Source organism: Acanthochromis polyacanthus, chromosome 21, assembly GCF_021347895.1.
Source record: "Acanthochromis polyacanthus isolate Apoly-LR-REF ecotype Palm Island chromosome 21, KAUST_Apoly_ChrSc, whole genome shotgun sequence".
In the NCBI taxonomy this organism is placed as follows: Eukaryota; Metazoa; Chordata; class Actinopteri; family Pomacentridae; genus Acanthochromis; species Acanthochromis polyacanthus.
This window is the reverse complement of record NC_067133.1, coordinates 31,331,512-31,401,387: the sequence shown is the minus strand read 5'-3', so window position 1 is coordinate 31,401,387 and position 69,876 is coordinate 31,331,512. Positions and strand designations below refer to the sequence as shown.

Sequence of the window (69,876 nt, the reverse complement as noted above, 5' to 3'; positions counted from 1 at the left end):
GGAGGAGACACTGATGCTCATTTTCAGACCAGAGGGAGGACGAGGAAGACTCAGGGGGAAAGTACAAAGATCTGAGGAACAAATGGAGACCTCCACAGGTCGAGCAGTGGTGGTGTGAACTGGACCTAAATGATGGACGTTGGTTTGGTTACAGAAAGAATCATCTAAAACTCAACAAGAACTTAGGAGGCAGCATTGACTCTCAAATTTCATTTTTATTTTATAAATTAGCAGCAATATACACATGTATTTGTTCTTATTGTTGGTTTGTTTTTTAATGGTAGGAGCACTGCTGCTTTTCCTAATAAAGTGAAAGGAACTCATTTAGTCTCATTTTATGGATCCTGTGTTCCTACATTTGTGGGAGAAGATTATTTAAAGATCAGTGAAGTTATTGTAGAAATGATGATGCGAGTTCTGTCTGCGAAACCACAAATGCAGATAAAACTGGCAATACATGTTTTTGATTTTTATTCTTCTTTTATCAATAATATCCATGATGAGTTGTTCTTCAAGATAAATGAGGTTCTATGAACAATCTGCCTTGTACTGAATGAATAATAATAATTGTTGTTGTTATTTATTATTATTATTATTATTAGAAGTGTAACGGTACACAAAAATCACGGTTTGGTTCTCAGTTAAGGGGAAAAATGAAAACAAAACCTGCTGATATCAGAGCTGGTCTGACTTTCTGGCTGAAGTGTGGATGAGAAGAAGCTTCATAACGGGCTCTATCACCTAAAATAGGAAATATATTTTAATGTAATTGCTTTTTTTTAAAAATAATACCATTTAGTTAGGCTCTTGTTTACCAGCATGAATATACTAGTAGGCTAAAAAAAACACAATCTAGTCATTTATCTGTAGCAAAGAGCACAGCAGTAATGTAAAGTTACTGTAAGCTGACCTTCATCAGTTTAAAACCTCAGTTCTGAACAACGGAGTATGGCCGTAGATCTGCTGCTATGAAAACACCATGGACTTGGTTATTGCTTTAGCCCGTTCTGAAATGCTCGGCAGGGTTTGATGAAATGATGCTGGGAGCATCGTTTGTACAGTTCTGTTTTTTCCTAGCAGTAGGGATAGCTATACTTGGATGGAGCTTTTTCTAATGTGTGTCTAAGTTTGAGGTGTTGCTGGATGCAGCTGAGGACCGCTTCACAGTGTCGGCATACGGCTTTCGTCTTGTCCACTCGTTCTACTTTTTCATACTTCACTGGGAAACTGAAGTGATCCCAAACTGGTGATTTTAATGACGCCGGAGCGTCTTCCAGCTCTAGCTTCTTCTAGTTGTTGCTAGCATTAGCCATGAAGCTCCGGCAGGAGGAATAACGATCCGTCACATCCTGTGGTTCCCTGGAAACTCCTGCTTGTTTTTAGCTCCCCAATACTACGCGACTGTAAGCCAGAGAAGGTCCAAGGCAGCTGTGGGCACTACGAAGTTTTAGGTTTCGCAATTAAAACAATTCTGTACATTGGCCATTCTTAATAGTCTTAAAATTTTTGTACGAGGTACACCTCTGTACCAAACCGAATGGGCCTGTACTGAACGTTTCGGTACGAATACGTGTACCGTTGCATCCCTAATTATTATAAGAATTGTTATTATTATTAAACTGAATCTGTGCTGAGAAGTTTTGGTGTAAACTTGGAAGAAATGGAAACTGTTGAATCTGTGGAACCTTTTTCTAATCAATCGATGATCTATTGGCAGGACTACCTTCCCAGCCAGCAGGACATCCTTCTGGCCAGAAAGCCCACTAAAGGCATCCACGAGTACAACTTTGAGATTAAGAATGTGCCCTTCAAAATGGTGGACGTCGGCGGTCAGCGCTCTGAGAGACGACGCTGGTTCGAATGCTTCGACTCCGTCACCTCCATCCTCTTCCTCGTCTCCTCCTCTGAATATGACCAGGTGAGTCTATGACAACTCCGTTTCACTGAAACCTGGAGCAGAAGATCTCGCAGTAGAGTGAGACAAGCTGTAGGTTTCTCCTAAAGATGTGGTCTTCAGCACAGAGGCTTGGAGATCTCCTGGTAATTTAAGTAGAAGATGTTCAGGTGCTTCAACTCATGAAACTTTGTACATCTGCATGAAACCTCTTGACTGCCAAATCATCACATCTTCTCAGGACACTCTACATAGCACGTCCAGAACCTTCCAGTATCATAGAGAAGCTGAACAGCCACTGAAGCAGCACTTTGACAGTAGGGAAGGAGAAACTGTCCTGACCAGTCTGGTGAAGAAGGAACAGAAAACATGCAGCTCCAGAAGTACCAGCTGAAAGGTATCAGGACACAAAGTAGGAGGAAGGAAGACACAAAAGCTCAGGCAGAGAACAGTGGAGATACTGAAAGATTCTTATAGAGCAGATCTTCCACCTGATCAAGGTCTGCTGATGTTCAGGTGGTCTGGACTTCATGAGTTCTCCTGGTGGTCCACTTCTCCACCAAGCTGCATGCAGTAGGGCTGATAGTTTCTGTATATCTTGCTGACATACGTAGAACAGAGCTGACTACATTCTTCAGAGAAGCAGAACCAACAGATCACTTAAGTTTGTGCAGTAGAACAGGGCTGTAGAACCAAAGTCCACTTTGTGCATTTCTGTTTCGAAATCTGGGAAAAGCTTCTTCCTACATTCTGGTTTGGTTTGAGGTATTCCTGCAGTGGACAGCTTTGACCAGGGAACCACTTTGAAATGTTCTCACTGTATTAAAAAGCTAAGAGAACATATTGCCATAGTTAGAAGCCAGTTTTGTCTCAGGTCTTTCTGCAGGTAGAGCTCAACCAGCTTCTTCCTCATTCCAGAACACTCGTCTCTGTTACTTTAACCTCACATATCTGCCTTCTCCAGGTGTCTGATGGAGGACGGCAGACCAACCGGCTCAGTGAGTCCTCAACATCTTCGAGACCAATTGTCAACAACCGGCGTGTTCAGCAACGTCTCCATCATCCTGTTCCTCACAAGACGGACTCCTGGAGAGAAGGTCAAGCAGTATCGATTCAAAGATATTTCCCCTGAGTTCTCGGTGACCCACCAGCCTGTGGAACGTCCAGGGCTTCTGGTCGAATGCTTTCGCAAAAAGCGCCGCGAGCAGCAGCAGAAGCCGCTGTACCACCACTTCACCACGGCCATCAACACCGAGAACATCCGGCTGGTGTTCCGTGACGTCAAAGACACCATTTTGCACGACAACCTCAAGCAGCTGATGCTGCAGTGAGGGAACTGACCGGAGGAGGGCGATGGAAAGTGGTTCCACGGTGCCTTTTCCTAAGCAGAGCGGCGTTCCCCTCCTCATTGACTGTAATCAGCACCACTACTACCCTCCACGCTTGCTCTCTGCCTTACTGTTCACTGTGACTTTAAACAGACTTCTGCTGAGAGCTCCGGTCTTCTGACCTTCAAACCACTGTAAATGACCTCTAACCCCACTCTTCTTCTATGGTGTTTCTCCTATGTGTTGGTCTGGTTGCCTTCTTTCCTCTGCGGCTCGGAGTCTTTCTAGGTTTTAAAGCCGTCAGCAGGTGTTTGCAGATGTTCCTTCTGTCCAGAACCCGCATAGTTTTGTCTTCTGTTCTACAGCTGCTTTCCACTGGCGCTTGGTGATGACATCACTGGTTTGGGTGGGGTTACTTCCTGTGAACAGGTAGACCAGGGCTAACTCAGACACACATAGGAACACTTACTGCAGATTCCTCTTGAGTTTTCTAATGCTGCATTTCTTTTTCTAATCTGCTTCTAGACGACTGTTACTTATTTAAAGAGGTGGTTTGGATGGACCACTAGCGCCATGCTAACAGGCTACTGCAGGGCCACATGTTGTACTCTGCTGTTTCTCAGGGCACGTTATGAACCACTTCTAGATGATTTGAACCCATTGAGTCCAGGAACAGATTTGTGTTTGTTGTTCTGAAAGATGCTTCGAAAGCAGAACTCCATCCATCTTCAGCCTGGAGCATGTCTGACCATCAGGGTCTGGACAGAAAGATCTCCTGATTGCATTTCCATCTGGAATTAATGTGGTTTATATCTGTGCACCTGGTACTAAATACCTGGTCAGACCTCCAGGTTTACATCAGTACAGTGGAGATATGTGGACATTTGACTGTTGCTCAGAGAAAATCAGACATTTGAGGACGTCAGCATGAATTCTGAGGGTTTCATCACAGATGTTTGTTCCCAGTTTTCTTAAGTTTCATCGACCAACAGTTGATGATTTAAGAACATAATTGGCATGTTAATTTCTGGTGAAAATGGTTAATTAGTTATGTCACCATGCAAGTGTATTCAAAGTGCCCTTTACACAACTCTGAACCAAAGACGTCCAGGTCAGAGATCAGCTGTTGAGGCCCATCCACTGGTGGTTGGATGGTTGAAGGTCACCAGAGCTTCCTCAGACCTCATCATTCCTGCTGCCATGTTTCCTGTGTGCAAACCCAGACAGAACACATTTAACATCAGGACATGGCTTACAAACACTAGATATAAATATTCCAGCTGTAGGAGAAGGTCAGTCCATCAGTGCTGAACTCTGTGGATCTCCAGGAGTCTCACTGCTTCCAGATCTTCTGGGGTAAACAGCGAGTCACCGCTGGAAGAATCCTGGAGTTTAAATGTCTAAAAAAAAAAAACTTAGTGAAGCCCTGATGGATGTCCAGGTTGAAGATGGTCGGATCTCTGCTGAAGTCACATGGAATCACGTGGTTTATCTCCACTTCAGCTAAGAAGGTGCAAAAAGCTGTTTTTTTTTTGCAGTTTTTTTCTTCCTCTGAGTAAAATTGCCAACTGAAGTGTTGTATTATTCAGATCATTTTAATTTTTAAAGGTACCTGTCTTTATTTCCACACATCCTTAGTTAAACTAAAGTGAAGCAGCTTGATGTTCTGAAGATCCTCAGTAGGTCTCCTGGCTGCTCTCAGTGTATAAATCTATGTACAGTTCACTTTGTCCTCTAATGTCTAATATATGGTGTATTCCTCTCAGTACTAACAGCTGCTGGAACGCTCCACTCACTTCCTGTATGACTCTTTATTTAAAGCTATTGCTGGTAGCTTCTGGTGTTCTAGGAGAAGTTTCTGCTGCTCAGCTTCCTCCAGATGAACTCCAAAGTCCTCCATGTCTGCAGTGTTTCATGCTAACATTAGCAGCTAAACGACAGAGTTAGCATTCTGCTTCATGCTAACATTATCAGCTAAACAACAGAGTTAGCATGAAGCAGAATGCTAACATTATCAGCTAAACAACAGTTAGCATGAAGCAGAATGCTAACATTATCAGCTAAACAACAGAGTTAGCATGAAGCAGAATGCTAACATTATCAGCTAAGCAACAGAGTTAGCATGAAGCAGAATTCTAACAGTAGCAGCTAACAGCTAAACAACAGTAGCAGAAGCAGAATGCTAACATTATCAGCTAAACAACAGAGTTAGCATGAAGCAGAATGCTAACATTATCAGTTAGCAACAGAGTTAGCATGAAGCAGAATTCTAACAGTAGCAGCTAAACAACAGAGTTAACTTTCTGCTTCATGCTAACAGTAGCAGCTAAACGACAGAGTTAGCATTCTGCTTCATGCTAGCATTAGCAGCTAAACACAGAGTTAGCATTCTGCTTCATGCTAACATTAGCAGCTAAACAACAGAGTTAGCATTCTGCTTCATGCTAACATTAGCAGCTAAACAAAGTTAGCATGAAGCAGAATGCTAACATTAGCAGCTAAAAAAAGAATTAGCATTCTGCTTCATGCTAACATTAGCAGCTAAACAACAGAGATAGCATTCTGCTTCATGCTAACATTAGCAGCTAAACAACAGAGTTAGCATTCTGCTTCATGCTAACATTAGCAGCTAAACAATAGAGTTAGCATTCTGCTACATGCTAACATTAGCAGCTAAACAATAGAGTTAGCATTCTTCTTCATGCTAACCTTAGCAGCTGTTCTTTCCTGACTGCAGCAAATCTCTGATGAAACTGAATATAAAAAAAAATGTTTCAGAGACTTTTCTGCTTTAATCATTTTTCTAAATTAGAACCTACAAAACCTGACAGCAGAATGAGAAACCATCTGAAGACCAAACCTTTATAGTTCTAAAAGTCTCATTATCTCCAGAATGACCCCATTCAGATCTGATCAGGATGTTATAATTGTTATTATCAGAAAAAATTCCTGGTAACTGTTTTGATCGTTTAATTCTGACTTTTTGTTCAGTTCCCTGTTTTGATGGACGCTGTTTCAGGTTTTCAGTGTGTCTTATAGAAAAGATGCAGATTTCTGGTCTCCAGATAGAATAAATGGAGGACAGAGGTTTGGATCTGTAGTTTCTACTGATCACCTTTTCATCAAACTATTCATTCAGCAAACACTCAGAGAAACAGGTCACACGATTAGCTGAGACTATTTTTAGGTGGAGGCTTTGAGTTCTCTGACATCTCGCTGTTTGTTCCTCTTCCAGCCACAGGATGAATCAGTCTGACACTTGTTCAGGTTTAAGTCTTGTAGCTTCAGATTCCGTCCTTTAGACCAACATGGATTCTGCTGTCGTCTGAGCGTGAAGCAGTGAAGTCACATGATGGCTCTGGTGTTTTCCAACGGTTGGAAAGAGGAAGCTGAGTTTGTCAGACTTGGCAGCGTGATTCTGTCGCACTGAAAGCTTCTGTCTGCTGCTGGACTAAAGCTGAAGCTGCAGAGTCTCTTTGTCTGGACTGGACAGTAAATCCACGTCATCCCTTCAGACCAGAGCATGAAGTCAGACTGGCCTTTATGCTGCTGAACAAACTGTTTCAGTTCTACAGCTCAGACTGCATGTTGTCACCGGAGCAGATGTTCTGATGTTCTGAACGCTGCTCAGCTCTCTCTAGTGTTTCACATCATAACTGGACCTGACATAAAGACGGTTCTCAGTAAGGAACTTTTACTAAACCTCCAGCAGCATCAGGAGTCCACAGGAAGTGAAGTCTGAGCAGTACTGAGATCCAGCAGGAAGTTCACGAATTCATGATGACCAGCTGTGGAAAACTAAAAGCTGCTGCTGTAATGTTTAGTCAGAATGATCCGTTCCTCTGAGTGTCGTCCACAAAGATACAGGACTTAGACTTAGCATGGAAATACAGTTTGGCTCATGTTGATGTGTGCAGGTCAGTGGAGTTAGTGGGTTTGGGTTAACTGCCACATTGATCGGAGTAGAACTGTATTGATCATGTGAGACCAACGACTGCTGAAGGCAGCTGAGAAACTTCATAATAAACTAGTAAAGTCTAAAGTAAACGTTCCACAGATCCAGACATTCACATCATGGTAAAGATCAGCTGCTGCTGGTTTCAGTCCGTTAATAATGAAGGGAACAAAACTGTCTTAAAGCACAACAGTTAGTTTTAAAGCTTTTATCAAAGTACAGCAGACCTTATTTCTCAGCACAGAATGGTTCAATCCAAAAGTCTTCATATTTATTTTTTTATTTGACCAACTAGTTTCTTCTGGCTGGAAATGACCGTAAGACTCTGTTAGAGATGTCAGCCATGATTTATACACTTTGTTGTTCTTTTTTTTCTAAATCACCATTTCATGGGTCACTAACTGACTAGTAGGTTAGTAGTCACTAGTCCTGTGGGTTTTTAGTCCTAACTAGTAACTGAGTAGAGAAAAGCTGCATCAGCTGTTCTCAGTTTCTTAGAACCCACCAGGCTGTGGGGTTTGAATAATGAACATATTTATTATCGTTATTAATCTCTAACTGTGTGTCTGATTGTCTGATTTCCAGCCAGCAGACTCTCATTGGTCGAAAATAAACCTCTAAATCTGGTCTGCTGTAAACGACTCGTGTTTCAGGACTAGAGGCCTCACTGAGCTTCATGTTCAGTCTGAAGGTTTTTATGAAGTGAATCTCTGTCAGAGAACAGCGCCCCCTGGTGATCAGCTGTGTACAGCCCTCCTCCACACATCGATCATTGTCTGATAATTAACTGTTACAGTGTTGGATGGGTTTCTGTTGGAGTTGTTCTGAAGCTTCCGTGCATCTCCACCTCCTCTGATGGAAGGTTCTAGATGGAACTTTAGGAGTTCTGCTCCAGAAGTTCCTCTGATGGAAGCTCTGATCCCCAGAAGCTCCTCTTTCTAAACTCTGCCTTGTTACACTTTTGTGTTCCTGTTTTTTTTTTACACTGCGTCTTTGTGTTGTGTGAACCTGACATTAATGTTCTAAATCAAATATTTAACTCTTTATGACAGTAGAGAGAAAAACCTCATTTTAAAGTGTTTGGTCTGAAGACCCTAAAGAGGAAACTGAGTCCAAACTATGCAACAGCAGTGTTCCTCAGCCGTAACGGTGTTTATTAAATGATGATGCTCTTAATGCCGCTGTCTTATAGAACTGTGTCTTAAAACCGCGTCAGGAAAAGAATCTGCCAAATATTCTGATGTTAGTGCCTCCTTCTGCTCTGCTGTCCGATCATCAACTGTTTGATGCACAAAAGGTCTTCAAGTCGTTCACATGAAGCGTTTCTCTTCCTGTACAGTCTAACTTCTACTCAATAAATCAGCTGTTTTCTAACGCTGCTGCTGTCGCTGACGTTTCTCTTCAACCAGAGAATCTCACATCTGGACTGTTCTGTTCTGGTTCTGTTCAGTCTCCATGAGGCAGATAAAGATGTCTTCATGTTCAACTAAATGTTCAGTCTGAGGAGACGCTCAGAAAACATCCCAGTTCCACTAAAATATATCATTTATACAAATATTTTATTGATAATTAATGATAAAATGTTGGAGGATCAGCTTTCTAAAATCCATGAAACATAAAGTGTTCTTAGCTGAACGAATAAACCAACAGCAACAAACAGCAGCTGATTCCATCCCATAAACACTGTATGTTATTATACAATCTGTTTATGAGTAAATATGATTTGAAACCTCACCGAGGACGTTCTAGAAAGATTCCTTTTCATTCTGATTCTTTCAGACTTTTCCTCATGAAGCTTCTGAACCTTCAATCAGATTTAATGAGTTTCTGAGGATCATCAGACTGATCTGGATTCTGTGCTGAGTGTTTCACAGCTTTTCTCTTCCTGATGAATGGATCTAGAACTAATATTCAGAATAAACTACTAATACTCTGTTCTGCTGGGAAGCCTGCTTTAGGTTTAATAGATGTTTCTGACATTTAGATTTAAAATGTAAATAATAATCAGTCAGTCTTTGGAAATCAGAGTCAGTGCTTTGCTTCTGTTAATGAAACAGCACCAGGGGCCTGTTTCAGGAAGCAGGTTTAACAAACGCGGAGTTTATTCCTCAACTCTGAGTTGATCTACTCTGAGATAGAAAACTCTGAGTTTTCGGTTTCACAACGGCTGATATGAGTTGGTTTAATCCATAGACATAATAAAGAGTAGATGCCGCATCGACCGCTACTGCTTATTAGTGTGTGTGTGTTTACAGTGTTTGCAAAATACCTGTCTACAGTCGAGCTTAATATCAGAATATTCTATTACCTATTATTATTATTATGATCTATTATTCCCGCTATGAATATTAAAATACGCCGAACCATTTGTCCTGTATCATAGCTACATGTATGATGTTTGCAGCAAAAAATAAAAATAAAAACGCGTGAAAATCAGTTTAATATTCCAGAGTTAAGACGGATTAAATGCGCTGTCAAACAGCGCTGAGTGGAGCAGCTGACTGGACCAAGAGGGTGGCCGAATTTCTCGCTCCGCAATAGCCCAAGCGGTGTCTACTCTTGTCTATGGTTTAATCAACTCAGAGTAGTTCACTCGGAGTTACGCGCGTGCACCGCAACTCTGAAAAGACAGCATCAATGGAACCCCGTATTCGACGAGTCACCATGGAAACGGGGAAGCGAAAGGCTGCGTTTTTGAACTGGAGTTTTTAACGCGCTCATATGGCGAGTTTGAACACGTTTTTAGAAAGAAGTGCAACACCGCTGCAGCTGTAAAAAGAGAGAGAGACGGCGTGGAGAACAGCCCCGGATCAATGCGTAAGTTTAAATGTAGTCCTTTGTAATCATAGTAATATTACAGGGAATAACTGTCTGAATAGCAGCCTAGTAAGTTATTTTATTTAGTGAAATCTCGCGGGGGAGAAGCTTAAGATGAATATAAAAACATGTTCAAACAGGTCAGACCTCGCATATCTCATGGAGGTACTTCATGTTGATCAGTTTTACATTGAAAGTATCCTAAATATTAAGTGGCTGTTTGACTTTGCAGTTGTTTTATCCACACATAGCCTAAATGTCTGCATCCATATCATGTCCTGTTAAATAATTAAGCCTATTTAAACTAACACAGACTTCTGCTCAGCCAACAGAAAGAAAGCAGATGCCTGTAAAATGGGGGGTATTAAAGGTCATGTACACACGTGGACAAAATTGTTGGTACCCCTCAGTTAAAGAAGGAAAACCCACAATTCTCACTGAAATCACTTGAAACTCACAAAAGTAACATAAATAAAAATTTATTGAAAATTAAATAATCAAAATCAGCCATCACTTTTGAATTTTGATTAACATCATTTATTTTAAAAAACAAACTAATGAAATAGGGCTGGACAAAATGATGGTACCCATAACTTAATATTTTGTTGCACAACCTTTTGAGGCAATCACTGCAATTAAACGATTTCTGTATTTGTCAATGAGCGTTCTGCAGCTGTCAACAGGTATTTTGGCCCACTCCTCATGAGCAAACAGCTCCAGTTGTCTCAGGTTTGATGGGTGTCTTCTCCAAATGGCATGTTTCAGCTCCTTCCACATATGTTCAATGGGATTCAGATCTGGGCTCATAGAAGGCCACTTTAGAATAGTCCAACGCTTTCTCTCAGCCATTCTTGGGTGTTTTTGGCTGTGTGTTTTGGATCGTTGTCCTGTTGGAGACCCATGACCTGCGACTGAGACCAAGCTTTCTGACACTAGGCAGCACATTTCTCTCCAGAATGCCTTGATAGTCTTCAGATTTCATCGTACCTTGCACACTTTCAAGACACCCTGTGCCAGATGCAGCAAAGCAGCCCAAAACATTACTGAGCCTCCTCCATGTTTCACCGTAGGGACAGTGTTCTTTTCTTCGTATGCTTGGTTTTTGAGTCTATGAACATAGAGTTGATGTGCCTTACCAAAAAGCTCCAGTTTGGTCTCATCTGTCCAAAGGACATTCTCCCAGAAGCTTTGTGGCTTGTCAACATGCATTTTGCAAATTCCAGTCTGGCTTTTTTATGAGTTTTTTTTCAGCAGTGGTGTCCTCCTTGGTCGTCTCCCATGAAGTCCACTTTGGCTCAAACAACGACGAATGGTGCGATCTGACACTGATGTACCTTGGCCTTGGAGTTCACCTTTAATTTCTTTGGAGTTGCTCTGGGCTCTTTGGATACAATTCCAACGATCCGTCTCTTCAATTTGTCATCAATTTCCTCTTGCGGCCACGTCCAGGGAGGTTGGCTACTGTCCCGTGGGGTCTTGAACTTCTGAATAATATGAGCCACTGTTGTCACAGGAACTTCAAGCTGTTTAGAGATGGTCTTATAGCCTTTACCTTTAAAGATGTTTGTCTATAATTTTTTTTCGGATGTCCTGGGACAATTCTCTCCTTCGCTTTCTGTTGTCCATGTTCAGTGTGGTACACACCTTTTCACCAAACAGCAGGGTGACTACTTGTCTCCCTTTAAATAGGCAGACTGACTGATTATGAGTTTGGAAACACCTGTGATGTCAATTAAATGACACACCTGAGTTAATCATGTCACTCTGGTCAAATAGTTTTCAATCTTTTATAGAGGTACCATCATTTTTTGTCCAGGCCTGTTTCATTAGTTTGTTTTTTTAAATAATTATGTTAATCAACAATTCAAAAGTAATGGCTGTTTTGATTATTTAATTTTCAATAAATTTTTATTTATTGTTACTTTTGTGAGTTTCAAGTGATTTCAGTGAGAATTGTGGGTTTTTCCTTCTTTAACTGAGGGGTACCAACAATTTTGTCCACGTGTGTATGCATACATCCATCCATCCATTTTCCTCCGCTTAGCCGGGGCCGGGTCGCGGAGGCAGCAGGCGAAGCAGGTCGTTCCAGACGTCCCTCCCCCCAGCAACGCTTTCCAGCTCTTCCTGGGGGATCCCGAGGCGTTCCCAGGCCAGACGAGATATGTAATCCCTTCCAGCGATTTCTGGGTCTGCCCCGGGGTCTCCTCCCAGACGGACGTGCTCGAAAACCTCCAAGAAAGTCTCCCTGGAGGCATCCGAATCAGGTGGCAACCACCTCAACTGGCTCCTTTCGATGCGAAGGAGCAGCGGCTCTACTCCGAGCTCCCCTCCGGATGTCTGAGCTCCTCACCCTATCTCTAAGGCTGAGTCCGCCACCCTACAGAGGAAGCTCATTTCGGCCGCTTGTATCTGCGATCTTGTTCTTCTCGGTCACTACCCAAGCTCATGACCATAGGTGGGGTTGGAACGTAGATGGACTGGTAAATCGAAGCTCGCATTACGGCTCAGCTCCCTCTTCACCACGCGGTTCGGTACAACGCCTGCATTACTGCTGACGCCGCACCATCCGCCTGTCCATCTCCCGCTCCATTTTCCCATCACTCGTGAACAAGATCAGAGATACTTAAACTCCTTCGCTTGGGGAAGCAAACTCCCCCCCCAACCCGGAGGGAACACTCCACCGGTTTCCGGCAGAGAACCATGGCCTCGGACTTGGAGGTGCTGATCCGCATCCCCTCCGCTTCACACTCGGCTGCAAACCGCTCCAGTGCGTGCTGGAGGTCACGGTCTGGAGGATGCCAACAAAACCACATCATCTGCAAAAAGCAGAGAAGCGATCCTGAGGCTCCCAAACCGAAACCCTCCCCACCACGACTGCCGCCTTGAAAATCCTGTCCATGAAAACCACAACAGGATTGGAGACAAGGGGCAGCCCTGGCAGAGTCTAACACCCACCGGAAACGTGTCTGACTTAATGCCGAGTATGCGGACACAGCTGTCACTTTGGTTGTACAGGGACCGAACGGCCTGTAACAACGAGCCTCGGACCCCATATCTCCCGCAGTGCCTCCCACAAAGCCCCTCGGGGACACGGTCATAGGCCTTCTCCAGATCTACAAAACACATGTAGACTGGCAGGTCATACTCCCATGACCCCCTCAGCAGCTCCGCAAGGGTAAAGAGCTGGTCCGCTGTTCCACGACCGGGACGGAATCCGCATTGCTCCTCCTGAATCCGAGGTTCGACTATCGCCGAATCCTCCCTTCCAGCACCCGAGAGTAAACTTTCCCGGGAGGCTGAGAAGTGTGATACCACGGTAGTTGGCACACACTCTCCGATCCCCTTCTTAAAAATAGGGACCACCACCCCGAGTCTGCCACTCCCCAGGTACTGTACCCGATACCCACGCGACATTGTATAGACGTGTCAACCAAGACAGTCCAACAATGTCCAGAGCCTTCAGCTGGACACTGGGAAATCCTAAAAGAAATTAAAATGACTAATCCCAGTCTGAGGCTGCAAGCACGTCATTAACAGAATATGATTTAAAATGAATTTAACAGATCTCTACATCATTCACCTGCAATCCTGTGGAACTTTTCCTTGATCTTCTGACAGGTTTATGTCCACAATGACGAGTAAAAGTCGTTTCAGAGCCAGGAAAACTTTTCTGACTGTCCTCCATACAGTTGTCTACTCTGCATCTCTGACATCATATAAAAACTTTCATTTGCAAAGAACCGCAGCGCAACACACAATATCTGCTGGATGTGAGAGCATGACTGGTTGGTAATGTAAATGTAAGGACGGATTAGGTTGTTTATGTAGATTATGGACTTGAAACGATTACGAAACGTACCGCTTCAAACCGATAACTGTCCGGAAATGCGAGAACATTATGCTTGGTCTGATAACATCTACCGACGATATTAATGATCTGTGCAGTAATGCTGCTCCTTTATCCACTGGATCGTTAATAAAAGCTGTTCTACGCCGAAAACTCGCTCGCTTACTGACTGAATGAATGAGGAAATGAAACAGCGTGTGGCTGAAAGAGGGCGGAGACGGAGAGAAACTGGAGGTTTTCTCAGATAAACCTGCTGGTGACCAGGTTAGAGTCATAGAGTCTGTTACTGCGGTAACTGACCGAGAGTTGAAGTTACCCCTCTTTGTGAAACAGGCTAGAGTTACCCCTCTGTCTCAGGGTTAAGTTACCTCGCTTTGTGAAACGGAAACTCTGAGTTTCCTTCATTTCAGGGTTAAGAACTCAGAGTTTTCAGTGAACCTGCTTCGTGAAACAGACCCCAGGATTGTTGAAACTGGAATTCTTTCTCTCTGTGAAGGCTCCAGCAAAGCAGTGATGTCAGAATAATAAATTAACAAGATGTTGAAATAATTCTGTAGATTTCAGTTAAATACCAGTAAATGCTAAAAGGAACAATGATATTTAGTACATTTAAAAGAGAATTCTGTCGATTCTGTGGAAGCATCAGAGCCAGGAGAATAAATAATTAATGACTGATTATATTATTATTAATAATATTCCTCACTAATGTACTGACAGCACCCTGATGGATCAGGCTGAATCTGGACAGAAACACGATCATTTTGCAGATTTTATTAAAACAATCATGAAAGTGGTTCAGCAGTAAACAGACAGGAACCTGCCTGGACTCAACTTCAAAATGAAAAAAGTTCTAAAAAAAAACAACCAAACATTTTAAATAAAGGAGATCCAGTGATGAAGCAAAGACTTGTGATTAAACTTCAAGTGAAGTGTGGAGGTTGTTCAGATGTTCTCTACGGAACCAGATCAGGTTCTTCATCTCTGTTCAGTCAATGTTTAGTTCATGAACATGAAACAGAAGAACAACGTGAAGCAGGATCAGTGAGCTGCTCAGGGAGCATCTTGTCCGAACATCAGGAGTCTAACATGTTCTTGTTAGAACATCTACCGAGATGTTCTAACAAGAACATGAGAAGGTCCAGCTGCAGCAGCAGTAAACTCCATCATTCATGCTTCGAAGCTTTCAGGTAAACTGTGGACTTTTCAGTGACGTGTTGAAACGTCCAGACGTTTATCTAAGAACTAAACATGTATGAATACACTAACTCTAAACACACTGACCTGAACACGCTAACTCTAAACACGCTGACCATGGAACACGCTAACTGACCCTGAACACGCTAACTCTAAACACGCTGACCATGAACACGCTAACTGACCCTGAACACGCTAACTCTAAACACGCTGACCATGAACACGCTAACTGACCATGAACACGCTAACTCTAAACACGCTGACCATGAACACATGATCCTGAACACGCTAACAGGAAACATTCTAAACAGTTCTATCATCCAGAACTCCCTCTGCTTCCTCTTATTACTTGACACAATGAACTTTAATTTCTGTAAATTTTCTTCCTTTCAGGTCAACAGATTCAGGATGTTTTTTAATGTTTAGTTAAAACGGTTCTGATTAAATCACGTTCTGCCTGGATGCGTTAAACTGTTTAATATCTGGAACTTCTACTCGATGTTTCCTTCACTAACGCCTGGGTTCAGACCTGGAACATGAACATTACAGGGTTCTAGTCTGTTCGTTAATGCTAGTTAAAGACTAGAGGGTTCTAGTCTGTTCTGTTGATGCTAGTAAAGACTAGAGGGTTCTAGTCTGTTCTGTTGATGCTAGTTAAAGACTAGCAGGGTTCTTAGTCTGTTCTGTTGATGCTAGTTAAAGACTAGAGGGTTCTAGTCTGTTCTGTTGATGCTAGTTAAAGACTAGAGGGTCTAGTCTGTTCTGTTGATGCTAGTTAAAGACTAGAGGGTTCTTAGTCTGTTCTGTTAATGCTAGTTAAAGACTAGAGGGTTCTAGTCTGTTCTGTTGATGCTAGTTAAAGACTAGAGGGTTCTAGTCTGTTCTGTTGATGCTAGTTAAAGACTAGAGGGTTCTAGTCTCTGTTCTGTTGATGCTAGTTAAAGACTAGAGGGGTTCTAGTCTGTTCTGTTGATGCTAGTTAAAGACTAGAGGGTTCTAGTCTCTGTTCTGTTGATGCTAGTTAAAGACTAGAGAGTTCTAGTCTGTTCTGTTGATGCTAGTTAAAGACTAGAGGGTTCTAGTCTCTGTTCTGTTGATGCTAGTTAAAGACTAGAGAGTTCTAGTCTCTGTTCTGTTGATGCTAGTTAAAGACTAGAGAGTTCTAGTCTCTGTTCTGTTGATGCTAGTTAAAGACTAGAGGGTTCTAGTCTCTGTTCTGTTGATGCTAGTTAAAGACTAGACACACGGACTGAAGCAGAAACAGTGAAACACTCAGACTGAACCTGAACTCTCGGCTGATTAGCTCAGTTTAATCTGAATATATTAATCATGTTTTATACGATTTATGGATATTTGAGGATGGTTCAGATCAGGAGTCTGGTTCTGGGTTCTACTGCACTCATCTCTGTTTCCATTCAGTCTGGTCTGTGGACGGTTCTACCAGTGAGGCGTTTTATTCTGAAGGAGACAGGAACTAAAGCTGGTGATCAGAGTTTAGACCCTGCTGTCAGGACTTTGGTTCCGTCATGTTAATGAGTTCTACCCTAAACAACGTGACCTCTTTGGTTCCTTCCTAAGCTCGGTAAAGTGAACAGGGACCCCTGAGATCTGGATCCAGCTGGTGTTCTGGACATCTGGACCTCCTGACTGGATGTTCTTGTCCTTTGAGTCCTGCTGGGGTTCACATGATGGAGGTTCTGGTCCTTATCCTGGTCTGTTGGGCCGGACTGCCCTCCAGAACCAGGTCCACCTCCAGAAAGTCTGGCTGGTCGCCGTCCTGAGATCTTCTCTCCTGTTCTTCAGTGCCGTTGCTTCTGCCTGGTCTTTGGCACAGACCGGACTTAGCCGGACCCACCAGAGCCAGGCAGATGGCGCTGAGGCCCATCCCCACAGCACAGGAGTAGAAAGCAGAACCGTAGTTCTGAGTGAGGTCCACCAACACACCTGGATGGACAGAAGAGACACGTTAGGATCTCCACAGGGAAACAGAAGGACAGTGGAAGGAGCAGAGATGTTACCTCCTAGAGGTGGCCCAGCCAGTCCAGCGAAGCTCTGGATGAAGACATAGACTCCCACACAGGAGGACATCTTCTCAATGCCCACCACGTCCTCCTCGGCCAGCAGGGGGATGTGAGTGGAGGCCACGGTGCCCATGAAGAAGCCGTATAGCGCACAGCAGACCACCAGACCCCACAGGTCCCACACGATGGTAAAGGCCACCAGAACCAGGCACAGCAGAACCACGCAGCCCAGCAGCACCAAGGTCTTCCTGCAGCGGACCCGGTTCAGCACCACCCCGATGGACAGGCGGCCGAAGATCTCAGCCACAGCCATGACGGAGAGCATGTAGGAGGCCACGATGGAGTCCACGCCGCTGCTCTTACTCAGCTCGATGATGAAGAGCTGAGGAGCAAAGAAGCCCCAGCGTAGCAAACAGTCCAAACAAGGAGTACCAGATGAAGGCACCATCTCTCAGCACTGAGAAGTCCAGGAGTTTAGGGCTGGAGGGCTTCAGAGGACCTGCCTCCACCTCCACCGGCTCTCCCTGGTTCTTCTCTAGTGGAGGAGATGATTCCTGGTCCTCCATCAGAGCCTCAACTTCTGCTCCTGCAGTCCTCAGGTCCACGTTGGAGGCTGAGAGGGAGGTGACCCCCGAGTCCTCTGAACCTCCAGATGCACCCGAGCTGATGGAGGTTCTGGTCTGTTCGTTCTCCAGCTCGTAAACCGTCTGCTTCAGAGAGAGTGAGTCTTCCTGTGACCCACCGTCCTCCTTCACAGATGGAGGCTCGATGATGATTGGACGAAGGAGGAGCCCACAGCCAATCACAGAGGCCTGAACCGTTCCCAGAACGACCAGACAGTAGCGCCAGCCAATGTGCTGCTTCAGAGAAGTGAGAGCTGCAAGAAGAAGAGGAGGAAAGTTCAGAGTCTGGTTCAGAATAAATGTTCAGATGTACGAAGAAACCACTGACACATTTCTTATTCTAACATTAGAACCACATCCAGAACAGGAAGAACTGATTCTACCTGCCTGAACTCACCTGGAGCTAATGCAAAGATAGCAAAGGATTCTCCAGAGGAAGCCAGGGAGGTGACGAGGGCTCGACGTCTGGAGAAGTACTGGGCCAGGATGGTGACGGTGGGAGGAAAGTGAGGCAGTAGCCCAGACCTGAATAAGACAGAAGAGAAGACGGCATGGATCAGGACAGGAAGGTACAGCTGCTGGAAGACGAACGGCAGGTAAAGACCAGAAACAGAGGCAGGAGAGGACAGGAAGTAGCTGAGGTCCAGCAGATGATGACAGTGGGGGATCTAGCGGTGCTTCCTGTCCACAAAAAACCATGTTAATATAAACTACAGCAACGAGTTCATCAGTCTAGTTCCTGTTCCATCAAAGCTGCTCTGAAAGGGAACTTCAAGCTTTTGGGAACGTTTAGCTGCTCCAGGTTGTCCTGCTGTCAATCCTTCTAGAAGGTTCAGATAGTGGAGCAGACTTCCTGGATGGTTTTAGAGGCGTTTCACTCATTGGACAGTTCTGGAGGAAACAGTTTTTGTTGTGGACACTAGAAGTCCTTTCGTCTACCAAACACATGGTCCAGCAGCAGTACCTGAGACGATGCCAGTAGTGACGTACATCTCGTTGATGGAGCTGGTGAAGGCAGAGCTGATTGTTCCCAGACTGATGAGGAATCCTCCCATCATCACCACCGGGCGATAGCCGAAGCGGTTGCTGAGGACGGTTGATAACGGAGCTGAGGGTGGAAGAACACTCAGGATTTACTAACATCATCGTTTAACGAAGTTTAAACAACCAGTTCTCCTGCAGGTACCAGCTATAAAACTAATAAACTAAAACTGGGACCTGTTAGGGATGAAAAAGATGAAAAAACGCATTACATGCTGTTTAATGTCAATGAAATTTTGGATTAATCTCATCAGTAAATAATGCCTTCAGGTCAGCATCAGCAGACATTTCCCTAACCCAAACCAAATCCTCAACAAAGTCCTGTAATGTGAATGAAGACAAACGTGTCTGGTTTGTAGAAGGACTCCGACATGTCCCTGTTTCCTGGTCTAACATCTGCAGGTACATTTAGTACTTTTTTATTACCACGTCTGTAGAAAGTCCGCTAAAAGCAGAAAGCCCAGGTGATAGAGCTCACTGACCAGTGAAGGTAAAGACAAAGACACAGATGGAGATGATCCAAGACACTCGGCTGTTGCTTTCTCCAAACTCCTCCATCAGATCCTGGAGGAAGACTCCGAGACTCTTCAGGGTCCCGTAGGTACAAACCTCCACCAGGAAAAAAGCCAGAGCCACCACCCATCCCCAGCCGCCATCAGGAACTCTGAGTAAAGGTTTGGACCCAGACAGCGCTGGGCGTTGGTCCCCCTCATGGCTACCTGGACACAGGAACACGGAAACGTCCTTCTGAAGTCAAAGCTGCTGGATGTCGGACCAGAAACAGCAACATTTTCTCTGTCATGTTTGATGAGCTCCTGCTAACTATCACTCTACTTCCTTAGTTTAACGTAACCGACAGACAAACAGGAAATTCAGTACCAGGAAATGTTTAACTGCATGGAAAGGTCCACCCTCAGGTAGCTTAGGGTTAGTGGTGTTAGTAGGGTTAGTAGAGTTAAGTAAGGTTAGTAGGGTTAGTGTTAGTGTTAGTAGTGTTTAGCCCACATGTCGTGTTCCTGTGTTTTTTTTCTATAATTGCCGCTCTTTCTAACTGTATTTATTGTATTTTTATCGGATTTTATTCTATTTTTATTTATTTCTTTATTGTAATCTATATATTTTTCCAAGCACCAAATGGAGCAGCACTCCCAATTTCGTTGTATACCCGTGTACAATGACAATAAAGGCTTTCTATTCTATTCTATTCTGTTCTATCTGCTGCTGACACGCTGAGAACGGCGTCTCAAAAGTGATGATGATGGAAACAGCTGATTCCAGAGCTGCTCCTGTAAACATCTGTGATCCCTTCAGCTGAGTTCATGCAGAGCAAATGTCTCATTGTAAATCTCTTAATGCCTCAGACACACATCAGATATATCCTTCAAACGTCTCCATCCATTCTGGCTGTTAAACAGGCAAACCTCCACTAGGGGTGCCAGAGGACTGAAAACATCCTGCTGAGGTTTAAGTTCTCGCTCGAAGCTCGGCGCTAAAAGATAAAATAATAAATCAGATAACAGATGGGTAATATAAGGACACATTAATGCCATCTTAAAGCGCTGATAGCAGACATTTAGAGAATCATCTAGAACATCTCCTTTAGTCCAGATCTGCTCTGTGGTTTTATAAAAAAAGCTAAACTCCCAAAATCTAAGCATGTGCTGGTAATGACTAAAAAAAAAAAAAAAAAAAAAGAATAAATAATACAACAGGTTATCGGTAGTAGGGTTAGTAGTTCTAGAAGAGGTTAGGGGTTCGATGATGTCTGTTCAGAATACTTCACATGTTAAACAATCAGGGAAACTTCAGGAAACTATGAATGTTTTAGAAGTTGTGAGAAATGGATCTCTGAGTATTTATTCCTTCATTATTTAACTTTTAGTTTGGTTTTATTTATATTCCTCTTATCTCCAAATGATCAATAATCAATGCAGTAATCAGTTTACTGATATGATCTGAACTGGACCACATTAGAACCCTGGACAGGTAAACAGAATAAACACACCTGTCCTCAGGTAAACCCACCCTGAGCCCACCCAGCAGCAGCTTTTATTTCAGGTTTACTGAACACAGAGTTTAGATTTATTCACTTTTTCATTTGTTTCAGGGATTTTTTATTCTTCATAAGAGTTCGGAATAATTTAATCAACATCAGCAGCAGGAATCCACAAGAAGAAGAGGCACTTCCTGTTTACGGATCAGTACAAGACTAGATTATAATCATTATATTATCTATATTATCCTCCATCTACTATTTACTGGTTAGAGTAAACACCAAAATAGAGTAAACTTCCTGTTTACACCTTTACCTGCTACTATATGACCTAGAATCATTATCAGAACTACATTATCTATCTACAGGGAGCGTAAACGTTGTGGTTCTTCCTCCAGGTTTCAGCTTTTACCCGCACTGCGACGATGAAGATGATGAAGAAGAAGAAGATGATGATGAAGATGATGAAGAAGAAGATGAAGATGATGATGAAGATGATGAAGAAGAAGATGAAGATGATGATGAAGATGCAGCTCCGCGGTTTATTCCTGTCAACTACATTTACTATAACACATTACATATTATTGTGTTTTATATTATTATACAGTATTGTATATTATAATTTATTTTATGTATTATTTCTTTATATTATATATTAATATATAATTTTATACTGAGTAGAACTGAGGAGCCTAAACTCACTGAACCGTTTCTTCTTCAGATAAACGTTTATTTACCGGTAACCGGAGCCGCTCAGGACGTCTGCCTTACCGTGAGAGCAGCAGAAAGCCCGGTCCGGTCCGGTCGAACCGAGGTTTTATTCCGTCGTCATGTCAGAGTTTAGAGCAGCTCAGACAGAAACGGTCCCGGTCCCGGTCCCGGTCCCGGTGAACGTCCTCCTCCGGCCGGAGAACTTTGATCCACTCTGCAGCATCTTCTGCCGTTACCGGATCACTTCCGGCTCTTCACCGGCTCCAGCCGGTATTCAAACGTGGCCGCGCCGTTCGTGAACGCGCACGGTTCCCCTCGTGATGGAGAGTGCGCACGCTGCTGCTGTGTGATGCGTTCATGTCGGCGGGAAAATGAAACATCACATAAATACAAACTACAGCTGGATGGGTGAATGTGTGTGCGCGTGTGTTTTTGCGCGTACGCGCGTTCATGTGCGTGCTGGTGGTGCATGAACGCGTTTCTCAACAGTCAGAAGCGTTTTTTTCCGTTTTCCAGTCGGACGTGAACGCGGCTGCAGCGCGTCCTGGTTCGCTACGTGCATTTGTGTGCAGCGTGCACGCGGCTGGATGAACAAGTCCAGCATCATTCCGTTGGTTTTTATTTTAGCAGGAATCCTCCAACTAGAGAACCAGGATTCATATGAACCTGGACGCAGCACCGGAACTAAACCCTGACGACACTTTATAGAACCGGAAGTCCTCTTTACCTGGATATTTATCCACCTGTGGTTTCCTGTAGGACTTCATTCTGAGGGAAATCTAGTGAGGGAGCTTCTGGCCAGAGATGTTTCTGGACGACATGTTTACTTTATTTTTTAACCCTCTATGGTACAGCGTTGCCACATGGCAACAACCCCATTTTAAGCTTTCTACACACACATAATACATCCCCAGTTATGATGCAATGCATTAAAAGAAGTGGGGTTCTAAGTTAACCAATAGCAGTGTTTAAATTTGTCACATGACTTTCTGGAGGCCAGTTTGAAACCCCTTGGCTGAATCCCCAAACCCCCCCTACACACTCCCCCTCCACTACCGAGTGTCACTCCAAAGAAGTCACACTCACAGCTGTGGAGGGCACCTATTATTGAAGGGGGAGGGTATAAATACGATCGGCAGGAATGGGACGCCCCTGTCGCCTCACCGGAAAACGGAAGACGTCATCGCCATGGTAACACAAAGACGCCTACTGTCATGGCTGTAGCGCTGTGGCACAGGTTGCAACTAACAAGGATCGCTGCTGCTTCCAGAAGACGAACGCATCCCACTTTTTTTCACTCACATTTTTTCCAATCCTATTATCTGGTATTTCAGATCCAACAAATGAATAAATGAATTAATTCTGTCAGTTGTGTTCAAATTTTAAGGTGTCAGGGGGTGCACAATTAAATCAAACGTCAGCCGAGAAGAAGATTTGTTTCTTTTGTTTTATCTTTTTTCACCACTCTTTTTGTGATGTTCTGTCAGTGTGAAAAAGGCGTGGGAGAAATAAAGAACGCATGTAGAACTTACATCTATATGTTGTTTCCTCCTCCATTTGGACGTTGCACTTCCTGAAAAAGTTGTCCAGAGTGAGCATCGATGCAGACTCGCTATTTAAGGGCTGAGCAGTCCACTCTCCCTCTGCACTACGCGGTTTGGGACGGCCCTTAATATGGAGGAGCCTCCACGGGAACGCGCAAACGGAGGGGTAGTGTGTAGGGGGCGGTTTGGGATTCAGCCCTTTTCTGCAGACATCATTGACGGGAGGAGCCTCACCATTTGACTCCTAAAAATTCACCAAAAAAAGTTTTTTTTTCAAAGTTTTTCAACGGGGAAAAATATACACTCAATAATAGGCGAGTTAAGTTCATTTTTATGTAGTTTCTTGCACTGTACTTGATCAATAAATAATAGAAATGTTAAAAATGTGTACAGACACACAATCACACCTACGGACAATTTAGAGTAACCAATTAACCTCAGCATGTTTTTGGACTGTGGGAGGAAGCCGGAGTACCCGGAGAAAACCCACGCATGCACAGGGAGAACATGCAAACTCCATGCAGAAAGATCCCAGGCCGGGATTTGAACCGGGGATCTTCTTGCTGTAAGGCAAAGTGCTAACCACTTACTCCACTGTGCAGCCGCTAGCCTGGCATGTTGATAACATTTTGTATTTAGTTATACACCTACTTTGCAATTGCACTGGTGTACCCTGATCTTCTATAGTCTATAAACTATAATAATACACTTTGTGAGTCCTTTCCACGTTGAATATGATGATATTTGACACATCTTTCTTCCATTTACAGCATGAATGCAATTTTTTTTATGGTAAATCACAGAAAAAGCTGAACTAGCTCTCCCTCTAGATGATAGTGAAGATGACAAAGGATTCAGTGACGAGAAAAATGAGCTGCTGGAAACACAGTAGAGTGAGAGTGATGAAGACTATGAGCCAGAGAATGAGGACAGTGGAGACAGTGAGGGCAGAGACAGTGAAGTGACAGACAGGTATTAGCAGTAAGAGAGTTTAAAATGTAGATGACAGTCATGTTCAGCCTCCATTTATGTATTGCATTAAACTATTAGTTTAGTTAGCTACTGGGGATTGTTTATACTATAACATGAGTTTTAAAATAAATGTTATTTACAATTTTAAACAAAACTCTGTTTTCATTACGTTCCATGATGGTACGGTGTTGCCATATGGCAACGAACCCTAAAAACTACTAAAAAAATAATATTTTTTGAAAATGTCTCTTAATTATGTTTACTTGATGTGTTTTACTACAAAAAACACCCCAAACATTTTTTTACCAACTGGGATCATAGTGCGTACCATAGAGGGTTAATTCATTTTATCTGATTGTTTTGTTTTTATCTGTTTTATATCTTCAATGTAGCACTTCAAAATTTTGCCTCAATAAAAATGAATTACATATAAAATATATTATTATTTAATTTTTTGCTAATGAAAGAAAACATGAAAAACCCTAAACATTATCCTTTAGTCCAACTCTATCCTTTAGTCTAACTTTAACTTTTAGTCTAACTAACCTTTAGTCTAACTTTAACTTTTAGTCTAACTAACCTTTAGTCTAACTCTATCCTTTAGTCTAACTCTAACCTTTAGTCTAACTTTAACTTTAGTCTAACTAACCTTTAGTCTAACTAACCTTTAGTCTAACTCTAACCTTTAGTCTAACTTTAACTTTTAGTCTAACTAACCTTTAGTCTAACTCTAACCTTTAGTCTAACTCTATCCTTTAGTCTAACTTTAACTTTTAGTCTAACTAACCTTTAGTCTAACTCTAACCTTTAGTCTAACTAACCTTTAGTCTAACTCTAACCTTTAGTCTAACTTTAACTTTTAGTCTAACTCTAACCTTTAGTCTAACTAACCTTTAGTCTAACTCTAACCTTTAGTCTAACTTTAACTTTTAGTCTAACTCTAACCTTTAGTCTAACTAACCTTTAGTCTAACTAACCTTTAGTCTAACTCTAACCTTTAGTCTAACTTTAACTTTTAGTCTAACTTTAACTTTTAGTCTAACTAACCTTTAGTCTAACTCTAACCTTTAGTCTAACTTTAACTTTTAGTCTAACTTTAACTTTTAGTCTAACTAACCTTTAGTCTAACTCTAACCTTTAGTCTAACTAACCTTTAGTCTAACTAACCTTTAGTCTAACTCTAACCTTTAGTCTAACTTTAACTTTTAGTCTAACTTTAACTTTTAGTCTAACTAACCTTTAGTCTAACTCTAACCTTTAGTCTAACTAACCTTTAGTCTAACTTTAGCCCTTTACGGACACTAACCAGCTCCATGTTAAACTTCTGTTAAAAGCAGCTTCATCACTCAGAACACTTCGGCCTATTTATTGATCACAAATCAATAATCAATCCATCTGGCTGTTGGACAACTTAGTGGAGAACAATGAAAACATCAGGGAGTCGTTCTAAACTTCCACTCAGACATCATAAGATGATTATTTTTTATTACTCCAGATTTTCTTACATAAACTGAACTTATGTCTTAAAAACCTTTTAAATGAAATAACCTAAAAAATTCTCTGAGTGTGATTTTAATTAAACTGACTTCAGAGTTAAATCATGATTTGGTTTAATAAATAAAGACTCACCTTCTCTCTGCTGGGATCTTCTAACTGCTGCTGAAAGTTCTCAGAGTTCTGAGCTGAAATACTCCAGTCAGATCCAGAGGCGTGTCTAAGATGAGGTCCGGCCCTGAACTCTGATAGGACACCTGAGATCCTACCTGAACACCCAACGCTTTATACACAGTACACAGTGGCAGAAGTATTCAGATCCTATATTTAGGTAAAAGTACCACTTCAGCCATGTATAAATACTCTATTACAAGTAAAAGGTCTGCGTGAAAACAACTACTGTAAAAAATACTACATGAGCTGCTGCACTTTTCTCTGACCTTTGAGTTCAGGTTGGATTAGCTTCTAGTGGATCATTTCTGGAGAACGGTGCTGTAAAGAACTGGCTGGAACTTTATCAGAGGCTGACTAATGAGAGGAATCATAGAAGAAGCACCTGAATTTACACATTATCATCTACGGATGTATTTATGTTAATATCTAAGCACTATATCACTTCAGTGTTTTTAAAGGTTTTGAACATAAATCTAGCTTTATGCAGCAGCAAAGATCTGTCTGCTGCAGAAACATTTAGAGGAGTGATGCCACACTTCTAATCCAGCTTCGTTGTCTTGGAAACCAGTCCAGCTCAAATGCATCTTAGTGAAATTCATGCACATTAGTGCACGTGAATCTCTCTTTGAGACTGTTGGTCCCAAATGGTGACCTCTGACTGAACTCACAGTGAAGGTTCTAGATCTAGACTGGTCTCCCCAAAGTCCTGATTTAAACCCATCTAGAACCTGAACAACCACGTCTGATCCAGAAAGACAACATGTTTTGTGGAACTGAACCGGTCCAGAGGAGTCAAAGATCAACCAGAAGCTTCTGGACAGAAACAAGAAAAGCCCAGCTGAGGTGGAAATGACTAAAGGACATTATTTCTGTATGAACTTTTATGATCCAGCAGATTTTGTCATATTTGCTAAAGAATTTAACAAATCTATGAAAGAACCAAAACACAGGATTGTTTAGGAGCCCTAACCCTCCATGGTCTTTATCATATTATATTTATGTTGTAGATTTGTACATATTAGTGTGTCTCTTTATACTTATATTGTCTTTTATGAAAGTGTTTTTATGTTGTTTTATGGCTGAAACTGGGACCAGGGTCCAATTTTGTATTGTTTCATGTGCAAATGTGGAATATGACAATAAAGAACCTTTGACTTTGACTTTAGCTGGTAAAGGTTCTAACTGTCCAAGTGACTGACACTAAACCACTGGAATGGATTCAAGAATCTCTTGTGATCTTTCTAAGTGCATTTTATGGTCAAGAAGTCATGAAGGTCAATCCAAGGATCCAATAAAGAGACAGAATCCTGTTGAACGAGGTTTGCGTTTCACTCTGACAGTCTGATCGCTCCAGTCTGAAGTCCAACCTGATTACAGGACTTATGTAACAGACAGGAACTGTTGATAAAGATGGTTCAGAACTCTGTTTGTTATTTCTTCCTGTTAGACTCAGATCCTGTTGACCCTCTGAGGGTTTTTTATCCATCAGCTGCGTTGTCTGAAACTGTGTCTGAGATTCCAGTCCAGGAAAAAAACAGGTTAGATTAGACAGTAACTGACACTCAGAGACTCGCCTCATTCTCCTCACTGTGAAATCACAAAACAGTTCTTGGAAGCAACAGAAGGTCTCAGGTTTCATGCTGCTGCTCTTTGCCACAGAGACCTGGGTTCCATCCTTCATGTTCCACCGTCAGATGTTTATCTTGCTCCACTGGAACCAGCAGCATCTCGTCCTGTTGGCTTTCAGGTCACAGAATAGAGTTGCACAATATGACCTTTATATTATTATTATTTTATATAATGCTGAACTGATAAAGAACATAACTGGAGAACATCACCCAGCTGGAGGTCCTGGATCTGGTCTTCTGCTTCAGCTTCCTCCCTCAGTCCATTCAGCGGTTAATTAGTGATTCTTAATTGGCTGCAGGTGTGAATGTTTCTGTGCTGGCTCTGTGATAAATTGACAGATCTCTGATCAGCTGCTCTTCTGCGTCCAGGAACGTTGGGCAAGAAAACATCACAAAGAAATGGAAACTATTCAGTCAGCAAACCTTCTGTTCAAACGCATTTACAGGAAATTATACACCATCAGCTGCTATCAATGTAGCATGTAACCCACTCTGGAGGTTCTCTGGAGGTTCTCCAGACCTCTGAGGGAGTTGTGAGGTGTGGTTGGCTAACCCGATACAGAAGATGAAATAGATGAAACTAAACAGGACAAATGTTTTGCTTTGCATAGGTTCATTTATACTCCAGTCTATGAGTTTATTTCTTTCTTATTTTGGTCTTGTGCATTTAGCAAAATACTTTTGCTATTTTTTTTCTTTACAAATGCTACAGGCACATACAGACGTACAGTACATCTCCATCCTGGAACATCTCCAGGAGGCCACACCGAAACATTGAATACATGTCAATGCAGTAAATCGCAATTCAGAATGTAAAATATTATTAATGAGAAATAAAAAATGTTGTTACAATGATGCAACTTAATAAAATATTAGTCAAGTACTGATGTAACTGTGGTTATATTTCTGCTCCAGCATGCAATGAATACGATCAGAAAACACTCCTGAAACTCGCTGGTTCTTTACGAGCAGCAGAATTGTCTGAATTTCTTTCCAGCAGATATTTTGAAACTCAGGGAAAAGCTGAGAGGAAGCTCCTACTGTGGCAGAATCCCAGCGTACCTGTGCAGGTCTTCTGGAATATACTGCTGTTCTCTAGCTTAATGCTAACGGAAGTTATTGGTCGTCTCTACTGTAAAGGATCTTGGCACCCTGAAATGTTGTATGTCCTTCGGTTCTTCTACTTGCTCAGGAGCGCCTCACCTGGCTGCCTCTGGTCCCATTCCGACTCCAATTAATCTGGAAAACACAGAGTTAAATCCATGAACAGTTGGAAGATCAGAGTTTAACCCAGTGTGACGAAGAGACAAAAATAAAATGACTGATGTAAAATCTGCAAAGCTCAGACAGTCACTACTTCCCTCATAGTTTGCTCACTTCTTCTCACTCCTTTTCAAATACGTAGATCTAGTTCAGAAGTGTGGCAAAATTTGTCTTCTTCATGAAATTGTTTTGTATGCATCTGTATGGATATGTATGTACAGGAGTCTTGGGTATGCATGTCTATATGTATGTGTATGTATGTGTATGCACATGCAGTATATATATGGATATATAATATCCATTATTTGCTCACCTGATACTCGTGTTTACATATTCGAAATAAATATCTCAATCAATCAATAGATAGATAGATATCTCCATCGTGGATCATCACCACCACCTCTCTTCTTCTCTGATCATCTCCATCCAGCTGACTCTAGATCAGTTGATTCTTTCAGTCTAATTCTCCTTCCTGGTCCACTTTTTAACCGGTTCAGATCTTTATAAATGATGATAACTGTTATTGTTTGGTTGATTGTTGAGTATTTTCTCTCAGTTCTGCTACTTTGTTCTCCATTCCTTCCTGTTCTTTGGGTTCTTAGCTAAGCGGCAGATTAATAAACTGTCTTTATTCTCAGCTGCCTGATTTTAGGATATTTCCTTCCTTGTTTTGTTGTCATGACGCTGAGTCTCCATGTTAGTTAACAGTGTAATCATTCTGATTAATGCGGCGTTTCTCCAAAGTCAAGCTAATCTTCTCACTTTCTGTTAGACTCTGACGGTTCTCAGCTGTGGACCGACTATTATAGATAATCTGGATTATTTCTGATAACTTCTATCTCAGCTGAGTTGAAGCTTCTGACTTCTTGCTGGTTTTGAAAACCAGAAAACGTTGAAGCTGTTGAAGGAGAGCTAGCTCCACCTGACATTTAGCTCCTCTGGATGCTCACAGGAGGAAACTCGTTCTCATCATCCAGACAAACAGGTCCAGCAGCAAACTCGTGTTCTGGAATGACTTCTCCCTTCTTAGCTCCACCATCTTCAGAGTAACCTATGAAGGAAGACACAATTCTTCAGCCTGGTTGTTGCTCCACACAAATATTCGGAGGTGTTCCTCCTCAGATCCTACAGGACTTCTCATCAGCATTAACCAGAGAAGCTTCAAGCGTAAAGCCGTGGATGAAGGACTAATAGGACAGCCCAGGGGCCTGAAGTCTCAGTTTCTAGATTAGCAAAGTCAGTTACAACTCCTTAAATTCAGATTTAACTGTGAGGGTCTGGAGAAGCTGGAGGTGTAAAGATCTAATATCTGTTCGAGTAAAATATTAGCTACTGTCAGATTCTTCTTCATGCTACCGCGTCTGTCTTTGGCTTATTAGACATGAATGTGTGTCACAGATGCTGGAATCCTCCTCAGATCCTTAGAAACATGAATCCCAGGTACTTAAAGTCTTTATGTGGATGTAGAGGTTTTAGGGTTTTACTGGGACTAACTGGTGAGGATTAGGGTCAGGTTTAGGGTTTTACTGGGACTAACTGGTGAGGATTAGGGTCAGGTTTAGGGTTTTACTGGGACTAACTGGTGAGGATTAGGGTCAGGTTTAGGGTTTTACTGGGACTAACTGGTGAGGATTAGGGTCAGGTTTAGGGTTTTACTGGGACTAACTGGTGAGGATTAGGGTCAGGTTTAGGGTTTTACTGGGACTAACTGGTGAGGATTAGGGTCAGGTTTAGGGTTTTAGGGGGACTAACCGGTGAGGATTAGGGTCAGGTTTAGGGTTTTACTGGGACTAACTGGTGAGGATTAGGGTCAGGTTTAGGGTTTTACTGGGACTAACTGGTGAGGATTAGGGTCAGGTTTAGGGTTTTAGGGGGACTAACCGGTGAGGATTAGGGTCAGGTTTAGGGTTTTACTGGGACTAACCGGTGAGGATTAGGGTCAGGTTTAGGGTTTTACTGGGACTAACTGGTGAGGATTAGGGTCAGGTTTAGGGTTTTAGGGGGACTAACGGGTGAGGATTAGGGTCAGGTTTAGGGTTTTAGGGGGACTAACGGGTGAGGATTAGGGTCAGGTTTAGGGTTTTAGGGGGACTAACCGGTGAGGATTAGGGTCAGGTTTAGGGTTTTAGGGGGACTAACCGGTGAGGGTTGCAGTAACCGGAGCAGACGGAGGTAAAGCAGCAGTTTCAGCATAGGATGGACCGGACTGAGCTGGGACCTCCAACCCTTCAGGTTCTCCTTCGTTCTGCTCATCATCAGCTCCAAATAGCCTGAGGAAGATCAGACAGAAAGAAGAGAAAAAGAAAAGCTGGAACTTAACTTTACACTAAACTGGTTCAGAGTCTTTCAAAGCTGCTAAACTCTTCGAGGAATAATTGTGTCCAGTGAAGTTCTGAGTTTTTCAGCGTTCCTTTAACCTCTAGCGAGGAAGAAACGCAGATTTCAGATCTTCACAGTATCTGAGGATGGACACCAGCAGAACTAATGAGGAGGTAGCTTCAGTTGTTGTCCTTTAACTGCAGGTTCCTAATTAGAGGAACGATCTCCTCCCAGGTTCTCGTTAAACCGGATCTTAAACATCCATCGGTCCTTTATGGAATCGGCCTCACCTGTGTTTGAAGGCCAGCATGCACTCGCCTCCCTGAAGAGGATCCACGTTGTAGATGAACAGCTGGCCTTCAGCTGTAGCCACCAGCAGCCGGGGAAGCTTCTGGATCCTGAAACATCAAAAGATCCACTTTAAATTCCAACGGCTTTAAAACAATCACAGACATCCTCTTTACGCGGCTTCTACTGCAACTCCTCTAAGTCCTCGACTACATTAAAGACATCCAGGATCTGATCCACGTCCCTCTGAATCCCTCACTGAAGTTTAACCTCCATCAACAGCAAACAGCGACAGGAGAAAGAATCAGAGGTGGAGAACATGGATGGAGAACATGGATGGACCACACAGAGCTCCACTTATTGATCTTCTGTTTTTCTGTGATGAGCTGATGTTTTCTCTGAGGAGGAATCTGCTAAAGTTCACTGGTGGTTGTAGATAAAATAAAGCTTGGAGAGAACACATGAATTCCAGAGGAATTAATCCAAAAAAACAGCTGATTTCTCAGAACAGATTCAGAAGGACGGAACCATTAGAGAATATTTAACAGATCTTCCTCCAAGGAGCTGACGCTGTTGTTGTGTTCCTGATGTTTCCAGACATGTTGGAAGAACAGAGCTTCAGAGCTTCAGAGCTTCAGTCCTGTGGATGTTTGTTGTGTTTGCTGCTGGTTTGATGGTTCTTGTTGTTGGTTTGTGCTGATCCATGAGGACAGACGATGGGCTGCAGGTTTCCATCAGATCATGGAGATAAAACAGAGGATCTCCTCTCTGGTCTACTCTTCAAACCTGAATGTTCTTCACATCTTCTAAACTCTGCTGCTCACAGCTAAAGCGCCATTCTGAGGATGATGAAGAGTCCTCCATGTTTTGATTGGTTGATTAATCAGTAAACCATCTGAGGTAATCTTTCCTCAGACTAAAGTGGATGAAATGATATTTAGTCCAGCTGAGAACATCAGAGCTGCACACCGTCAGACCTGGTCCAACAAAAACAGGACGGGAAGAGAGAAAAGATCCAGAAGAAGCTACTTAGCTTCAGAAACACGGAGAAGAACTGAGAACTCACACAGCCAGAGTGCAGACGTTCCTCTGAGCAGCTGACAGCAGGTGAACGGTGGCGAAGGCCCGGTCCTGACTCATCATCCCAGACACCTGGGCAGGTAGATAGGTGGAGGCTGCTGAGAACATCTTCCCCACGTAGGCCGTCCAGGAGGCAGCTTCATCCTCAGCACTGGAACAGAAGATCTAATGTCAGCCACAGGTAGGTGTGTGTGTGTGTGTGTGTGTGTGTGTGTGTGTGTGTGTGTGTGTGTGTGTGTGTGTGTGTGTGTGTGAACCTTGGTCCCAGCGGTTCCAGTTTAAAGATGTGGATGGTCTCTGTGTTGCTGGAGGAGACCAGATAAAGACCATCAGGACTGAAGCACAGAGAGCTGATGCTGACGTACCTGCAGACCAACAACAAACATCTAAACCTGAGGAACCATCGACTGTTTAAACAGAAAAAACATCTAAACCTGAGGAACCATCGACCGTTTAAACAGAAAAAACATCTAAACCTGAGGAACCATCGACTGTTTAAACAGAAAAAACATCTAAACCTGAGGAACCATCGACCGTTTAAACAGAAAAAACATCTAAACCTGAGGAACCATCGACCGTTTAAACAGAAAAAACATCTAAACCTGAGGAACCATCGACTGTTTAAACAGAAAACGAACTCGTTGGTCGGTGCTGCAAGATCTAGTGTTAGGAAATAATAAATCAGACATCAGGATGGAACCAAGTCTTTCTGCTGAATCCTCAGTTCCTCACACACCTTCTACTGTATAAATACTGAACTATCTACTAATATCGACACACAGCTGCACCTTGTATGTGATTTCTGCATGACTTCAGGCCATTACTTTTTCATTTATGGTCAGTAATGTGTAAAATTCAGTTTCTGATCCTTGCTGTTAACAGCTCTGAGTAATCCGCTGTCTTTAAAGCAGTAAAATCTCTGAGGTTAAACCTAGAATAAAACCTAATGCTAGAATGTAAATTGTAGATTTGCTCATTTCTTACGTCTGAGTGTTGCTGCCTGATCCTGTCCTCCTCTGTAAAATAACAATGAATTCTGATGTTTTCTATTGTAAACGTCGGATTCTGCATCCCGAACTGGAGATATCTAGTCGAGTAATTCCTAAAAGGCAGCCTTTTCTGGTTCTCTGGCTGCCAGACAATCCCACAGCAGAATAATTTAAGGTGTTCTTTAGAGTAGATCTGTTATTTTACTACGTTTCCCTGAACTGCTGCTCCTTAGAAACACCTGTGAGGCTAGAAGAAGCTAGACGCTGTTTTTATTCCTCCTTGTGTTTTTCAGGCATCGGTAGCTTCAGTTCCAGCTGAGTCCGTTAATAACCAGCAGGTTGCCGATTGTGAAGCTTCACCAGAAGAATCAGACAATTTAAAGTCAGAACTATGATTCCTGTGTCTAAACTAGCCAACTAATGAAGCCTGGAGGTTACACCAGTAGAAGGTTCTTCAAACATTTGCACCAATCAATGCTTTTCTTCTATATTTTATGAAATCATATAAATCTATAATTTGCTCCTGGCCTCTTCCTGCTCAGCTTCACATCTCCAGCTCTAACTCTGGAAGGTGTTTCATATCTTAAAGCTGAGGAACAACTCTGACCTCTTCATGCCGCGGCGGAATTCAAACAGACGTAGTCCTTCAGGAACAGAGAAGACTCGGATGACAGTGCCCTGCAGACAAACATCTGTTAGCATGGTTCAGCTCAGACAGAAGATCTTCAGGTCATGATGGCAGCAAAGGAGGAAAACTCACAAGAAATCATATCAGTTTATCCTCTGGAGACCCTGAACAGTCCAGGACCTTTAAAATCACTTTTAAGGGATGAAAGTTCTGGTCAGTAAAGGTCCAGAGGTCACTGAGGAGCATTTATGAATGTCCACAACAGGACCGAGGTGGTGGAGAACAGACCAGAACTGTGGGACCAGCTCAGACCTCATATTAGTGATAAATGATGTTTGTGTCAGCAGGTCGGCGAGGAACCCTAACGTTCCTTCAGCAGGTCGGCGAGGAACCCTAACGTTCCTTCAGCAGGTCGGCGAGGAACCCCAACGTTCCTTCAGCAGGTCGGCGAGGAACCCTAACGTTCCTTCAGCAGGTCGGCGAGGAACCCCAACGTTCCTTCAGCAGGTCGGCGAGGAACCCTAACGTTCCTTCAGAAGGTCGGCGAGGAACCCTAACGTTCCTTCAGAAGGTCGGCGAGGAACCCTAACGTTCCTTCAGAAGGTCGGCGAGGAACACTAACGTTCCTTCAGCAGGTCGGCGAGGAACCCTAACGTTCCTTCAGCAGGTCGGCGAGGAACCCCAACGTTCCTTCAGCAGGTCGGCGAGGAACCCTAACGTTCCTTCAGCAGGTCGGCGAGGAACCCCAACGTTCCTTCAGCAGGTCGGCGAGGAACCCTAACGTTCCTTCAGAAGGTCGGTGAGGAACACTAACGTTCCTTCAGAAGGTTGGTGAGGAACACTAACGTTCCTTCAGAAGGTCGGCGAGGAACCCTAATGTTCCTTCAGAAGGTCGGCGAGGAACCCTAACGTTCCTTCAGCAGGTCGGCGAGGAACCCCAACGTTCCTTCAGCAGGTCGGCGAGGAACCCCAACGTTCCTTCAGCAGGTCGGCGAGGAACCCCAACGTTCCTTCAGCAGGTCGGCGAGGAACCCTAACGTTCCTTCAGAAGGTCGGCGAGGAACCCTAACGTTCCTTCAGCAGGTCGGCGAGGAACCCTAACGTTCCTTCAGCAGGTCGGCGAGGAACCCCAACGTTCCTTCAGCAGGTCGGCGAGGAACCCCAACGTTCCTTCAGCAGGTCGGCCAGGAACCCTAACGTTCCTTCAGAAGGTCGGCGAGGAACACTAACGTTCCTTCAGCAGGTCGGCGAGGAACACTAACGTTCCTTCAGAAGGTCGGCGAGGAACCCTAACGTTCCTTCAGCAGGTCGGCGAGGAACACTAACGTTCCTTCAGAAGGTTGGTGAGGAACCCTAACGTTCCTTCAGCAGGTCGGCGAGGAACACTAACGTTCCTTCAGAAGGTTGGTGAGGAACACTAACGTTCCTTCAGAAGGTCGGCGAGGAACACTAACGTTCCTTCAGCAGGTTGGCGAGGAACCCCAACGTTCCTTCAGCAGGTCGGCGAGGAACCCTAACGTTCCTTCAGAAGGTTGGTGAGGAACCCTAACGTTCCTTCAGAAGGTTGGTGAGGAACCCTAACGTTCCTTCAGAAGGTCGGCGAGGAACACTAACGTTCCTTCAGCAGGTCGGCGAGGAACACTAATGTTCCTTCAGAAGGTCGGTGAGGAACACTAACGTTCCTTCAGAAGGTTGGTGAGGAACCCTAACGTTCCTTCAGAAGGTCGGCGAGGAACACTAACGTTCCTTCAGAAGGTTGGCGAGGAACACTAATGTTCCTTCAGAAGGTCGGTGAGGAACACTAACGTTCCTTCAGAAGGTCGGTGAGGAACCCTAACGTTCCTTCAGAAGGTCGGCGAGGAACACTAACGTTCCTTCAGAAGGTTGGCGAGGAACACTAACGTTCCTTCAGCAGGTCGGCGAGGAACATTAACGTTCCTTCAGAAGGTCGGCGAGGAACATTAACGTTCCTTCAGCAGGTCGGCGAGGAACCCTAACGTTCCTTCAGCAGGTCGGCGAGGAACCCTAACGTTCCTTCAGAAGGTCGGTGAGGAACACTAACGTTCCTTCAGAAGGTCGGTGAGGAACCCTAACGTTCCTTCAGCAGGTCGGCGAGGAACCCTAACGTTCCTTCAGAAGGTCGGCGAGGAACCCTAACGTTCCTTCAGAAGGTCGGCGAGGAACACTAACGTTCCTTCAGAAGGTCGGTGAGGAACCCTAACGTTCCTTCAGCAGGTCGGCGTGGAACCCTAATGTTCCTTCAGAAGGTTGGCGAGGAACCCTAACGTTCCTTCAGAAGGTTGGCGAGGAACCCTAACGTTCCTTCAGAAGGTCGGCGAGGAACACTAACGTTCCTTCAGAAGGTTGGTGAGGAACATTAACGTTCCTTCAGAAGGTTGGTGAGGAACACTAACGTTCCTTCAGAAGGTCGGCGAGGAACACTAACGTTCCTTCAGAAGGTTGGTGAGGAACCCTAACGTTCCTTCAGCAGGTCGGCGAGGAACCCTAATGTTCCTTCAGAAGGTCGGTGAGGAACCCTAATGTTCCTTCAGCAGGTCGGCGAGGAAACCTAACCCTTCTTACCCTCTCTGAGGCGCTGGCGAGTCTGGTGGCCGAGGCGTTGAAGGTGAGGGCTGCTAGAGGACTATCATGAGCAGGAATCACAGTGACAGTGTTCTGAAACAACACAACAGTAAAACCACGGTTAGGGTCTTTAACTGGTCCAGAGGAGAGTCTGAGTGTGAACATCTAAAGAACTAGTTAGGAACCAAATGTGCGACCCTGTGCCTGTATTTCCTTCTCAAGTTTTTTTCTGTGAAAAGTCCAAAGAAGCAGAAGTTGTCTTGATTCTCGTGGATGGATCAAAGAAGGTTCTTTGTTGACGTGATGAGGTCAGATGATGGATTTGGAGGTAAAAAAGAAACCTGAGCAGAGTTAGAGCATTTCATCAGTGGGAGGAACAGCAGCAGCTCCCCTCTGGACAAACTGTTCTTCATCATCACATCTGTACACTTCAGGTTCTACATCCTGTGTTCTCCAAATGTTCTACTGTATATTTTAGGGCATCAGTTGCCTCCACGTTGCACAAGAAAATCTCTTTACTACAGCTGACAGAGACCAGCCAACATCTGGACCGTTCTGCAGATCCACACGTATGAACAGGATCAGCCGGTTAAAGGGTTGAACCTCTCATCACAGGACTGGACTGACATCCAGGGACTATTTATCTGGCAGAACTTTTGGTCAGAACCATTTCTGCTCCCATCCTGAAGTATTTAAACCAGGAGGTTCTGACCAACCAGAACAGGTTGTCACTGGTTCTGTAGTTCAGATGTTTGGATTATGGTCACTGGAAAATGTCAGACAGGACGAACTGACCTTATATGCAGGTAGAGAGTGTTTATGAGGTAAAGTCTGGTTTAGCACCAGCCGTGAGTTCAGTTGATCAGATCTACGGTAAGAAGCTAGAAGCTGCTGGACCAGAAGGTTACAGTAGAAAGCTGCTCTCATCTTCTCCTACATGATGAAAGTGTCAGGTTAAAAATAAAAAGTCCCTCTAGGTAAATACGTCTGAATACCTGCAGACAGACGTTCCTTTCTGCCGGGATCTAAATAGACAATAATGAACCATGTGGTGCAGAGACAAGCTGAAAGTTATAGAAAACTTCTGGATGAATGAATGGAGATCATGTAGGAACGTTGAACATCTAGGAGCTGCTGGAGGAGGAGCACCAGAAACATATAAACTCAGAGAAAACCAGAGTTTGGATTGATAAAGAAACTAGAGCTGCTTCTTCAGAATGAATCTGTTGAAACCCGGCTGAGTGAACAGTCACACTGATGTTTCTGACAGTCCTAGAGAGCTGATCTTCTATGAAGTGGATTCATGGAGTCAAACTGTCCTTCAGAAACCTGGACAGAGTCACACAGTGGGTAATGTTGGAGTAAATGTTCCTGTCCCAACCTGCCAGGTTCTGCAGGAACACTGAGTCAAACACAACTATTAGTTTAGTACAATTAGCTGATCCACCTGAAGCCCTGCAGACAGGTGAGGTATCTGAGGGGTTTCCTACCAGACTGATGGTATCGTACACGACCACCTCCCCGGTGCTGGAGCTGCCCGGATACGCCAGGTAGGAGCTGGAATGAGTGATGGAAAGAGCACAGAGACCTGCAGAGGAACAGTTCAGGTAGAACAAAGAGGAAGAACTTCAGTTCTTCTGTCTGGTCTGTTCTGATCAGGTTGAAATTTAAACTGTGTCTCTAACCAAAAATATACCCAGAATTAACAGGAAAGGAGCTTAAAACATATCCTGGATTACAATCTTTGAGGGAAAACACAAGAACTTTCACCACATTTATGACTGAAACTGAATCAAATAAAACTAAATGTTTTCTGGGGTTTCAGCTGCACTTCAGCTTCATGTACGTCTAAATATATCAGCGCCTTTAAACAGGCTACAGCTGATCATATAACAAGACAGTCAGATGGAGACCAGTGAATGGACACAGGAGCTAGAAGTGAGGTGATGGTTATCCTTCATTGATCACATCAGGGCTAACGTTTGTCCCACACTGACCTGAAGGCTTCATGACAAACACATTCATGATCTGAACACTGGTTTATGCAGGAATGAATGAGGGGGAACAGAAAGGTCGGCCGGTAGAGTTTAAGAAAGAGTTTATTCTGTCAGACCTGAGGGGTTGGATGGAGTGTTGAGTAGAGTCTTCAGCAGCTTCATGTCTTTGATGTTGTGGATGTAGATGGAGTCTTCAAGGCACACCACTAGTCTCTGCAGGTCATTAATGAGAGGAAAACATCTCAGCTCCTCAACAATCCATTCATGAAAATGCTGCAGATTCATCTGCTGCTCTTAGAAATCAGCTTTAAGAGAAACATCTGTCCACCTCTATTATACCAGAGCTCCTCAGGCTTCTGTTCACCTCCAGGACAGAAGACAGAAGAGACTCTTCAACCTTGACAGTCAGACTGTAGAAGCAAAATTCACGATTGTTTTGTGACAAAGATTCAATGAATCCATCACAGAAGATTCAGAGTTTAAAGTCAGCTGTAGATGGTGATGGAGCTAACTAAGGTTTTATCACATGGTGGCATCAAGTTTAGGAGGCGCACAAGAAAGATGGTTTGTTGTGGACTTAGAGGCTCAGCGTGAAGACATTTTACTGACATCACAGATTGTATATAGACAGTGGATGGAGTGAATGTGTTTCTGGTTTGTGGACTTCTGTTTTGAAGCCTTGAGTTTTGGTATTTAATTCTTCTGAAACTGGACAGAACAAGATCAGAGCTGTGGAGGACAGTAGTCGAGGATGAACTAACTCAACCTGGCAGGAAGATACCAGTGCCTGATTGCTTACTTTACAGAGTGAACATCAAACTGTGTTCTTCAGAAAGTCTAGAGAAGCCTTTGACCTGTCGGTTGAGCTTGATGGCCAGGATGTTGTCGGGGTAGCTGTAATTGCAGATCTCCGTGCCCTTCTTGAAGTGGTAGATGTTCATGCGCTCTGGCATGGCGCTGCTCACCACGACAACCAGACTGCTGGAGAACAGACGCTCCACGATGTAGACATCTGGAGTCTCTGCTGAGAACAACGTGGAGCAGAGAAGCAGCCGGTGAAGACGCTGTTTTAATACCGACTTCTCTAAACGCAGGAATGAAACCACCACAAACCTTCCCTCAGAACAACCCCGGTGGTTCTCACCAGCATGATAATAATCTAACAACAATAATAATAATCACTAATAAACCCAAACATCAGAGCCAACATGTTTGATCTGGTTGATGAGGAGCAGCTCCATGCTGTGGTTCTCTGATAGAAATCTGTTCTACTGCTCCAGAAGAACTTCACTCAGTCTAATCACGGGTTATTACTCATCTCCACCAGAGGACAACAGCCCAAGTTTCTTCTCAGCTCTGGAGAAGCTCCATACTAACCACTCTCATGGATGCAGTCCAGTTTCTCCACCATGGTCAGAGAAAACAGCTTATAGCCGGTTCTGGTTCCCAAAGCCAGAGACCTGCAGCAACACACAAACACACAATTACACAACAACTGGAGACATCATTAGAACCTCTGCAGGATCATAGGTAGACCTTCTCAGCAGGGTTCATCCTGGAGGAAACATCTGAAGAGACAGGAAGTTACGCCGAGGTGCATCCAGTTCAGTTGCCCTTTCTATAGAGACCCATAATAATAACACTAAAAATAATAATAATAACAACAAGAAGAATAACAACAATAAAAACACTAAAAATAACAACAATAATAATACTAGCTCTACTAATATTGATAATAATAATAATAATAATATTAAAAATAATAATAATTAGAGGGAAAGTGATGAAGAAGTGTTGGTCACTTGGAACTAAAATCAAAACTGTCCTCCAGATAAAACCTGCTGATGTTCCTCCAATGTTCATCTAATGCTGATTTTATGTTCCTCTAATGTTCCTCTAATGCTGATTTTATGTTCCTCTAATGTTGATTTTATGTTCCTCTAATGTTCCTCTAATGCTGATTTTATGTTCCTCTAATGTTGATTTTATGTTCCTCTAATGTTCCTCCAATGTTCATCTAATGTTCCTCTAATGTTCCGTATGAACCTCCAGCTCAGACAGGACTGAATCGGCCTCAGTTCTTCTCAACGTTCCGTCTCGTCTCATCCTGTCTGCTGTCCTGTTCCATGGACCCTTCAGTCTGGAGGGAAACACCCATCAGCCACAACATGAAGACCACCTGCCTCATGTTGGTCTGAACCTCCTCTGACTCAGTGGGCATGGAACCAGGACCTCTGATGTCCTGTAGATCCTGTAGGTCCCGTGGGTTCCAGGGAGGTCCTACCTAGATCAGGCTGATCCTGGACCATCCTGCAGATGCTCAGTTAGATCTGGATCTGGGAAGTGTGGAACCCAGGTGAACAGCTTAGCTCTGTTACGTTTCCCGGTTTCTCCTGAGCAGGTTCTGTGGTGTGTCAGGGAAAGGTTCATGGTCCTCCTGAGGTGGAGGACTGATGGTGCTATGGGTGGTGAAGGTTCCTGACCTGCAGTGTTTAGTAAGTAAGTACATTTTATTTGTATAGTGCCTTTCTTAGACCAGGGTCACAAGGCGCTTTACATTTACAATAAAAACAAGAGAACAGTATCAATAATTAGGTGGTGGTTCATGTCAAACATCTACATCAGGACTCAAGGTTCCCAGCAGAACGTTGGAGAACCAGATGATGGATGTTCTTCAGCTGTCAGTGGTCAGAATGTTGTGGCTGATGGGTCTAAATAACTACTTTTACAATCATTTGCAGTATTAAATACTATTTAACTGTATTAATTACTCACTAATGAGTACTTTTACAATCATTTGCAGTACTAAATACTATTTAACTGTATTAATTACTCACTAATGAGTACTTTTACAATCATTTGCAGTACTAAATACTGTCTGTCTGTGTTCATGGATTAATTAATTTCCGTTATTTTCTTCTCAAACATCTCCTTCCCTCCAGGAGGAACCAGCTGATCACCTCAACATCTCCTACTTACGTGGAGTCTTGGTTGAAGGAGGCGCAGCCGAACCGGAGCTCGGTTCGGTCGGGTCCAGACCCTCCAGCTTCGGTGCTCTCCATCCCGGATCCCGGCGGCCTCCTTCCCTCCCTCCGCCCTGGACTGGAGGCCTGGGATCGGCAGCACCTCGTCGCTCGATGTCGGCGGAAGACGGATCCACCGCGGAGAAAAGCTCCGAACCGTCCGAACCGGAACCTGCGGCCTCCCTGGAAGTGAGCTCGGATTCGGAGTGAGTTGAGTTCCTTCACGCTTCAGAGATCCAGATTCGGAGAAGAGGAAAAGAAGCAAAACAAGAACAGCTGACGGCCTACATCACAGCTCCGCCTCTTGGGATTGGCTGTCAGTCGACACGTTACGGCTGCTTGTATTCTGATTGGTCAGGAGTCAAATGGCGTGTTTCTATTGGTTGACTGGGTTTTGTTTGTGTCCGATCACGTGACATAAGAAACCGCAGTTATTTCTGCACAAAAAGTTCCAACCGGTTGGAATAATCTATCACCTAATCTTGATTGGAAAAAAAATCTGGATCTTACCAACCAAATATTTGACGAACAACAAAATAAAAGAAGTGTCTTTTAAATTAATTCATAAAATTTATCCTTCTAAAATATTTCTTTTACAGCGTTTTAGAAAACATATTGATACTAACTGCTCTTTCTGTTCAAAATGCTATTCCACATTACCTGGCGATCGCTCTTTGTTGTGGTCTGTATCCAAAGCTCAGGACGATAGAAAGCAAATCTCGTTCCGAAATCGTGCGATTTTGTGAGCTATCGTGCGATTTCGGAACGAGATTTGCTTTCTAGCGTCCTGAGCTTTGGATACAGACCACAACAAAGAGCGATCACCAGGTAATGTGGAGGTTTTCCTTCACTTCTCATCTCTAGCATGTTGTGGGACACTCATTGAGACTATCTGAGCCGGTCAGTGTGGGAAAAAAGCACGTTAGGGCGGACTTTGACGTGGGGGGGCAAGTTGCCCATACTTTTCGCTAGCTGAGCTGCTAGCTGAGCTGCTAAGCTGCCTGCCTGGTTAAATACTGGAGCTATGTCAAAAATTCATTTCTCCATCACTCACATGTATGAAATGACATGAAAACTGACCCCAGGTTGGAAAAAAAACAAAGTTCCCCTTTAAGAATCAGAACGAGAACTTTAAGAAGCAGAGATTCGGTGTTCTGGATTAAAGACTGTCTGACACCAGAACCAGAACCAGAGACTCTGAGCTCTAATAAAATGTCCGTTCTACAGTGTTAAAGGAGAACATCAGTCAGAGAATCCAGAACGTTCTAAAGACAGATTTTAAAAAACACAGAAACAATTCTACAGTTTCATTTATTGGACACTTTTATCCAAAGATGTCCAACTGAGAGTAGATCCAAGGATCTAGTAGATCCACCAGCAAGGATCTAGTCTGGTGAAAACCACCTGGAGAAGATCCATAAAGAAGATTGATCACCACAGTGAGAACACTGAGCACCATGAAACTTTATGGAGTACCTTCTAAAGTTCTTCTGTCACTAAAGTTGCTGCTGAGGTCAGAACTGTGTTCCTCAGATCATCTGCTGCAGGACTTCATGTTCTTCTGGAGGATGGAGATGTTTCTTTAGACTCTTGGTTCTGCTGCAGGATTAACGGATCTAAAGTCTCTGTTCAGATGTTCTATCAAACAGTGAGAATTAAGTCATGAAAACACAACATAGAAATGAAGAAACCGGTCATCAGCTGTTCAGATCTTTATTGATTTAAAACATCAGTTTTTTCTTGACAGATGTTAAGTCCAGCTACTGAAGGTGTTGGAGGTCTGGAAGATCTGAGAAGAACTCAGTGCTGCAAAACCAGAGAGGAAGAGTTCATTAATGCTCCACACACCAGAACACTTTATTTACTTATGTCATATTTATACAGTTTACTGATTTGTCATATTTATATAGTTTATTTATTTGTCATATGTATATATTTTACTGATTTATTTATGTCATATTTATACAGTTTATTAATTTATTTATGTCATATTTATACAGTTTATTAATTTGTCATATTTATACAGTTTACAGATTTATTTTTGTCATATTTATATAGTTACTGATTTATTTTATTTCATATTTATACAGTTTACTGATTTATTTTAGCACATTTATAGTTTATTGATTTATTTATGTCATATTTATATAGTTCATGAGCTTCTTTACACATAAAATAGTTCTGATTAGAGATAAAATTAATCTGGCCCTTCCTACAAATGTCACAGATGCTTTTGAATTGGCTGTTAGACCTGATGAATCTTTAGAATTCTTCACTCCTATATGTCTCTCTGAACTAATTTCAACAGTTTCTACATCCAAACCATCAACATGTCTTTTAGATCCTATCCCAACTAGACTCTTCAAGGAGATTTTACCTTTAATTAATTCTTCAATGTTAGATCTGATTAATCTCTCTCTAGTAACAGGCTATGTACCACAGGCTTTTAAGGTTGCTGTCATCAAACCTTTGCTTAAAAAGCCACTTTAGATCCAGATGTGTTAGCTAACTATAGACCGATATCCAACCTACCATTTCTCTCTAAAATTCTGGAAAGAACAGTTGCAAATCAATTATGTGAACACTTACAAAGGAATAATTTGAAATGTTTCAGTCAGGCTTCAGAGTGCATCATAGCACAGAAACAGCTCTGGTGAAAGTTACTAATGACCTTCTCATAGCATCAGATAATGGACTAGTCTCTATACTTGTTTTGTTAGATCTTAGTGCAGCGTTTGACACAATCGACCACAACATTTTATTACAGCGTCTAGAACATTCAATTGGCATTAAAGGGACAGCACTGGACTGGTTTAAATCCTACTTATCAGATAGGTTCCAGTTTGTGCATGTCAACAATAACTCTTCTGAGCATACTAAAGTTAATCATGGAGTTCCTCAGGGTTCTGTCTTAGGACCGATACTTTTCACATTATACATGCTTCCTTTAGGCAACATTATTAGGAAGCATTGTATTAACTTCCATTGTTATGCAGATGACACACAACTGTATTTATCTATGAAGCCAGATGAAACTGATCAGTTAGCTAGACTGCAAGATTGTCTTAAGGACATTAAAACCTGGATGACTTTTAACTTCCTACTGCTAAATTCAGACAAAACTGAAGTCATTGTATTTGGCCCCAAACATCTTAGAAACTCGCTTTCAAAGCAAATAGTTACTCTGGATGGCATCACATTGGCCTCCAGTACTACTGTGAGGAATCTTGGAGTTATTTTTGACCAGGACATGTCCTTTAACTCACACATAAAGCAAGTCTGTAGGACTTCCTTTTTTCACCTGCGCATATTGTAAAAATCAGGAACATTCTGTCTCAGAGTGATGCAGAAAAACTAGTTCATGCTTTTGTTACTTCCAGGCTTGACTATTGCAATTCCTTATTATCGGGTTGTCCAAATAGCTCTCTCAAACATCTACAGTTGATCCAAAACGCTGCTGCGAGAGTACTGACAGGAGTTAGCAAAAGAGATCATATTTCCCCTATACTTGCTTCTCTTCACTGGCTTCCTGTTAAATCCAGAATAGAATTTAAAATCCTTCTTCTGACATATAAAGCTCTTAATAACCAATCTCCATCATATCTTAAAGATCTGATAGTACCTTATTATCCTAGTAGAACTCTTGGCTCTCAAGCTGCAGGCTTACTTGTTGTTCCTAGAATTTCTAAAAGTAGAATGGGAGGCAGAGCCTTCAGTTATCAGCTCCTCTCCTGTGGAACCTGCTCCCAGTTTGGGTTCGGGAGGCAGACACCCTCTCTATTTTTAAGACCAGGCTTAAAACGTTCCTTTATGACAAATCTTGTAGTTGGGGCTGACTGGGTGACCCACAGAGGTTCGGCTTGTGTCTTCATTGCACAGCTGACTCCTTCTTGGACGTCCCTTCGTTCTGCCTCTAGTCATGCTGCTATAGGCCTATAGGCTGCTGGGGGACTTTTCTTGACGCACTGAGCCCTTCTCTATCTACCTTTACATTTAATATGTATACCGTTATTGCAGTACATTCACTCTGTTTCCCCCTGTGCTATTTCTCTGTGTCCCTGGTCCCAGAGCTGGATGCTTCAGATCTGTGGTTGATGTTCCACCAGCTGGTCCAGTCTCCATCATGTCCACTGTGGGATGCTGCTGCTGACCTTCCTCCAGTCCTCTGCTTCCAGCTCCCCTTTTCCACCAGTCAACTCTGTATCGCCTTCACTATACTGTTATGCTAACTTACATACTGTTTGAATTTTACTGCTAGCTATATATGGAGTATGTTTAATGTCAGAGCCGTACATCATCAGAGTAAACTATGAGTCAGTTTTCAATGTTAGCTTATACTTTGTCTGTGTCACATATCCTGTCATACATGTATCCAAATGTGTGTTGTGTTTTCCTTGCTTTCCCACCCCTCCCTCTCCTCCCATCCCTCCCCCTTGCCCTCCTCTGTCCCTCTCAACCCCCCGGCCAGCAGGCAGATGGGTCCCCCTATATAGAGCCGGGTTCTGCTTGAGGTTTCTTCCCTGTTAAAAGGGTGTTTTCCTGCCACTGTCTCCTTTGGACTGCTCTGGGGGTCAGGCATACGGGTTCTGTAAAGCGTCTTGAGACGATTTGACTGTAATTGACACTATATAAATAAAGTTGAGTTGAATTGAATATTGTTGACTGATTTCTATCCATCATCTCTACACTGGAAGTTCCAGCTAATTCATTCATTTCATCTAAATGACTCGTCAATGAGCTTATTGTTCTATAAATATGTTAAAGTCATTTACCTAAAATAAAAAATACCACATTATACTAACTGTGATCATAATGTCCATTACAGTTTTTCTCAGTCACTTTGGTTCATTTCTCAGATCAGAACTGAAATTCTCTAAACTACTTCTTCAATCTTCACATCATCGTGTCGCTGGTCCACATCTAAAACAGTTTCTCATTTCTCTGAACCAGTTGTAAATGTTTTGGTTCATCCATGAAATGATTCTGTTCAATTCTCTGCTGTTTCCTCCATTATCAGCTGCTTCTGTCCTGCTGATCTAAATGTTTTCTAACGGGTCTCTGTTGAATAGCCCCCCCCCCAACATTTAGCATTACTTCATCACATCAGTCTTTACCTGCAGAATGGTTGAACAGGCTGTCAGAATATGTCAGGATGTTTCTGTACATTTCCATCAGACTTTGTCCTAAATCTGTCCTGAATTGGTAAACTGCTCCCAGGTCAATCTGGACTTTCTCCAACAAAGGAAAATGTGTGAAGGTTTCGGGTTTTCTGAAATCACTCAAAGACTCTAGAAGATATTTATGATGTGGATGAGAGTTTGTGTCCAACAGATGGAACATCAGGAGGTGTAGGAAGACTGAACTGTAATTCCTACAGAACTGCATGTACAGTTTTCCCTGAGGAGATTGTCCTATGTCCTCATTTCTACTTTGGTTTTTGTGTTTTTTCTTTGTGCTATGCAGCGCTGTTTTCCTTTCTGAATCACAATAACATGGTCTGTCAACAAATTACAGCACTAACAGTAAAAGAGTAAATGTGAATCTGGTCCAGTCTCTTAGAATCAATCTCTCACATACACTAAGGTGGAACTTACAATTTACAATAACTGTCATCAGAACTTTATCCATGGTTTAATCAGAACATCCCTCCAGAGAACACTGTTTTAATGACAACATGACTCAGCAGTCTGACTGTCTGATCCACACAGTGACACCAGGACTGGTCATTCTGATGGACCTGACATGTTCACTGACACAGGTATTTACTTTTGAGAGATGAGCTAAGGATTTAGAGCAGAGACTGGATTTTACAGGTAATCCATGGTGGTTTACTGTTTGTACGAATTGTTTTGAGAAATGCACTTCCTGTTCTGCAAATGTCGAGGATGATTGGAGAAATGTACCAAAGCACTGAGAAAAACTAAGAAAAATATCTAAAAACTAAGTAATTTTAAATTCCATGTCGTAGATGTTCTTGCATCCAGTTAAGTTTCTTCACTGAAGTTTCCATCAGAGGAATAAAAAGTAGATTTTGACCTTCAGTGAACATTAAAGGTTCATGTTTAAATCTCAGCTGGGTTCTATAAGTGCAGACAAAACAGAGGATCTCATCTTTACTTCAGATAAAATCTGACACCTTAAACTCCCAGATGACCATCGCTCCATCCAGACCAATGCTGCTGAACTTCTCCACCTTGGTTTTCTCTCCTGAAACAACACACAGCTGCCTGCAGGACACAAATACACAAACTGAAGAACTTCAGGACAAACTGAACACCAGTCCTGAAAGAAGAACACCAGGCGGCTGGAGACGGCAGCGAGACTGAAACCTGTCTCCAGGACCACAGTGTTTAGATACAGGAAACCAGTTTGTTGATGCTGCGCTGTCACATTTAAAGACATGAAGTGTGTAACTTCTGCAGACACACAGCAAAATATTCAAACTGCCAGAAGATCTGAAGTATCAAAAACAAGGAAAAGATGAGTGCATCAGTGGATAGAAGAAGGTATGCTGGGTGCTCTTCAGGATCTAGTGGAAAAATCCATTTAAATAGCAAAAAGAAGAAGAGAGATCCACTCTGAGCACTCTATGATTAAAGATTAAAGAGGTAATCATAGAGTGCTCGGAGTCCCTCGGATCTCTCTTCTTTTTTTTGATCTGAAGTATCGTTCTAACCTTGAAGGCCGCATGGTGGTGCAACCAGAAGATATCCAGGAATATTCACTGGATACCTGAGCTAACTCTGTACATCTTTAGAGAGTCGTTAGGTCTTAGTTAGCTACCAGGAAATCAGGGCAGTAAGACACGTAGGGTGACATGGAGAACATTTTCCAGAACATTTGAAATGTGTTGCTGAAGGTGAAAGTCGTTCCTTACGTGATGCTGTTCTGGTGGAGGGTGTCCAGCTCGTTGGAATCGTCCTCCGTGGCCCTCTTGTCCAGGTTACGGAAGTGTTGCATGGCAGACATGCTGCCTTTGGACGTCTGCTTGGGGATGTCCAGTTTCTTGACAAACTCCAGAGTTCCAGGACCTTTATAGATGAACTGGTAGGGGCAGGAGTCATGGCCCTGACAGACAGAGAGTCATTAATACACATCTGGTACTCTGAATGTTCCCTTTATTTGATGCTAGCTCAAGAACGGGTTCTGGTTCTGGTTTTGGTTTTTCTGCATGGAGTCTCCATGTTCTTCTGCTGGTTCTCCAGGTTCTCCAGGTTCCTCCCACAGTCCAGAAACATGCTGAGGTTAATCAGTGATTATAAATTATCTGTAGGTGTGATTGTTTGTCTCTATGTGCAGCCCTGTGATAGGCTGTTACCTGTCCAGGTGAACCTACATACGCATACAGCTGTTGTCTTTCCAACAGATTGTTGGAGTGTTCAGGTTTGGACAGAATAATAATGATAATAATTATAATAATAATGGTTACCGCGGCAACCAGCTCGGTGGGGCTGACGTGAAGGACACTCAGCATGGGCAGATGTTCGGTGGTCAGCTGGGTCACTCTGTAGAGAAGAACATGAACATGCAGATGTTGGTCCTCAGAGTTGAACACCGGGTTTTTACCTGGAGGTCGACCTGAACTCACTCTTTGCCCTGAGCGGCATCGACTACGATCATGCTGCTGCTGTGGGTCACGCAGGCCAGCTGGTCTCCGCTGGGGGAGAAGGACACGCTGTGGACCCACCCTCCACAGTCCTTATGCTCCAGGAGAACCTCCCCAAACGGCATCTTGGCCCCCCAGGCAGTTGGTCCCGGCTTGTCCTCGATGTCCTTGATGTAGGCCGAGAAGACCCTGAGAGACGTTGGAGGTGGTTAGAGCTCTGTCTGACTGAAATCTGCAGCTGGTTTAATGTTTCTATGCAGTTGTTGTGCTTTCTTCTGCAATATGCATGTTTGCAGGCGTGACGGTGGCTGTGCACGTTGTCTGTCTCTATGTCTGCTGAGTCCTGCCTCTCACTGCTGATGAAGCCCTCACAGAAAGCACCACTACATGATCAGTCTGAGAGGTTCTCATCCATTAGGTGTTCTTCTAATGTTGATGATAATCATGAACACAAACATCAGGGCAGCTGCTTCAGTGTTTATTAATATTAATGAATATTTCAGTGTTGTCACTAATAATTTAAACTAAAACCTGTTCTTTCCTGTTAAAGATGTAAAACTGAAGCTCACTAACTCACAGTGAAAGATTAAACCAGTAGATTCCTGGAGCAGATGTTCTCTGTATGTTCTGTTAGACTCCGTCAGAGCGGTGAGTGTTTTCTAGAGAACCAGATTCATTCAGAAGGTTTCTGTGTGACTGAGTCAAAGTGAACCAGTGATGGTTGTGAAGAAACATCATTCAGTGAAAGAGAGAAGCTCAGTTTGAAGACCTCCTCCAGCCAACATCAGGATCTACCTTCTTCTCTGATGGTTTCATATGAAAGGAGTGAAAACAACGTTTTACTACGACAGACTCAGAAACAGAATAAATCCTGGTTCTGTTTCTTTATCATCAGATCCTGGTCAAAACATCTATGACATCCCTGAAGCTCCATCATGAAGGTTGTACCTGGTAGGACTGGTGCTGAGGTTCTGGATGGTCTGAATGAAACTGACCTGCAGTGAAGGTCTGCAGATCCAGCAGCCAGCAGGATGTTGTTGGGATGCCAGTCCAGACTCAGGATGGTGGAACGAATCGGCTTCTTGATGTGCTTACTGAGCCACCTGGAGGCAGAAGATAGAGCAGAAAGCATCACAGTCTGGGAATAAAAGCCAGTGTAACCTTTAGGTTTTATCAATATATAGATATTTCATAGATATGTTCTGGACTCTGATGTTTGTAATTTGTTGGTCCTTCTCCATCCTCAGGATAATTTGATGACTCTGAAGACCTGTGGCCTTCAGAACCAACACCAACAGGTCTTCTGACCACAAAACAGCTCCCAGTTGATGCTCACCAGTCGTTCTCCTTCTCAAAGTAGCAGACCGAGATGAGGCGAGCTCCGCTGCCCAGAGCGAACTTGTTCTCCAGAGGAGACCACTTCACGCAGGTGGCAGCTCGGTTGATCCGGACCAGAACCAGGGTGGGTTTCCACAGGCCGTCCTTCATGGTCCAGACGTAGGCGTTCCGGTCGGAAGCACAGGTCACGATCCGGTTGGACTCTGGAGCCCAGTCGATGCCTGTGGACATGAAGAGGAGCTTCATGAGAACTTCTGGAAAGCTTCTTTTCCTAAATACCATTTTATAAACCGGTCAGGACTGATTTTCCTGTTTAAAGCACTAAAACTGTTTTTATTCATTAAACTTTATAAGAAGAACTGATAAAAACACTGAAAAACTGAGTTTGGTTTGATCGTCTCAGTGCTCCAGTTCTTCTGTGATTCACAAAGACTCCGTTTAAAGTCACATTTCTCCAGATGGTGATTCTGGTCCAACTGAAGGAGGTTCTTTATGTGTGGGTTCTTTATGTGTGGGTTCTTTATGTTTGGGTTCTTCATGTTTGGGTTCTTCATGTTTGGGTTCTTCATGTGTGGGTTCTTCATGTTTGGGTTCTTTATGTTTGGGTTCTTCATGTTTGGGTTCTTCATGTGTGGGTTCTTCATGTTTGGGTTCTTTATGTTTGGGTTCTTTATGTGTGGGTTCTTTATGTTTGGGTTCTTTATGTTTGGGTTCTTTATGTGTGGGTTCTTTATGTTTGGGTTCTTTATGTGTGGTTTCTTTATGTGTGGGTTCTTTATGTTTGGGTTCTTTATGTTTGGGTTCTTTATGTTTGGGTTCTTTATGTGTGGGTTCTTTATGTGTGGGTTCTTTATGTTTGGGTTCTTTATGTGTGGGTTCTTTATGTGTGGGTTCTTTATGTTTGGGTTCTTTATGTTTGGGTTCTTTATGTGTGGGTTCTTTATGTGTGGGTTCTTTATGTGTGGGTTCTTTATGTTTGGGTTCTTTATGTGTGGGTTCTTTATGTTTGGGTTCTTTATGTGTGGGTTCTTTATGTGTGGGTTCTTCATGTGTGGGTTCTTCATGTGTGGGTTCTTCATGTTTGGGTTCTTCATGTGTGGGTTCTTTATGTTTGGGTTCTTTATGTGTGGGTTCTTTATGTTTGGGTTCTTTATGTTTGGGTTCTTTATGTGTGGGTTCTTTATGTTTGGGTTCTTTATGTGTGGGTTCTTTATGTGTGGGTTCTTTATGTGTGGGTTCTTTATGTTTGGGTTCTTTATGTGTGGGTTCTTTATGTGTGGGTTCTTTATGTTTGGGTTCTTTATGTGTGGGTTCTTTATGTGTGGGTTCTTTATGTGTGGGTTCTTTATGTTTGGGTTCTTTATGTGTGGGTTCTTTATGTTTGGGTTCTTTATGTGTGGGTTCTTTATGTGTGGGTTCTTCATGTGTGGGTTCTTCATGTGTGGGTTCTTCATGTGTGGGTTCTTCATGTTTGGGTTCTTCATGTGTGGGTTCTTCATGTTTGGGTTCTTTATGTGTGGGTTCTTCTTGTGTGGGTTCTTTATGTTTGGGTTCTTTATGTGTGGGTTCTTTATGTTTGGGTTCTTTATGTGTGGGTTCTTTATGTTTGGGTTCTTTATGTTTGGGTTCTTCATGTGTGGGTTCTTCATGTGTGGGTTCTTCATGTTTGGGTTCTTCATGTTTGGGTTCTTCATGTGTGGGTTCTTCATGTGTGGGTTCTTCATGTTTGGGTTCTTCATGTGTGGGTTCTTTATGTGTGGGTTCTTTATGTGTGGGTTCTTTATGTGTGGGTTCTTTATGTTTGGGTTCTTTATGTTTGGGTTCTTTATGTTTGGGTTCTTTATGTGTGGGTTCTTTATGTTTGGGTTCTTTATGTGTGGGTTCTTTATGTTTGGGTTCTTTATGTTTGGGTTCTTTATGTGTGGGTTCTTTATGTTTGGGTTCTTTATGTGTGGGTTCTTTATGTTTGGGTTCTTTATGTGTGGGTTCTTTATGTGTGGGTTCTTCATGTGTGGGTTCTTCATGTGTGGGTTCTTCATGTTTGGGTTCTTCATGTGTGGGTTCTTTATGTTTGGGTTCTTTATGTGTGGGTTCTTTATGTTTGGGTTCTTTATGTTTGGGTTCTTTATGTGTGGGTTCTTTATGTTTGGGTTCTTTATGTGTGGGTTCTTTATGTTTGGGTTCTTTATGTGTGGGTTCTTTATGTGTGGGTTCTTTATGTGTGGGTTCTTCATGTTTGGGTTCTTCATGTTTGGGTTCTTCATGTGTGGGTTCTTCATGTGTGGGTTCTTCATGTTTGGGTTCTTCATGTGTGGGTTCTTTATGTGTGGGTTCTTTATGTGTGGGTTCTTTATGTTTGGGTTCTTCATGTGTGGGTTCTTTATGTTTGGGTTCTTTATGTATGGGTTCTTTATGTGTGGGTTCTTTATGTGTGGGTTCTTTATGTTTGGGTTCTTTATGTGTGGGTTCTTTATGTTTGGGTTCTTTATGTTTGGGTTCTTTATGTGTGGGTTCTTTATGTGTGGGTTCTTTATGTTTGGGTTCTTTATGTGTGGGTTCTTTATGTTTGGGTTCTTTATGTTTGGGTTCTTTATGTTGGGTTCTTTCATGTGTGGGTTCTTCATGTGTGGGTTCTTCATGTGTGGGTTCTTCATGTTTGGGTTCTTCATGTGTGGGTTCTTTATGTTTGGGTTCTTTATGTGTGGGTTCTTTATGTTTGGGTTCTTTATGTTTGGGTTCTTTATGTGTGGGTTCTTTATGTTTGGGTTCTTTATGTGTGGGTTCTTTATGTTTGGGTTCTTTATGTTTGGGTTCTTTATGTGTGGGTTCTTTATGTGTGGGTTCTTCATGTTTCGGTTCTTCATGTTTCGGTTCTTCATGTGTGGGTTCTTCATGTGTGGGTTCTTCATGTTTGGGTTCTTCATGTTTGGGTTCTTCATGTGTGGGTTCTTTATGTGTGGGTTCTTTATGTGTGGGTTCTTTATGTTTGGGTTCTTTATGTTTGGGTTCTTTATGTGTGGGTTCTTTATGTTTGGGTTCTTTATGTGTGGGTTCTTTATGTTTGGGTTCTTTATGTGTGGGTTCTTTATGTGTGGGTTCTTCATGTGTGGGTTCTTCATGTGTGGGTTCTTCATGTGTGGGTTCTTCATGTTTGGGTTCTTCATGTGTGGGTTCTTTATGTTTGGGTTCTTTATGTGTGGGTTCTTTATGTTTGGGTTCTTTATGTTTGGGTTCTTTATGTGTGGGTTCTTTATGTTTGGGTTCTTTATGTGTGGGTTCTTTATGTTTGGGTTCTTTATGTGTGGGTTCTTTATGTGTGGGTTCTTCATGTTTGGGTTCTTCATGTTTGGGTTCTTCATGTGTGGGTTCTTCATGTGTGGGTTCTTCATGTTTGGGTTCTTCATGTTTGGGTTCTTCATGTGTGGGTTCTTCATGTGTGGGTTCTTTATGTGTGGGTTCTTTATGTGTGGGTTCTTTATGTTTGGGTTCTTTATGTGTGGGTTCTTTATGTGTGGGTTCTTTATGTTTGGGTTCTTTATGTGTGGGTTCTTTATGTGTGGGTTCTTTATGTTTGGGTTCTTTATGTTTGGGTTCTTTATGTGTGGGTTCTTTATGTGTGGGTTCTTTATGTTTGGGTTCTTTATGTTTGGGTTCTTTATGTGTGGGTTCTTTATGTTTGGGTTCTTTATGTGTGGGTTCTTTATGTGTGGGTTCTTTATGTTTGGGTTCTTCATGTGTGGGTTCTTCATGTTTGGGTTCTTCATGTGTGGGTTCTTCATGTTTGGGTTCTTCATGTGTGGGTTCTTCATGTTTGGGTTCTTCATGTTTGGGTTCTTCATGTTTGGGTTCTTCATGTGTGGGTTCTTCATGTGTGAGTTCTTCATGTGTGGGTTCTTCATGTTTGGGTTCTTCATGTTTGGGTTCTTCTTGTGTGGGTTCTTCATGTTTGGGTTCTTTATGTGTGGGTTCTTTATGATTGGGTTCTTTATGTTTGGGTTCTTTATGTGTGGGTTCTTTATGTTTGGGTTCTTTATGTGTGGGTTCTTTATGTTTGGGTTCTTTATGTTTGGGTTCTTTATGTGTGGGTTCTTTATGTGTGGGTTCTTTATGTTTGGGTTCTTTATGTGTGGGTTCTTTATGTGTGGGTTCTTTATGTGTGGGTTCTTTATGTGTGGGTTCTTTATGTTTGGGTTCTTTATGTGTGGGTTCTTTATGTTTGGGTTCTTTATGTTTGGGTTCTTTATGTGTGGGTTCCTGTTCAGTGTCAGGAATGTGGAGTTCCTCAGTGTTCCTCGTAGACCAGGCACCTTAAAGCTATATCTACTAGTTAACCACAGCATGCTGGGAGGATAAAGTATGCCAGGCTTCTTTCTGTTTCTAGATGTTTCTTTTGTCAAAGTGCATCAGAGAGTGGTATTTTTTTTACTGTCAGTGAGCTGCAGTGTGTTTCCTGTTTCTAGAGGCAATGAGGCGGAGGCTATGTTATTTCACTAAAACTATGTACATGCATTTTCACATAATTTTGGACTATTGCAGTATAAATACAATAACAATAATAATTAATTAGGATAGTTTGAATTGTGTTTTTCTGAACCTCTTATTTAAAAAAATCAGTACTTGTTTATAACATTCATATATATAAACAAATTAAATATAATATGCATAAATATAAGATACATAGCTTTTATAACTTTGTTGTCATGTGCAAAGTGGATAGTCAAACTGAATAAAAGCACAAATACATTTAAATACATGATTTCTGTATCTTTTGTTTTACTTTATTATGAGCACTACAAAGATGATGAATCAGCACCATGGAGCAAATCCGTATCTATACAGTCTATGTCTGGAAAAGGTATGGAATTTAAAATCAAGGACTCCAGGAAGAGCAGCCACAGTTAAACAGTCTAATGGTGATCTAAATTCAACTTCAAAATAATAATAATTTGAAGGACTTGATAGTGACCACATCAGGGTTTGAACCACTGACCTTGTGATCAGATGTCCAGAGTCTTAACCATTGTACCACTGCTTTCAGGTTGCATTCCAATTGAATATGGGTTCCTACAATTCAGTAGGAATCGTCAGGTATGTTTTTGTACGGTGTTTCAAACTTGTGCTCCATGTGCCCCCTTTTAACTTTGAGCACCTGGCCCTCCAAATGCCTCTGCACGGCCCTGGTCCTGACCGCTGGTCAGTGGAGCTGTGAGTCTGTATGAATTAAACCTGATCTCAAACGTGTCGTCTCTGAGTAAATAAAGGGAAAAAACTCTTTAGTTTTTACGTGATCAGCTCTGAGAATACCGAACGAAAGCAGCTGAACGTGTCAGAGTTCATTAAACACCATCAGATGCTGTGAAGGTTTTAGAATGAAGCTAACAACAGATGGAACTAGTTTGTCAGATCAGTGAACTACAGGATGAGCTTTTCTCTTTACCAGAGCCTTCAGACCTCTAATGTTTAATTCTTCCTCATAGGAAGGTCCCAGTGTTCAGGTACCTGTGATCCGTCCGCTGTGCTCCGTCAGCTCATGAATCTTCACCCAGTCTTTGCCTTTCTTCTCATAGATGTTCACCACGTTGTTGTTCGGACTCACAGCGATCTCTGTCAAGAAATACAGGAGTCAGAAAAATGTCTGTGGAACTTCATTAGCTTCATGTGAACATCATGTGGACATTACTGATGGCTGAAGTTCTGTAAAATCTCACTGAACCACTTAGATTAGTTATTATATATTATTGATATTAGCTTATGAAGAACAGCGACGTGCTGCAGGAGCTGGAGAACATTAAGACCAAAAACCATCAGCCGTCAGTCTGAATAGGACTACAGAAGAGCTGCTGTCCTTCAGGTCAGGATAAGACACTGAACCCAGACAGCAGCAGCTTTAATGCTCTCTGAGTCCATTTCCTGTCCTGATAATCACATCGCCTGTGCCTCTCCAGCCGACATTAATGCAATCAGGAGAAACGCTTCAGCTGGAAGTTTGATCTCTAACCTGAACCTACATGATGAGGAAAGACCACAGGTAGGATAATGTTGTGTAGAAGTCAGTCAGGTGAGTGTGTTCCACGTACGAGTTCTGTCTTTGTTCCAGGTGTGGCAGGAAAGAGGCTCCAGGCCAAAGCTGTACAGCGACATGTCTGAGCAGAGCTTCTGGAATGTGGCTGCTGGAGGAAGAGGTGCTGCTGCAGGCAGACATAGGTAGACATCAGGTAAAAATCAGGTAGAGATAGGTAGACATCAGGTAAAAATCAGGTAGAGATAGGTAGACATCAGGAAAAATCAGGCAGAGATAGGTAGACAGGTAAAAATCAGGCAGAGATAGGTAGACATCAGGTAAAAATCAGGTAGAGATAGGTAGACATCAGGAAAAATCAGGCAGAGATAGGTAGACAGGTAAAAATCAGGTAGAGATAGGTAGACATCAGGTAAAAATCAGGCAGAGATAGGTAGACATCAGGTAAAAATCAGGTAGAGATAGGTAGACATCAGGAAAAATCAGGCAGAGATAGGTAGACAGGTAAAAATCAGGTAGAGATAGGTAGACATCAGGTAAAAATCAGGCAGAGATAGGTAGACATCAGGTAAAAATCAGGTAGAGATAGGTAGACATCAGGTAAAAATCAGGCAGAGATAGGTAGACATCAGGTAAAAATCAGGTAGAGATAGGTAGACATCAGGAAAAATCAGGCAGAGATAGGTAGACAGGTAAAAATCAGGTAGAGATAGGTAGCCATCAGGTAAAAATCAGGCAGAGATAGGTAGACAGGTAAAAATCAGGTAGAGATAGGTAAACATCAGGTAAAAATCAGGCAGAGATAGGTAGACATCAGGTAAAAATCAGGTAGAGATAGGTAGACATCAGGAAAAATCAGGCAGAGATAGGTAGACAGGTAAAAATCAGGTAGAGATAGGTAGACATCAGGTAAAAATCAGGCAGAGATAGGTAGACATCAGGTAAAAATCAGGTAGAGATAGGTAGACATCAGGTAAAAATCAGGCAGAGATAGGTAGACATCAGGAAAAATCAGGCAGAGATAGGTAGACAGGTAAAAATCAGGTAGAGATAGGTAGACATCAGGTAAAAATCAGGTAGAGATAGGTAGACATCAGGAAAAATCAGGCAGAGATAGGTAGACAGGTAAAAATCAGGTAGAGATAGGTAGACATCAGGTAAAAATCAGGCAGAGATAGGTAGACAGGTAAAAATCGGGTAGAGATAGGTAGACATCAGGTAAAAATCAGGCAGAGATAGGTAGACATCAGGTAAAAATCAGGCAGAGATAGGTAGACATCAGGCAAAAATCAGGCAGAGATAGGTAGACAGGTAAAAATCGGGTAGAGATAGGTAGACATCAGGTAAAAATCAGGCAGAGATAGGTAGACAGGTAAAAATCAGGCAGAGATAGGTAGACATCAGGAAAAAATCAGGCAGAGATAGGTAGACAGGTAAAAATCAGGTAGAGATAGGTAGACATCAGGTAAAAATCAGGTAGAGATAGGTAGACATCAGGTAAAAATCAGGTAGAGATAGGTAGACATCAGGTAAAAATCAGGCAGAGATAGGTAAACATCAGGTAAAAATCAGGCAGAGATAGGTAGACATCAGGTAAAAATCAGGCAGAGATAGGTAGACATCAGGTAAAAATCAGGTAGAGATAGGTAGACATCAGGAAAAAATCAGGTAGAGATAGGTAGACAGGTAAAAATCAGGCAGACATAGGTAGACATCAGGTAAAAATCAGGCAGAGATAGGTAGACATCAGGTAAAAATCAGGCAGAGATAGGTAGACATCAGGTAAAAATCAGGTAGAGATAGGTAGACATCAGGTAAAAATCAGGCAGAGATAGGTAGACATCAGGTAAAAATCAGGCAGAGATTGGTAGACAGGTAAAAATCAGGTAGAGATAGGTAGACATCCAGGTAAAAATCAGGTAGAGATAGGTAGACATCAGGTAAAAATCAGGCAGAGATAGGTAGACATCAGGTAAAAATCAGGTAGAGATAGGTAGACATCAGGTAAAAATCAGGTAGAGATAGGTAGACATCAGGTAAAAATCAGGCAGACATAGGTAGACATCAGGTAAAAATCAGGCAGAGATAGGTAGACATCAGGTAAAAATCAGGTAGAGATAGGTAGACATCAGGTAAAAATCAGGTAGAGATAGGTAGACATCAGGTAAAAATCAGGCAGAGATAGGTAGACATCAGGTAAAAATCAGGTAGAGATAGGTAGACATCCAGGTAAAAATCAGGTAGAGATAGGTAGACATCAGGTAAAAATCAGGTAGAGATAGGTAGACATCAGGTAAAAATCAGGCAGAGATTGGTAGACATCAGGTAAAAATCAGGTAGAGATAGGTAAACATCAGGTAAAAATCAGGCAGAGATAGGTAGACATCAGGAAAAATCAGGTAGAGATAGGTAGACATCAGGTAAAAATCAGGCAGACATAGGTAGACATCAGGTAAAAATCAGGCAGAGATAGGTAGACATCAGGTAAAAATCAGGTAGAGATAGGTAGACATCAGGAAAAAATCAGGCAGAGATAGGTAGACATCAGGTAAAAATCAGGCAGAGATAGGTAGACATCAGGTAAAAATCAGGTAGAGATAGGTAGACATCAGGAAAAAATCAGGCAGAGATAGGTAGACATCAGGTAAAAATCAGGTAGAGATAGGTAGACATCAGGTAAAAATCAGGCAGAGATAGGTAGACATCAGGTAAAAATCAGGTAGAGATAGGTAGACATCAGGTAAAAATCAGGTAGAGATAGGTAGACATCAGGAAAAAATCAGGCAGAGATAGGTAGACATCAGGAAAAAATCAGGCAGAGATAGGTAGACATCAGGTAAAAATCAGGTAGAGATAGGTAGACATCAAGTATAAACTGTAGCGAGTGAACAACATGGGTCGACTCCCTTCATGGACAGACTTCATGCAAACGGTTGTGACCCGAGTGAGGAACGATTTGGAGATAAGAACTCCTTTATCAGGCGTGGCATTCACTGAGCAAACATGTTTTTAGCTCATATTACTCTCTAACTACCGACAGAATCTGATCCAGTTTGGAGGAAACACTTTAGATTTCCTGTTTTTAAACAGAGTTTTACATTGTTCTGATAAAGCAGACCAGAAGTTAGAACCTAACAGTGAAATGAACCATAAAAACATGACAGCATTACTTTGGTTATTCAGCCTGAAACAGAGTAAATTATTGAGAATGACATCCTTCAGACTGGGAGTGTTCTACTGCAGCTGTACGGGACAGAACAAACACCAGTTTAACAGCAGCTGATTGATTAGATGTCACTGATCAGTAGATCAGGACTTACCTGTGCTGATGTAAGGTCAGGTTGAAGTTAGGAGGAGCAGCGCTGCGTTCATGGACTCTGGTCAGTCGACACGAACGCAGCAGAGAGTCTGAGCTGGAGAAGGAAGTGTCTGTTAGTGAAGGAGGTGGGAGTGTCTGAAGGACCTCCTCCTGGTAGAGGAAGTATCTGCTGCTGAAGGAGGTGGGAGTGTCTGAAGCTCGTGTGGTTTCCAGGAGTCCATGAAAGCTTCCTTCATATCTTTAGTCTTTGCAGCTTTCCGTGCTGTGATATTTACTGATGAAAACTAAATGAAAACTGCAGCTAAAGTTATGTATAAAATCCATAACTGATCCATTGATCTGTTTCGTCCATGAGGGAAGACTGTGAGAAATGATCTGTAGGATACTTCACGTGTTTAGTAAAGATTATTGTTATTATTATTATTATTATTATTATTATCATTATTATTATTATTGTCAGTCCTTCTATGCTGATGTTCTGTTTGTCGTTACTGAAACAGTAGATGGGGATAATATTTATTTTTTAGATAAACAGATTTTGTTTTCCAGATTCTCAGTCCTGAATATAATTTTGAAGGGGACACTTTTATTGTGAAAGAGCCCGGGTCAGGAGGAAACCACGTGATGAGGACTGTTGTGTTTTACTGTCTGTAATTGTGTGTTTTATGTTTGTGGATGAAACTTTGTCTCTTGTCATTGTTTCTGCTGGGACTGTTAGCATGCTAAGCTAAGGATAACAACAACAACAACAACAGCAACAATAATAATACATTTTATTTGCAATCCATTTTTATAGTATAGTCTACTATAGTACAGTATGATATCGAATATTTTTAAAAATTTTATTGTTTTTCTTATTATTTCCATTTAATGGATGAATCTAAAACTTTACCGACTCGTGTTTCTGATCATACCTGGAGCTTTATTCGGAGGATGCACCTCGTGTTTTAAATTTAAATGATTAGAAAAGCAATAATTCCACTGCTGTAAATATTCTTCCATTTGAGCAGCAGAACTGAAGGTTCCACATGTCTTTAGTTTATTTTCAGTCTAACTGCAGTTTAATGAAGGCTGGTTCATTGCAGCAGGGCGTGTGGTCGGTTTAGACCAGTAATATTTATCTATCAGCATGGTAAATATTCATTAATTATGGACAGTAGCCCAGAGATGGAGCTAGTCTGGATCCTGGGAGGGTTTTTTTCACTGACTGGTTCCTGGTATCAGAGCTGGTTCTGGTTCTGATTCTGCTCTAACTGAAGTGTTCTTTCTGGTTGATTCTGTCTTATAACCACTTACCTGACACTAATACAGGATCTCTAACAGCAGAAGCTTCATTTCCTGATTCACAGAAGAAGAGATGTGGAGGGATGTTGTGTTGTTGCGGTGAGAGGCAGCCTGAGGGCGCTAGAGGACACGTCATGTTGGGTGGAGCAGACTGGGAGCAGAGTTGACTGGTGGAAAAAGGGAGTTGGAAGCAGAGGACTGGAGGAAGGTCAGCAGCAGCATCCCACAGTGGACATGGTGGAGACTGGACCAGCTGGTGGAACATCAACCACAGATCTGAAGCATCCAGCTCTGGGACCAGGGACACTCAGAGAAATAGTACAGGGGGAAACAGAGTGAATGTACTGCAATAACGGTATACATATTAAATGTAAAGGTAGATAGAGAAGGGCTCAGTGCATCAAGAAAAGTCCCCCAGCAGCCTATAGGCCTATAGCAGCATGACTAGAGGCAGAACGAAGGGACGTCCAAGAGGGAGTCAGCTGTGCAATGAAGACACAAGCCGAACCCCTGTGGGTCACCCAGTCAGCCCCAACTATAAGATTTGTCAAAAAGGAACGTTTTAAGCCTGGTCTTAAAAATAGAGAGGGTGTCTGCCTCCAGAACCCAAACTGGGAGCAGGTTCCACAGGAGAGGAGCTGATAACTGAAGGCTCTGCCTCCCATTCTACTTTTAGAAATTCTAGGAACAACAAGTAAGCCTGCAGCTTGAGAGCGAAGAGTTCTGCTAGGATAATAAGGTACTATCAGATCTTTAAGATATGATGGAGATTGGTTATTAAGAGCTTTATATGTCAGAAGAAGGATTTTAAATTCTATTCTGGATTTAACAGGAAGCCAGTGAAGAGAAGCAAGTATAGGGGAAATATGATCTCTTTTGCTAACTCCTGTCAGTACTCTCGCAGCAGCGTTTTGGATCAACTGTAGATGTTTGAGAGAACTATTTGGACAGCCTGATAATTTAGCAACCAAGGCATCTGTCTTTAGGTCCGTTTGTTGCTTGAGCTGACGCCATCGCCCAAATGACTCGCCAATAATCACTTTTGTTTTTGCATTCTCGTTTTTGCGATCCAGTTGTCTTTTATTTTCTCTGACCTCAAAAAATGCCTTTCTTTTACGGCTGGGTCCCCCTGGATCTTTATCTGCCATTATGTAAAAAAAGATGAGCAAAACAAGTCTCCAGCTAACTATGAAGCTATACCAAAGCAACACATACAGAAAACATGTAAGTCCAAGGCGTACGTAATCTACGTAACTAGGCCTGAGCCGGAAGATCTTTGATTGACAGGAAAGGGAGCAAACCAAACGCCTCGGTCCGAGCGCGTTGATTGGCTGATGTTTTTCAGGTCCTGCCATGTCCACAGTTATTTTTTTATTATTCTTTTAGAGACCATACATACAAGTCCACTAAAGGTCAGTATATTCATTTTATGTGAATCAGACAAATTAAACAAAAAAAAACATCCTCCATAATGCCTTTAAAAGGTGTTTTTCTCCCTCTGTCACCTTAGGGCTGCTCTGGGGGTTCATCTGGGTTCTGGAAAGCGTCTTGAGACAATTTGACCCGTCAATCAATCAAGTGCCACGCCATTCAGCGTAGGCGATCATTTCTCTCCAGCTCCCCCGATCTTTTGCCCTCTGAATTGTGACTGTTATTGTTCCATGTGCAGCCATGATGTAGGTCCACCTATCATTTTCATTCTCTGTCTGCCTCGTCCTCTCTTCCCATTTATTTTTCCAGCTGTAACGATATATTCCAGGGTCTCCTTCCTTAAGATGTGTCCAAAAAATGTTGCTTGCCGTTTCCTAATTTTGTTCAGTAGTGTGTAATTTGTGTTTAGTGTTTTTAAAACATCTTCATTATTTATTGTCCATGTAAGATATACGCAGCATACGTCTGTTAAACCACGTCTCTGCTGCAGTGATTTTGTTCGACATTTTGTTAGTTAAGTTCCAAAATTAATATTCGTACATCAGAACTGGTAGGATATAAGAGCTGAGAGTCTTCATACAGAATACCAATTGCTGTTTTCTTATTTGTCAGTATATTTTTCATTTTTGTAAATGCTGTTCTTGCCATTGCTACTCTACATTTGATGTCTGTTTCACATCTTGACCTGTAGATGGCGCTATATAAATAAAGTGGAACTGAATGAACACAGACTTGACTGCAGCATACAATCACAGTTTAATAGAAATACTTTAGAAGAGCCTCAGAATTCTCCTGGAACATCTAGTAGAAGAACCTGGATGCTGTGGAAGTCCAAAGCTGCTGGTGGCACCAAAACTGTTATGTCCACTGCCTCTAATGCATGTCGTGGCAGTTTCTCTCTCTCTCTCTCCAGGTGGGTGGAGCTTGGTGTGTGATGTGGTGAGTAGGTGTTGCCTATTAATAATCAGGCAGGTGGAAGCAATCTGATCATCCACCTCTACCTCATCATATAAGCGGGTCATTCCATCACTCATCTCCAGACCGTTGAACAGCCCAGTCAGTGTTTCACTCCTGGTTTTCTGTTCAGCTCCTCTGTTTTGGCCAGACTAACTTTGTTCTGTAGTTTGGATTCCACCTGCCTGCTGTCCAGCTTACCTCCTGCACTCTCACCCGATTCTGGATCCCTCCTAGAAGATGCTCTTCTCCACACACCACCTGCTCATCCCTACCTCCATTCCACCACACACCATCTCCCTACCTGGATGCTTTCAGCCGGCTTCACCTGCAGTCCGTTCTCCACTCCGGAGCCCAGTCTACCTTAGCTTCTATCTGTAGCCTCATGGTTAGTCACTAGCTTCTGTTTGTACTAGGACTCTGTGCCTTCTGTAGAATTGTGTTAGCATTAATGGTAACAGGCTGTTATTCATGGAGTTAATAGTTTGCTCTTCTGTCACTGTCTTACAGTATTTGGGTTAGTATTTTGTTTAATTTTGTGTACACTCACCATTTGATTCAGCTTTCCTGTTATGGTATTCAGGTTAGTACGTTGTTTTCTTGTCTTTTCCAGTTCTGGGCTTAGTTGCTGTTAGACCTCCAGCCCTTCAGGGGTTCTCCAGAGTTCTGTGCTTCCTGTTCTGCTTGTGCAGATTCCTGTATAACAATTTCATTGTTTGTAATAAATCATTATTGCTGAAACTGTCAAGGAGGGTGGTGTTTAGAACCCAAAAGCAGGCACGCAGACAGGCGGATACGAAAACCAAGGATTTAATGTAAGAACAGAAAACACTCCGCACGGGAGGCACAGAAAACAACAGAACGGGGAATTAAACTAAACTAAAGGTGACGGACCAGGTGGCCGTGATGGGGGTTAATAAACTAAACGGGAAGGGGTGACTCACGTTGTCCAGGGGAGTCGGGAGCCGAGGCAGGGACGGAGCTGGTGGTGGGGTAGTGGCAGGGACAGCGGGGTAGGGAGAACCAGAGCAGACGCTGAAGTCCAGGGCCGGTGGGGAAACCAGAGCCTTCAGCAGACGGATGTGACGCTTGGCAGAGAACCGCAGGCAATGACCCAGCACAGAGCAGTGGTGAGAGTCTGGCTTTATACGCCGCTGATTCATGATTACGAGCACCTGAGCTCCTTTGCAGCTGCTTGTAATCAGCCGGGGCAGATCACAGGAGAGGGAGGGGCCATGACAGAAACTCTCAATTGCTGTCTTCATTCTTCATTGCCTGCAGTTGAGTCTCTGTATTGGGAACATAACAAAAACTAAAGATGAAAGATGTTTAGTTCCTGGAGGTTAAATGGAGCTGGTTTGTAGCTCCGCCTCCAGAGAATCACATGACCTCAAACTGTGGTTATTGTTGGAACAAACAGGAAGCAGCTTTCCTGAGTTATCTAGATCCTGTTTCCTGTACAGTCTGTGATCTGCAAGAACACACACACACACACACACACACACACACACACACACACACACACACACACACACACACACACAGGGCTGTAAACAACATTGGTTCCTCCAGAGTTAAACTGGTCTAAATGTTAATGACTGGTTTCATGTCTAACTTGGACTTGGAGACTCAGACATGAAGCAGAAGAACCTGGCCTGATCCTCGATGCTCTGATCTTGTAGCTTCTCAGTCACATCTGATCAGAACAGGTCAAAAGTCACCAATCAAGGATCAATAAGAAGCTTTAGACACCATGAACTCTGTAAAGAGTTAAAACTAATGAAGTACCTCCTGTTCTCTCCACCTCAGAGCTCCAATCAGTTTTTCTCTGATCAAGGATTCGTTGATGGAAAACCTGTGAGAGTTTGTATTCCTTGTGTTTAATAAATGACACCAGCGTGCACGTTAACCTTCTCCGTGCACGGCGCTCATCTGTTGAACCGACTCTGATCCTGGAAAGCAGCTGTGACTAAATTAAAACAAACATTCAGGAAGCTGTTTTGTTCTGAAGGCCTGTGATGCTGGATTCATTATAAATTATCATTATTATTATTATCATCATTCAGAGTTCTTCCTGCTGTAAGGACTAACAGAGGACTTCTCCATGGACAGAGGAAATATTTTCCTTTGGTCTGAACATTTGAAACAGAAGCTGCTGACACTGACAGCAGGAAACATTATACATATATATGTATATATATATATATATATATATACATATATATACATATATATATGGCATGCCGTTTAGGAAATTATATATATAATGAAAGTTGATATGGGATGTGTGTGCATCTATGCAGCCAATCACACTGGGAAATCCTAAAAGAAATTAAAATAACTAATCCCAGTCTGAGGCTGCAGCACAATGTCATTAACAGAATATGATTTAAAATGAATTTAACAGATCTCTGCATCATTCACCTGCAATCCTGTGGAACTTTTCCTTGATGTTCTGACAGGTTTGTGTCCACAATGATGGTAAAAGTCGTTTCAGAGCCAGGAAAACTTTTCTGACTGTCCTCCATACAGTTGTCTTACTCTGCATCTCCGACATCATATAAAAACTTTCATTTGCAAAGAACCGCAGCAACACACAATATCTGCTGGATGTGAGAGCATGACTGGTTGGTAATGTAAATGTAAGGACGGATTAGGTTGTTGATGTAGATTATGGACTTGAAACGATTACGAAACGGTACCGCTCAAACCGATAATTTTCCGGAAATGTGAGAACATTTATGCTCGGTCTGATAACAATCTACCGACGAATATTTAATGATCTGTGCAGTAATGCTGCTCCTTTATCCACTGGATCGTTAATAAAAGCTGTTCTACGCCAAAACTCGCTCGCTTACTGACTGAATGAATGAGGAAATGAAACAGCGTGTGGCTGAAAGAGGGCGGAGACGGAGAGAAACTGGAGGTTTTCTCAGATAAACCTGCTGGTGACCAGGTTAGAGTCATAGAGTCTGTTACTGCGGTAACTGACCGAGAGTTGAAGTTACCCCTCTTTGTGAAGGGAGTGTCTACAGATACGGACCCGTACCCGTACCCTGTGGCCTACGGATACGGCACTTTCCCTTCTCATAAATATTAATGAGCCGGCTGATGAACGCGCTTCGTGATTGGCTGGTAATCCGACGGACATAATTATTAATGAGCCGGCGACGCTGATGAAGGCGCTTCCGTGATTCGAGGTGAATCTGCGGAATGAATGGCGGAACTAACAGCCAGCAAACTACAAGTATTTTTTTACCTTCAAAAGTAGCGACAGACTATTACATATTAACAACCTAAACAAAACCCTGACGTATTTTCTACGTCTGTCAACACAGACACTGTCACAGTCACTTTAATGTTAGCGGACTCTGTTGAATGGCTAAGTTACATCACCACAAACAAATCTCACAATATCACAGTAAATCGAGTTTGTGGGTTTTTTTAATTCATGCCGAATTAAAGAGCTGCTCCTCACCATTCACGAGTGTTTGTTTCATATTCGACATCCTTAACTTTATCTTGTAAATTAGCGTCCGAAATTAAATGGGAACATTTGCAATGGAGTTCGTCAGCCGCTTCCACCACTGAACGCGGTAAACTAATTAATAGGAACTGGACTTCAAACAATTTAGACACGGCGTCTAAAAGCGTAAAAACTACAGTGTCTACGTAAAGTGTGAGAGGAGACGGTGTATTTTTGGTTAAATTATACAATGTTCGCCGTCAAAGTCATTCATATAAACTGCCTGTAATGTGCAGCAAATAGTAGTTAACCATCGCCAGCTCTTCAGTGACCTTAACGGGTCCGTACCTCTAGTACAGATGCTACAGGTACGGGTCCGTACCTCTAGCATCAACCCTTTGTGAAACAGGCTAGAGTTACCCCTCTGTCTCAGGGTTAAGTTACCTCGCTTTGTGAAACGGAGAACTCTGAGTTTCCTTCATTTCAGGGTTAAGAAACTCAGAGTTATCACTATACCTGCTTCATGAAACAGACCCCAGGGCTGGTCCATGGCTGGACTCTCCTCTCTGTGGTTCCCTCAAGGTAGAACAAGTTACCAGAATAAAAAAAACAGCTCTTCACTGAACCTCTGCACTTGACAGACTGCAAAAAAAAGAAAAAAAAAGGTATTATTTATCTTTTTTCTTCTGCCTGCGCTGCCTGTAGACACCACAGTCTGGTTATCACACCTGAATTTGTTTTATGACACTAACCCATGCACTTGGGTTATGAGTTTCGCTCATAGACAAACAAATGTACAAATGCATGTGTTGTCTATAACAACTTAGTTAACCATCTGATGCTGTCTGTGTCACATAGCCACAAAGATATTCAATGAATATATTTGTAAAGGATGAACTAAGTGCATTATTGATATAAGTCAACCAATCGGTTGGTATGAATACGCAAATTAGCCTGTTTAAAGATATGAATATGGTAATACACATGCACCAAGGTCACAAGTGACCAGTTATTGACCAAAAGTGGCCATAATATGAATCCCATGGCCTGAGAAATTAGATTAATTGGCAAAAATTAATTTATCTATTTAATTGTACAAACTATGCTAATTATCTCATTAAATATGCAAGATACAGTTTGGCCCCAAGGCTAATTGGATTCTACGGAAAAAATTACATAAGAACCCGCCAAGTAACTTTTGACACCCCCTTCATAAGTTCTTTATAGGATCTACCTTGTCTATCATTTTAGGGTTAACAAACTCAGAGTTTTCACTAAACCTGCTTCGTGAAACAGGCCCTAAGTACCTAACCTGGCAATAGCCAGATTAATAATTGTGTAGTACTTGATAGTACTCCACAATATCAATCTGGGACCGCTCCATGTAAATCCGTTCGGAGGAAAGAGGCACGGATTGGACAATGCAACAGTATGTCCCGCCTCTGACAGGTTTGTTTTTAGCCAATCGCGGGATCTTCACAACGAGCGGAGCCAATTGGTAGATTAAACTCTGACCAAAACCCGTAGGTAAAAAAGCACAAACATCTTTACCTTCCAGAAATGCACAAAGCGCCTCTCGTTGTTCTTCCTTCAAAGAAGCGATAGGAGATTCAGCTAAAACTGACTTAATAGCAGCATCTACACGATCGTTGTCCTCCGTTGCCGTGTTTGTTTTGATCTACTGGCGTTTGGTGTCGTCTTCACACCCGGATATCCCGCCCCACACACGAATACTGCTGCGTGATTGGCCCGTGCCAACTTGGTGCTGTACGAAAAGTGAAGGCGGGAGCGGAGCAAGATGCTTTCTTGAGAGATTTGTGAGCTCACAAATATCGCGAGAAATCAACTTGCTGGCAAAGTTACGAAGTTCCATCTTCTACTGAAACAACAGGAAATGCTGTCTTTTCAAAATAATCACCAGATGTCTAATAAAGATATTGTGATATAACCCTAGTTTAAATAAAATGTTTAGTAGCAAGAAAACGTAACATGATTTAGTTCCTGAACTAATCATTAGATCCTTTCATCTGTTAGAACCTTTAACCTCTTAGAACCTGTAATCTGTTAGAACCTTTAATTTGTTCAAACTTTTAATCTGTTAGAACCTTTAATTTGTTCTAATTTTTAATCTGTTAGAACCTTTCACCTGATAGAACCTTTAACCTCTTAGAACCTTTAATCTGTTAGAACTTTTAATCTGGTAGAACCTTGAACCTGTTAGACCCTTTAGAACTTTTAATCTGTTCAAACATTTAATCTGTTCAAACTTTTAACCTCTTAGAACCTTTAATCTGGTAGAACCTTTCACCTGATAGAACCTTCAGTCTATCACAGGTTCGCCTGGTAACGGTCCATCAGACAACCAGACTCACATTCACACCTGCAGATGTTTAGAACCTCCAGCAGGGTCTGTGGACTGCAGGAGGAACATGGAGAATCCGGTCAGAACCAGCAGGGAGAACATGGAACCTCCACACAGAAACAGCCGCTGTGAGAACCACTGGGCGGGTCTGTGGGCTCCTCCGGGGGGCGGTCCGGCCGTAGACCGGGTGGGAGGAGCCGCAGGACGCAGCAGCTCGGAGCTCCGGAGAGAAGACGCGGATCTCAGGATGTCGGAGCTGAGCAAAGACCGGGACGGAGGAGGAGGAAAGTCCGGCAACAAGAAGGAGAAGGACCAGGTAGGAGAACCTGGGGGGAACCTCGGCCCTGTTTCTGCAGAACTGTTCGGTTTGATTCGGTTCTCCAGATGTTTTTGTTGAGAATCTGAGCTTCACTCGGACCAGATCCTGGTCCAGAACTTCAGTCCGTCGGTTTTTATCTCAGCTTCAGATGAACTGAAGGGAAATATGGAAGAAAAAAAACAAACAACAGAAGGAAGTAAAAAAAAACTGACAGAGAACTTCAATCTGCTGCTGTCAGGTAGCTGGTATAGAACAGAACAGAATAGAATGGAACAGAATAGAAAAGAATAGAACAGAACAGAACAGAATAGAAAAAATCACACAGAAAAAAAGAACAGAACAGAACAGAACAGAATAGAACAGAACAGAACA

The 69,876-nt window shown here is 42.6% G+C and overlaps 5 protein-coding genes and 2 long non-coding RNA genes across 10 annotated transcripts in view; 3 read left to right on the top strand and 4 right to left on the bottom strand.

Moving 5' to 3' along the window:
• The window catches only part of gna13b (guanine nucleotide binding protein (G protein), alpha 13b), a 27,136-nt gene extending 22,119 nt beyond the window's left edge, over positions 1 to 5,017 (top strand). The window contains 3 exon segments of the mRNA XM_022210078.2: positions 1,718 to 1,918; positions 2,859 to 2,933; positions 2,935 to 5,017. Of these exon segments, the coding sequence (XP_022065770.2) occupies positions 1,718 to 1,918; positions 2,859 to 2,933; positions 2,935 to 3,225 (567 nt within the window). The 3' untranslated portion in view covers positions 3,226 to 5,017.
• Positions 5,018 to 14,597: 9,580 nt separating this feature from the next.
• Positions 14,598 to 15,598, bottom strand: LOC127531506 (uncharacterized). Its single transcript, XR_007938606.1, has 2 exons — positions 15,172 to 15,598; positions 14,598 to 15,122 (listed from the first exon to the last, which is right to left on the bottom strand). It is a non-coding gene; the product is annotated as an uncharacterized LOC127531506 (long non-coding RNA).
• Positions 15,599 to 15,768: 170 nt separating this feature from the next.
• slc16a6b (solute carrier family 16 member 6b) lies at positions 15,769 to 25,606 on the bottom strand. Its single transcript, XM_051940925.1, is given in 8 exon segments — positions 15,769 to 16,979; positions 17,054 to 17,456; positions 17,458 to 17,933; positions 18,077 to 18,181; positions 18,184 to 18,204; positions 18,644 to 18,787; positions 19,203 to 19,439; positions 25,570 to 25,606. Coding segments are annotated over 7 exon segments (1,488 nt in total). The 5' UTR covers positions 19,279 to 19,439; positions 25,570 to 25,606; the 3' UTR covers positions 15,769 to 16,716.
• A 2,242-nt stretch (positions 25,607 to 27,848) lies between these two features.
• On the bottom strand, positions 27,849 to 41,707 carry wipi1 (WD repeat domain, phosphoinositide interacting 1). 3 transcript variants are annotated; one of them, XM_022210081.2, is made up of 13 exons: positions 41,363 to 41,707; positions 39,761 to 39,843; positions 39,238 to 39,407; positions 38,500 to 38,596; positions 37,877 to 37,974; positions 36,387 to 36,479; positions 33,783 to 33,853; positions 32,444 to 32,551; positions 32,173 to 32,337; positions 31,109 to 31,216; positions 30,639 to 30,769; positions 29,422 to 29,550; positions 27,849 to 28,475 (listed from the first exon to the last, which is right to left on the bottom strand). In XM_022210081.2, exons 1-12 carry the CDS (start codon positions 41,443 to 41,445, stop codon positions 29,429 to 29,431), a joined length of 1,329 nt encoding a protein of 442 aa, XP_022065773.1. In that variant the 5' UTR covers positions 41,446 to 41,707; the 3' UTR covers positions 27,849 to 28,475; positions 29,422 to 29,428. The 3 variants fall into 3 exon arrangements, with proteins under 3 accessions (XP_022065773.1, XP_022065771.1, XP_022065772.1); XM_022210079.2 differs by having other exon boundaries at positions 29,450 to 29,550; XM_022210080.2 differs by having other exon boundaries at positions 29,450 to 29,550; positions 39,238 to 39,404.
• Positions 34,102 to 36,471, top strand: LOC127531509 (uncharacterized). Its single transcript, XR_007938621.1, has 15 exons — positions 34,102 to 34,214; positions 34,247 to 34,310; positions 34,439 to 34,566; positions 34,695 to 34,822; positions 34,855 to 34,918; positions 35,015 to 35,046; positions 35,079 to 35,142; positions 35,175 to 35,270; positions 35,303 to 35,398; positions 35,431 to 35,558; positions 35,687 to 35,750; positions 35,783 to 35,942; positions 36,071 to 36,166; positions 36,231 to 36,326; positions 36,359 to 36,471. It is a non-coding gene; the product is annotated as an uncharacterized LOC127531509 (long non-coding RNA).
• Positions 41,708 to 43,103: 1,396 nt separating the features above from the next.
• Positions 43,104 to 59,826, bottom strand: zgc:86896 (uncharacterized protein LOC415190 homolog). Of its 2 annotated transcripts, none has more exons than XM_022210082.2 (10): positions 59,690 to 59,826; positions 56,428 to 56,538; positions 55,850 to 55,954; positions 50,349 to 50,571; positions 50,008 to 50,115; positions 48,995 to 49,201; positions 48,836 to 48,911; positions 48,284 to 48,474; positions 47,543 to 47,633; positions 43,104 to 43,212 (listed from the first exon to the last, which is right to left on the bottom strand). In XM_022210082.2, the coding sequence occupies exons 2-10, from the start codon at positions 56,489 to 56,491 to the stop codon at positions 43,207 to 43,209; spliced, it is 1,071 nt and encodes a 356-aa protein (XP_022065774.1). In that variant the 5' UTR covers positions 56,492 to 56,538; positions 59,690 to 59,826; the 3' UTR covers positions 43,104 to 43,206. The 2 variants fall into 2 exon arrangements, with proteins under 2 accessions (XP_022065774.1, XP_022065775.1); XM_022210083.2 differs by having other exon boundaries at positions 56,428 to 56,535; positions 59,690 to 59,813.
• Positions 59,827 to 69,237: 9,411 nt separating this feature from the next.
• The window catches only part of trpm4a (transient receptor potential cation channel, subfamily M, member 4a), a 46,259-nt gene continuing 45,620 nt past the window's right edge, over positions 69,238 to 69,876 (top strand). The window contains exon 1 of the mRNA XM_022210090.2: positions 69,238 to 69,501. Within this exon, the coding sequence (XP_022065782.2) occupies positions 69,253 to 69,501 (249 nt within the window). The 5' untranslated portion in view covers positions 69,238 to 69,252. The remainder of the gene's footprint in view (positions 69,502 to 69,876) is intronic.

Bases quoted from the DNA above. Each gene is read 5' to 3' on its own strand.
- wipi1 (XM_022210079.2), bottom strand. From the start codon at position 41,445: ATGGAGAGCACCGAAGCTGGAGGGTCTGGACCCGACCGAACCGAGCTC. The intron at 39,408-39,760 runs GTTAGTATGGAG...CGTTGTTCTCAG, and splicing joins GGACTGCATCCATGAGAGTG to CAGAGACTCCAGATGTCTAC. The intron at 36,480-37,876 runs GTAGGAAACCCC...GTGTTGTTTCAG, and splicing joins TGTACGATACCATCAGTCTG to AACACTGTCACTGTGATTCC.
- zgc:86896 (XM_022210082.2), bottom strand. From the start codon at position 56,491: ATGTCGCTGTACAGCTTTGGCCTGGAGCCTCTTTCCTGCCACACCTGG. The intron at 55,955-56,427 runs GTACGTGGAACA...ATTTCTTGACAG, and splicing joins CTGGAACAAAGACAGAACTC to AGATCGCTGTGAGTCCGAAC. The intron at 50,116-50,348 runs GTGAGCATCAAC...TTCTGCCTCCAG, and splicing joins TTTGAGAAGGAGAACGACTG to GTGGCTCAGTAAGCACATCA.